General features: G+C 37.0%; 8 protein-coding genes across 11 annotated transcripts; 5 read left to right on the top strand and 3 right to left on the bottom strand.

Moving 5' to 3' along the window:
* Positions 1-275: 275 nt before the first annotated feature.
* Positions 276-1,556, bottom strand: LOC103971039 (heat stress transcription factor B-4b-like). The gene is made up of 2 exons (XM_009384972.3): positions 1,227-1,556; positions 276-1,011 (listed from the first exon to the last, which is right to left on the bottom strand). The coding sequence occupies exons 1-2, from the start codon at positions 1,554-1,556 to the stop codon at positions 457-459; spliced, it is 885 nt and encodes a 294-aa protein (XP_009383247.2). The 3' UTR covers positions 276-456.
* Positions 1,557-9,675: 8,119 nt separating this feature from the next.
* On the top strand, positions 9,676-10,101 carry LOC103971140 (sigma factor binding protein 2, chloroplastic-like). Its single transcript, XM_009385099.3, has one exon. It carries the CDS (start codon positions 9,676-9,678, stop codon positions 10,099-10,101), a length of 426 nt encoding a protein of 141 aa, XP_009383374.2.
* Positions 10,102-14,182: 4,081 nt separating this feature from the next.
* LOC135677609 (putative glucan endo-1,3-beta-glucosidase GVI) lies at positions 14,183-16,034 on the top strand. 2 transcript variants are annotated; one of them, XM_065189972.1, is made up of 2 exons: positions 14,183-14,323; positions 15,052-16,034. In XM_065189972.1, exons 1-2 carry the CDS (start codon positions 14,251-14,253, stop codon positions 16,002-16,004), a joined length of 1,026 nt encoding a protein of 341 aa, XP_065046044.1. In that variant the 5' UTR covers positions 14,183-14,250; the 3' UTR covers positions 16,005-16,034. The 2 variants fall into 2 exon arrangements, with proteins under 2 accessions (XP_065046044.1, XP_065046043.1); XM_065189971.1 differs by having other exon boundaries at positions 14,207-14,323; positions 15,028-16,034.
* Positions 16,035-16,503: 469 nt separating this feature from the next.
* On the bottom strand, positions 16,504-20,973 carry LOC135675504 (structure-specific endonuclease subunit slx1-like). The gene is made up of 3 exons (XM_065185711.1): positions 20,583-20,973; positions 18,001-18,107; positions 16,504-16,867 (listed from the first exon to the last, which is right to left on the bottom strand). The coding sequence occupies exons 1-3, from the start codon at positions 20,834-20,836 to the stop codon at positions 16,695-16,697; spliced, it is 534 nt and encodes a 177-aa protein (XP_065041783.1). The 5' UTR covers positions 20,837-20,973; the 3' UTR covers positions 16,504-16,694.
* An 863-nt stretch (positions 20,974-21,836) lies between these two features.
* Positions 21,837-31,414, bottom strand: LOC135675503 (uncharacterized). 2 transcript variants are annotated; one of them, XR_010513879.1, is made up of 8 exons: positions 30,755-31,414; positions 28,469-28,708; positions 27,506-27,595; positions 26,564-26,713; positions 24,955-25,079; positions 23,232-23,361; positions 22,323-22,720; positions 21,837-22,172 (listed from the first exon to the last, which is right to left on the bottom strand). XR_010513879.1 is itself a non-coding variant. In XM_065185710.1 (7 exons), the coding sequence occupies exons 1-7, from the start codon at positions 31,304-31,306 to the stop codon at positions 22,595-22,597; spliced, it is 1,413 nt and encodes a 470-aa protein (XP_065041782.1). In that variant the 5' UTR covers positions 31,307-31,414; the 3' UTR covers positions 21,837-22,594. The 2 variants fall into 2 exon arrangements, 1 of the variants encoding a protein (XP_065041782.1); XM_065185710.1 differs by having other exon boundaries at positions 21,837-22,720.
* Positions 31,415-38,638: 7,224 nt separating this feature from the next.
* On the top strand, positions 38,639-42,269 carry LOC135675501 (large ribosomal subunit protein uL5). Of its 2 annotated transcripts, XM_065185708.1 has the most exons (5): positions 38,655-38,711; positions 38,792-38,899; positions 38,990-39,032; positions 39,128-39,323; positions 41,910-42,269. In XM_065185708.1, the coding sequence occupies exons 1-5, from the start codon at positions 38,709-38,711 to the stop codon at positions 42,106-42,108; spliced, it is 549 nt and encodes a 182-aa protein (XP_065041780.1). In that variant the 5' UTR covers positions 38,655-38,708; the 3' UTR covers positions 42,109-42,269. The 2 variants fall into 2 exon arrangements, with proteins under 2 accessions (XP_065041779.1, XP_065041780.1); XM_065185707.1 differs by having other exon boundaries at positions 38,639-38,711; positions 38,792-39,032.
* Positions 42,270-43,537: 1,268 nt separating this feature from the next.
* On the top strand, positions 43,538-49,289 carry LOC135675500 (large ribosomal subunit protein eL8y-like). The gene is made up of 7 exons (XM_065185705.1): positions 43,538-43,648; positions 43,809-43,856; positions 43,954-44,155; positions 48,257-48,426; positions 48,551-48,679; positions 48,787-48,879; positions 48,965-49,289. Exons 1-7 carry the CDS (start codon positions 43,646-43,648, stop codon positions 49,094-49,096), a joined length of 777 nt encoding a protein of 258 aa, XP_065041777.1. The 5' UTR covers positions 43,538-43,645; the 3' UTR covers positions 49,097-49,289.
* Positions 49,290-50,065: 776 nt separating this feature from the next.
* On the top strand, positions 50,066-53,352 carry LOC135675502 (large ribosomal subunit protein eL34-like). Its single transcript, XM_065185709.1, has 4 exons — positions 50,066-50,239; positions 50,356-50,435; positions 52,903-53,012; positions 53,106-53,352. Exons 1-4 carry the CDS (start codon positions 50,161-50,163, stop codon positions 53,197-53,199), a joined length of 363 nt encoding a protein of 120 aa, XP_065041781.1. The 5' UTR covers positions 50,066-50,160; the 3' UTR covers positions 53,200-53,352.
* The last annotated feature ends 3,973 nt before the right edge of the window (positions 53,353-57,325 follow it).

The raw sequence follows: 57,325 nt of genomic DNA, 5'->3' as shown, positions 1-57,325 counted from the left end.
AGAAATCAATCCAGAAGCCCATCACCACCATGTTACCTTTTGCAGTTCTTTGGTGTGAGAAAGCACTCAAATCCACAACACACCATCTACTAACTTTGACAGTTAGCTGCAGACACTTCAAATAATTTAAGGAAGACCAGAAGAATCCAATGTCGAGAGAGGTGGATTTGTTCTCTGCAGTATTATACACATGTTGGCTTATATAACCTTCTCAGGACCCAAAAACCAAAAGAAAAGGGTTCTCAGGACAGAAGGATACTAGTAGGTCAAAGGCAAGAATGCACAAGAAACACGCTTGGGCAATGCTGCTAGTATTACTCATAAGAAAGCACAGTTCTAACTGATAAGAACAAGACCATCACATCTATAGCTAAAATCCATGAAAGCCATTTCAAAAAGAGGTGAATGTCCTACCCAAGAAATAACAGCATTAGCAGTATACAATATCTTCCTCTTTCAAGAGTTCTTTCCCGTGGTTGTTTCGTCCAGTGTCTTGTTGCCATGAATTGGAACCCCAAAAAGCTTGAGAGTGTTGTCTGTTGCCTGAATCAGTGTAACCGAGCTTTGATTCTTGGAACAATGGAGTTCTGGAAGAGCCAGTAGCCCAGTCTGCCTTGGGTAAGCAACAAGCCTTTGTACAGGGTGGTCGACCGCGGTGACGTGCTGTTGGATGAAGCAGACGATGTCATTGTAGAGTTTCTTCATGCGTGTCAACTCTGTTAAGAGAAGAGAGTTGTTCTTCCTCAGTCTCTGGTTGTCCTCCGAAAGAGCCGAGAGGAAGTTGGTGTCGCCGCCGGAGACCGCTAAGGGAGTCTCAATCCAGGAGCTGACTTCGTAAGCGGGATGGAGAGGCTGCGGCGATTGATGGCAGTGTTGGGGGGGCTGGTAATGGAGAGAATGAGGGACCTGAGGGGTCTTCCTTCTGTGTATCTCGGTGAGTAGGTGTTTCTCTCCTCTCCTGAAGTACTCGTTCGCAAACTCCCACCTATCTGCCGCGATCTTTCTGAAACCCTGCAGGAAATTAAATGACACCACTCAGATTATAGGATTTGATCTGAAGAGCTGCGTGCTCTAGCTTTAAGGTGGGAACAAGATAAACTAAGAAGGTTAAATACTTGTCTCGAGGCAGTTCACCATTAGAAGAAGAAGTAGAGACCACAAAATGCTACTTAGGAGAAGGAGGAGTAAGATAAGATGGGAAGGAAGGAGGATATTGAGACTGATACGTAGGTGTTGAGCTGCCTCACGAAGCTTGAGAAGTTGTTATGCTTGAAGTAGTTGGGCAACAGATCCCTCGCAAACTCTGGAGGCCTCCACACAACGAAGGTGGTGTGATCTTCTCCCCAGGACACAATATGGTCAGTGCAGGCATCATCAACTAGCTGGTAAGTCTTGGTCAGGAATGGTGGTGGAACTTGCTTGGGAGACTCCATGGAACCCATCATCTCCTCACTTCTCTCCATTAAAAAAGCCACCTCTCTCTCTCTCTCTCTCTCTCTCTCTCTCTCTCTCTCTCTCTCTAACCCAGACACAGAGACATAATTATATACATACATTGGTATTTGTGTGTATGTGTTTCTGCACAGGAACATATATTCTTTCATTCAAATCCGTGTGATGTGTGCATTCAATACAAAGTGGAAGGAATTCATCAGGTAATTGAAACCTTTCTATCATTGGACATAACGTTGGCAGTCTCTTATGGAAAACTGTGACATCTTTCTATAAGTTTCCACCCTCATATCTCACCATAAGTTGACAATATTATCCAGCTAGCAGCAGTGCTTGATTCCATTGAGACTAGAACAACCAGATGATACTAACAATCTATGCGAGCTAAGTAGAGAACTCGTACCTTGGACAATGTTTTCACCCTTCCTACTACTGGAACTTGAACCCTAGCTCTGGTTGAGACCAGCCCTCACTCTTCTGTGGTCTCCTTGCTGCTGTAGGTTGAATCTTTTGCAGTTTCAAAGCATGCCCGTGACTTCAGATGGTACACGTAAAGTGCTAAGCGGAGGGAATGATATAATTATCCTCTGAGGGGCTTCACATTTGTGCAACATCTTTTCCTGTTGCCCTTTCTGTCATTTGCCCCAACGTGGGACTCAAATGCCGCTTCTTCCAAACCCAGCAAAGCTTCAAGAATCAAAACAGACATTCCTATCTTTTTCGCAAGTCACCAAGCTTGGGATCTGGGAAGACGACGACCAGTGTAAACCATGTACAGAATAGTCGCTTGCAGACGCCACTTGCACCTTCTCAGAGACCACTTCCCGGTTCCCGGCGTTCATGTGGTGAAAGTTGGGTCAATGCCATGCCAAGACCTCTGTGTGTGTGCTTGTGCTTGTGGGATCGCTTTCTCTCTTTGGATTTCCATGAGACAGTCACGTCGGTCAAACTAAGCAAAAGAGGCATACCACCATATTGAAGTCAGTCGTGCCACACAAAGCCAGGGTCTTAGCGTCCTTTACTGGAACTAAAAGATGCAACGAACGCTGTGGTGACAATAATAGAAAACAACATTGCTAATTCCATTCCCTTTTCACCTTCAAAGAACAAAAAAACAAACAAGTAATCTGTCTTGCATTCATGAATATAAAATGTAGTTTTTATCGTTTTAATGTAAGTTATACATTGATTCATCAATAGTACCGACCAAGCTAATACTATAAAACAATCTCTTCATCGAATTAATAGTAATAGTGAACTTCTTACGGGCAGTAAAAAATAAACACTAAATCATCAAAGATGTTCTCTCATATGCATCTAGACACAATCTTTTGTAAGAACAATCATAAAATCAATATTACAAAGTAGTTTCTTAGATATATTTGCATTCCAAACTCACTAAATTAATAGTGAACTTCTTATGTTCTTTTTGCTTCTATAATAAATAAATAAATATTGACTTAAGTTTATTCAGATGTGCTCGTACGTAATCTCTTGTAGGAATATACTAAAGAAATTTTTTCTACTCGATCATGACTGTCGCATCAAAGTCCTCTCAACATGATATAATATTTTTTAAAAAAAATAAATTTAATTAAGTTAATAATATTATATTGAGTTGGTGATCGAAATTGAGCGTTCGTGTTTGATGTTAAGCATTGAAGGAGAGAAAACAAAAGGAAGAAACTGTTGCATGCTGCAAAGTGTTGTGAGGATTTGTAAATAATGGAAGATTCTATTCCGAGGATGACAACTGGGCGGACATGTAATGCATCCGATCCATCTCTATCAGCATGTGAAGCACTGCTCGGAAGGCAGAGACTGCCTTTGACTCTCCAAGAGAAGTAGATAACGTCTGAGGAGGCAGTGCATAGCTGAACACCCACTGTCTCGTTTAGGGCCACAGTCTCTCTCTCTCTCTCTCTCTCTCTGTGTTCAAACTGCACAGATGTAAATGCACTCATGTGACGAAGGATAAGACAAAGAGCATGCTCAAACCTTCATGTGACGAAGGAATTGGATCTTCCGAAGAAGGATTCAGATAAGGTCAATCGGATCAAAGTGTCAGATCAAAAAGCATGATGAGATAGATGAAATAATTATTACCAAGTAATTAGCGTGTTAAGGATGCATAATATTAGTTAATTATCGCTGTAGTAGTTAGCATAATTATTATGTTAAGGATATATGGTAATAGTTAATTATTCCTAATGAATAAAATAATTATTGAAGTGATAGAGAGGATCTTAAAAATCTTAGAAATTAAAAATACAAATATATATTCTTAACTTAAAGATCTCAATGACAGTAAAAAATATATAATTATTATTAATCATGTAAGCAATCCCAGATAAATAGATTTTACGATTTTGTTGTTGTTATATAATGTAAATCCTACAATTCTTTAATCTCATGATCTTTATAGGTTAATAATTTTTACAAAGAATATGTTAGTAAAAAAATATATCCTGATATGATTTATTAGAAGACCTATCAATAGAGAAGAAACCAAAATTTTCCGAGAGACAATTCAAATAGAATCATAGTTTCTCTCTTACCTTTGGCGAAACAAGAATAATAAACTTGTTTGCTCGAACTCCACTTGTAACACTGCAACAAGCAAGACCTCAAGAACAAATAGATCAGTATTAGGCGCAGGTCTATGTTAGTAAGCAAAACTGCATTATAAGAGCCCATGTCCTTTGTCAACATAGGTCATTCCCTTAAATTTGTGTTTACCATGACTTAAAGGGGTATCCTTTCTATCCTTTGTTATTAAGAGAGAGAGAGAGAGAGAGAGAGAGAGAGAGAGAGAGAGAGGATAACCTATGTATTAAGCGTATTCTTGTATGTATTAAGTAGTCAAATTCAATAAACTCTCATAGTCACCGGACGCACAATAACATTATTTGCTGGACTCATGTAAGCAACCGCACCCAATACACTCACTACTTATAATGCTAATAGAATTTTTTATTTATCTTGATTACCTTCTTATTACTCTTTTCTAACTTTGATGTATCTTTGCTCATGAAAATAGCACATTATGTTTTCCGGTAAAGAGATGATCGGATTATGAACTCATAGATTCAGAATAAATAATTTCCATCGGCATAGTCTATTAGGCTAAACAACACCCATCGTATCGTCAAAGAACACACATTCAAACCTCATGCCTCTTAAGTATTAATGAATATGACAATTCAAATAAGTCGTCTGCTCCTCACTGAACGATAGACTTTTAATAAATAGTTTGTTTAATTATTATTAAATATCGTACGAGACATATATCATATTATTTCTTTAATTTAAATTTTTTTTTAATTTTTATCCATAAAAACGATGTTGGCATATTGGTTCTTTGTATTAATGATAATTGTTTATTTGGATCATGAATATAACGTGATGGAAGTGGAGGAGTACAGGTAGGTATGCTTGGACAAAGCAAAAAGGCCATTTCTTTTTACCCACTTGGAAAAAGAGAAAAAGCACATCCAATGGTAGAAGGTTGCGAGCCAAAAGAAGCTTTAACATATCATTCTTTTGTCACACGACTAAGGAGGAAGTGGATGAGTGGGGCGCCAAAGCATTGAGTGGGAGCTGATTAAAGTGCGCATATAAAGGTGAAGTAAACAAGGAATTACCCATACCCTTCATATCCTCTCTCTCTCTCTCTCTCTCTCTCTCTCTCTCTCTCTCTCTCTCTCTCTCATGCACATACTGAAAATAGGTCATTGGATAACGTTGTATCCGAGATATGAATTGAATCTCTTAAAAAACATGACTACATAATAAGGCTTCATAAAAGACTCCTCCCTAACTTAATTCTAGAAATATAAATCCTAAATTGAGACATCGATGATAAATATTCTCTTTTGAATATCATGTTAACAAGGCACGCTTAGGCGATGCCACTTCGTCGCCATATTGATTGATTAGTCTTAGGTGATGTCGGTCATCGCATTCATGTTGAGTTTTGTTTGATTGTCAAATCTAATGATGTCGCCTTCCATAAAATCTAGAGATCTAATTAATTCGCCAACATTCCATTCTGCTCAGCACAAAGGAGTTCTTTGATCATGAGGAATACATGCTCTACTTTGGCTAAAGTGGACGTTTATGATTACCTTGGTATCAACAATACTCAATTCCTAACCATCGCGAGGAACTCAACTTTTGTGGCAGACCATTTGAATGAAACCTTGAAATTGTGAAAGTTGGCTTGTGTCGATGGAGAAGTTGATGGTGACATGAGAAGCAAAATTTCTGGGTAATTGCACTCTTCCCAAGTGGGAATAACAGTGAATTATGTGGAGGTTAGACATTGACTATTGGTGGGTTGTGTTGAGGATTTGGTCTTTTAGATTATATCGGAGAGAAAGAGAACAATACATAAAGGGATAGAAAGATTGGAAGTCGTATCATTTTTTCTCCTTTTTGGATACTTGGTCAATTAATGGTTTGGATTGGGTCAACTTAGACTTCATAGTATAGTAAAACATAGATGTGGTGCCAAAAATAAGCTTGGTCGAGTCATCATTTGAATTTTATAGTTTCCATCTATAAAAACATAGATGTGGTGCCAAAGATAATCTTGGTGGAGTCGTCATTTGAATTTGAAGTTAAAGAATCAAAAGCACTAAATGGGAATTTAAATGATAGTTAGAGAGAGAAATTTGTGTTGAGATATTTAAATCAAATGAATTTGAGTCAAACTTATTACAGTTAACATGCATGAGACCAAACACCAAGGACCATAGACTTGTTAAACACTAAGCAACGTGAGACTATCCTTATTCATCCTTCAAATCTTTATCACATCATCCTAAGACATGAATGTTCTCTTATCATTTTCCCAATTGTGACTTGAACACCATCTTTTCCTGTACTAGCAAATCGTTAGGATCGCCATCTTCCCTTATCATGCATGCCTTTAGTTGTAAAAGCCAATTCTTTTACGTTGATTGAAATTTAACCTTTTATCGAGATGACCAAGAGCACGATACATGGAGGGATTCAAGCAAAGAAAACAGTTCATACATGGAAATGATGCAAATTGCATGTTCTCCTAAAAGCGCAGAGATGCAAATTGCATGTTGGAATTATTGCTTGTTTATATATGATCAACAGACTAATGTGCAACCGATGAATCTTACGATCGATCATAGTAAAAAAGCTGTTAAGATTAATTCAAATAATTAAAATTATAAAAAATAAAAGATAAAAAAATAGATTTAAATAAATAAATGATAATTAAAAAAATTTATAGATTTTTTTATTATTAAAAAAAACGTATACTTTATCTTGTAGTCAATATAAATAGATGTTTTCGGAGCACTCCAAAATACAGCAAATTGAAAATACTCCTAATTCCTTCTACTATTCTCTTCTCCTTCTCCCTCAAGTTCTAAAAAAAAGCTAACTAAATCTTGATCTTTTTTGTATGTATGTGCTCAAGAATGCTGTAAATTTTCTCAGAAGAATGGTGGTGGACTTTAACAAAATAGAAATCAGTGATAATAGAGAAGATAAGTGAGACTAATAACTAAAGACTTTTATTCATCACCAATCACTTACAATCTCTCAAACCCTAATCTTTTAGTCTTATTGGCGTTATTATATTTCACTTTCACTCTTGAACATTTAATTCATTACATTAAACTCTATTATACTATTTTAACTAAAACAAATGCCTCAATTATACTAAAACTCTTAAATCAATCTCTTATATCTAATTATACAGTTTTATTTAATAATTCAACAAAGAATTAATTATCCGAACAAGTGATGAACATGGAGTTCGAGAGAGTGTTCTTCTACACAAAAATGTTGTTAATATATTTCGGACTGTAAGGAAAGAAAAGTTTCTATCATGTAAATTAATCATATAGTTTCTAAGACTTTTAATCATGAAAGGTTTCATCACTTCCATCATGTACACCTTGTTTTGTGGAAGACCGAAGAATCTATTACCCATCCGTTATAGATTTCAGAAACCTAAACTTTATTTATCCTTTACTTTTAGAAAGTTGTTAATTTCACCTCATTATTCAAAATTTGCAGCTCAAAATAAATAAAGGTTTTTTTTGTCTCACTGATAGAATTGCAATTAGTGTAACTTAAGTTTGTATTAGCTCTAATGCCATAAGGAGATCCATCTCCTTTCTTGAATTCCTTTGCAAGACTATCTAATCTTCCTGATATATAATGTACTCCTTATAAGAAACAAATAATATCCTTAATCCTCATGGATTGGTTCCTTGACAATTATTTACTCATAATAGAATTATAGTCAATTATCATTTGAGTGAAGAAAATTAGTGATAATGTGTTATCAGCACAAATTCTTTTAAGCAATTATCAACCGATTCATTATCAAAATTGATTTGGAAAAGGATTAAATTTTATTTTTCAAAAGATAAGTAGCAAAGGCGTGATTCAAACATAAGACCTTTTGATGATTTATCAAAGTTTTTCGTAAGTTTCTGAGCTTAGCAAACATGCAAACTTAGTAAAAATTTTGATAGTTCATCATAAAGCCCCGGTTGGAATCCCATCTTCATCATTTATTCTTAAAAATTCAAAAAATAAATGTGCAAATGTCTTGGTCGATATGATATCAAGAAACATACACTTCCAATAATTCATCTTCCTCTATCAGTATCATTGATTAAGACAACGTAGCCAATGTCATCTGTTTTTTTTTGGGTTTGGAGATGAGATTTCTCTAAAAGAGGTTGTCAAAGGTTGCACATGACTCATGCTTTGGCTTTCAGCCTAAATGCTAGAGCCTACGAGTGATTCATTTATTACTTCTTTTTACCTGATGACCAACTTCTACTCTGTGATGACACCACAATCAATAATATGAGGTATTCAAAGAACCATGTCAGATTTCCTCCTTGTCTCAGATCTGTTCCCTGATAAAGAGAATAGCAGTTTCTACTGTTGTCTCAAAGTGTATCTTAGTGTGCAAGTTTCGGAGTTACTGGGGTACAAAAAGGACAGTCACTAGGACTACATTTCATCTCATATGATTTCAGGTTCTGAATACAGATTGCAATGAGCAAGAAGATGTGATATTTATACTTTAAGCAGATGTAGCTTACATAATTGACTACTATACCTTGATCAAAGTTAGTCAAACTCTTGCATAAGTTTATAATGTCATCATCAGTAAAGGTGACTAAGTAGGACTCAAGTGCTAATTTGATGAGGTGACCCTCTTAGCTACTCGAGCTGAACAACATTTTTTATTCTTCACATAGGTGAGGTCCTATGACCACCAGTGTTTTCCCTTTGGTGTTGATATGGATGATAGATATTTAAATGGACACTAAATTTTGGCTTAAAAGTTAAATATGAAGATCAAATTGTTAAAACAAGTTAAATACGTTTGCCTAATTCTTTCACTAGCAATAAAATTGCCATCAAAGTCTTATAGGTCTTTTTCACACACACACACACACACACACACACAAAGATCATAATCATACTAAAGTCAACTAAAGCGGATGTGATGTCTTTTAGAGACCTGCAAAAGAAACCAAACAAGAAATGCGCTGGTCGTGTGTGAGATCGTAAGCTAAGATCATCAGGGTATTAGTTTTGGGTACGATATCTTCGGGTAAGATTATCCAGGTGTCAGTTTTTAGACTCGTGCATCTCCCTCCAATTTAAGGGTGGACTTAACCGTTAACTACCCAAAACAATGGAGCCCAATTAAAATACCTCCTGAGAACACTACAGTGAAGCCGAAGACATACTTCTGAACACACTTAAAGCCTTCCTCCAAAACCATTTAAAGCGCCTGACAATACGAATTACGTCACAATACAATTAACGAGTGGAGTCGCGAGGCCTTTACTGCCGTGACGTCGGGACTGGGCATCTGGCTGACGTATCGGCCCCCATTCATTGCTCCATTTGTCGTTCACTCGTAGCCAATCCCTGTCACTACCGCATTGATGGAGGTAACCTTTCTCCTCGCCTCCCTCCCTCTCTCTCTCTCTCTCTCTCTCTCTCTCTCTCTCTCTCTCTCTTCCCTCCCGACACAGTCCATTTCCTTAATCACATGCTCCCCTTTATCTTTCTTCCTTGCTTTTCATCCAATAAGCCCGAGTCACTTCTGTAGGGTAAATCCTCGCAGCATCACCACTTGCCGCTTCCTCTTGTCAAGCCTTGATTTGTGGAGCAGCAGTTCACTCACTCCGCAGGAAGGAGATGGAGAGACTGGGCGTCCACAGGAAGAAGAGCCCCAAGCAATCCAAGGCCAAGAAGACGCCCATCAAAGTGGTGTACATCTCCAACCCCATGAAGGTGAAGGCGAGCGTCGCCGAGTTCCGCTCCGTTGTCCAGGAGCTCACCGGCCAGGACTCCGACATCGCCGGCTTCTCCAAGTATCGCTCGGTGGACACCGATTCCGGCGATCCCCCTCCCTCTAACTCCCCCGGCTTGGCCGTCGAGTCAACCCGGGCAAACCCTAGCGACACGGATCTGCTCTACGATGCGTGTCGAAGGATCACGAGCCCGGTGAGGGAGTTGGATGAGTACTTCGACGTCTCAGAAATGCGCGATGGTTTTGCAGAGTTCTCGCCGTCGCCGCTGTACTACGAGCCCCAAAGCCATGGCGTTCGTGATTGCGTCTGATGAAGCGCAAAGGATGCACAGGCGATCTCGCTAGTAAGTTTGGTTGTGCAACTCTTTCGATCTATCTCATGCTGTCACTCAAATTTGCAGTCTTAGTACCAAAGGTGTGCATAGCTGTGTATTGTCTTAAGTAGGTGATTTTGTTCACTCTTGAAGTGGAAAATGGTGTGAAGATTAAGTGTGTTAGCAAGTTAAATGATTATAAATCTGGTAATTATAATGCTATTGGAGAATGGTCTTCGTGAATAATACAACCAAACTCATCAATAGATCCAAGTATGGTTTAGGAAGCGAAAGTGTTACGGAGGGAAGAATCATCTCGCCAGGAAGGTTCATTGATGAACTATGGAGTCCAACTGGTATACGACACTAGAAATGGGACGAGGTTAATAGATCTTGATCTTGACGTAATACTATGGAAACCTCATGTTGGATCTCGCAGACAACAATGTAGTACGTAGTGGTGAAGTCTAATTACCAGGTGAGGATTATAGGCACCAAAGTGTGTTCCTTTACGATCTAAGTTGGAAGTGGAATAAAGTTGCCTTGAAGCCTTCGTTCGATGGATGAAGACATCACAGGCATACGGCACTGATGACATCTCGAACCCCAAAGCTTGTGCAGGTCTAATTTTGTCAGCCAACTAAAGCTGTCCAAATAATATTGCTAGTTTCTCTGGGTTCCTTGTGTTGAAGTGGATGATGGTCTTTACTAGTGTTAGTGCCTTACAATAACAACACTCTTCATGTCTCAGTATCATGCATGGCAGATGGATCACTCACGTTGCTAGTTGCTTACTGTAAGACTTTACAGGTTATACTTACTTTTGTGTTTTGGATGGTTTATCATGGTTACTTAACTGCGTAAGCTAATTTTTTTTGTGTGAATCTGTCCATCAATGATGCGGCTCTTTGGATTTGCATACATTTATGTGAGAATTTAAAGTGGCTTAAGCTGCAGTGTGGAAGAGAAACTGGATCCTGTTTGTTGTTCTCTCTCCACTCATGACAAATATTTGGGTTACATGCATGATGCCTGTCGTTTTTCTGAGGCAGTGAGATGTAATGCTAAAGAGCATTGTGATTTTGAGAGGATAAGTATCTGCAAGTTACGCTTTCAGTTACCTAATGGTCCTCAAATGCAAGATCATCAACATGAAATGCTCAGAGACTTTGAATGCATGCAATATGGAATGTCAACTGTGGAAGAACACGAAGGCTCTTCGATAATTGGTTGCTGGTTGACTTTGGCAAGTAGTCTATTGTTGTCAACTTAAGACTAAACCATTTATAGAGCGAAGGGGGTAGATTTTGCTTGCTTTTCTGACGCACTAACTTGTATGCAAGTGGAACTGGTTGAATGACAGAGAACAACAATTAATGTGATTAATAGTTAGATCTGACAACCTCTTTGCTTGCATGTGAAAGCCGGCAATGCCACACCCATGCATGTACTGGAGGAGTGCATGGTCATAGTTCGGCCGTATAGTGACTCCGTTGCGTCGAGGTGGGGGTTTGCTGGAGATGAATATCTGGGGTTCATTTATTGTACGGAGACAATTGTGATGATCGATATCAAATGATATTGTCTTAATTTTTTGGAATCGTTTCTAAGTGTTTTTTTATTATATATGATGGTGTTAGGAGTTTAGTTGATCGGGCAACCGACTCATTAGAAATATTCAACATCGGTGTTGGAATAGGTACTCGGTCGATGGAAAGGACTGTACCCCTTGAGGTGTTAGATCCTGAGTTGGTAGGACTCGAGTATGGGAATAGTAGAGTGAATGGGACTGACGATACTTGTTGGACAAGTTAGGTAAGTCGAAACAGATAAGGAGCCATAGATCGAATTACTTCGATTAATGGGACAGGTGATACTTGTTGGACAAGTTAGATAAGTCGAAATAGATAAGGAGCCATAGACTGGATTACTTCGAATAGCATTTGTATTTATTGCATCAAGGCATTGAAAATTTCAATAGGCACAACTATGGTGGGTTGAGTTATTTGTTGATGTAGAGAGGTTTGGAGGAAAGTCAGGTCTTGAAAGAGTAAGCAAAAGAGACTTGGTTCGAGCATTTGTGACGATGAATCCAAGCCAATCAACACCCCCGATCGGTTTGAGATCATTAAGAAGATTACGGGGCTCGACAAAGGAGCATTCAGAGTCATTGGACAAGGTTTGTTTTGGGGATTCGATTCCTTAGAATTTGGTCGATTAAGACCCGTAAAGTTTTCTAAAGACATGATCGGACTCTCCTTCTTGCACTAATCTGTTAAAGCAAATTATAATTGTCCAATTCTTCTTCTTGTTGACTCTCCTCATGGAAACTTTATCTTGTTAGATGAAACTTGCAAAACGTGCCAAGGGCACTTCCGACAAATGCCCATGCAAAGCTTAAGCTAGTAACTAGTTAAACAGGTTGAACTAATCAAACTAAGAATGTGTGTCACCTAAGGATTCCTTTTTATAATGATCATTTTGAGCCATTACACCTATTTATTATGTTGTTCGAGCAATAATGAGAGACACCAAAATTCGATCGAAACCATCACCACCCAACGTCGAACCCGGGATTGAAGAACTATTCCACGTGATGCTCATTGGGGATGGCCACTTGGCTTTATTATGATTGTGCTGTCATCAAACTTCACAATAAATTTTTATAATTGTATCGCTTTGGGTGTTCGATGATTCACAAGAGCCAAAATGATTGGTTAAAAGCAGACATATCTACATTTCCAAGTGATACATATTGATTAAGCATTAAACATCAAAGAGGTTCTAAACATTTAAGGATTAAAAAATACATCTAATTTTTTCTAGCTTATTGGCGTATTAGAGCATCGGTTATAAGCAAACCACATGGAGATCTTAAAATCGATGACAACTCCGAGTTAAATGAGTTAAAATTAACATACACTAGATTGAATATCAATTCGATGTTGGGTTACGTGCTAAGTGTAATCGCCTCTCTTAATAGTTAGCAATGAGAAATTAGTCTTTAATGCTTCTTTTATCTCCACTTCAGGCATAAATATTTGTTAATAAATCAGTAGTTGCGTTTTTTCTTAATTTCTACCGAGGCTATAAATATTGTCGTAATGATCATCATTTCTTGACATGAACAACTTTCGAAGAATCGATTCAATATCATTCATTTAAGACTTCAATTACTAGGACAAATGGATTTCTTTTATCTTGATGCATTATAGCTTATTAGCCATTAGGTTTACATTATAATCTAGTTTTAGTCAATTGGATTTGTGAGATCGAGGATTAAAAGAGAAGAAGGAATTTCACATTGTTTGGAGATTGGATGAATCATATAATATATATTGAATTTGGATAATTTGGTGTCTAATCTCATAAGTCCTTAACATTTTAACTCGATCTCAAACTAATATCAAGCGAGATGTTAAGAAAATATTTGCATGTATGATAAAGATTAAAAGAAAACTAAAGAATAGTGTAGTCAAATGACATTTTATCGAGTTTGGCTCATAACAACTTCAGGTGCGGATTATATTTGTGTCCAACCTCATGTGTTACGATCCTGACGACGTTGACTTACACTCGGTTCGATTTAAGATCGACCTCACATACGCTTAGTTCCAACCCTTCATGCATATTAACTATAATATCATAGTAGCAACGACATCGAGCAACTCCAGCTAAGGTTAGGCAACTACAACCTAACACCACATTGACAAATTAATACCATACACGGGTTTCTCGACACCTAAAGTCCTGAAATGGTCCTCCTTGACCTCGCACAGAGCACACACCTAAGTTAAGTTGAAGAAGGAGGGGACAAGGTTGACCAATTGAAGATGCAGGTGATTTGCTTCTTCTGTTTACGAGCAGACTTTGCTGGTCGTATAGGACAAGTTGTATGTTTTGTTGAGCAGTTCTACTTGTCATCATTGACTAGATGATTGCTGGGAGTTCTAAGTCGAGAGACTTGGTGGGCAGTTGTGGTTGCTGGCTCTCTCTCTCTCTCTCTCTCTCTCTCTCTCTATTTCTATAAAGCTTTGTCATGGAGATTGAGATTGGAGAGGAGAAAGAAGGCAAGCAAGCAAGACGATAGAAAGAGAGAGAGAGAGAGAGAGAGAGAGAGAGAGAGAGAGAGAGAGAGTTGTGGGAATGGGCCAAGTTATGTTGCTGTTCCTTGGGGTTTCTATGTGGCTTCTCGGCTGCTGTTGGATAACTCACTCAGGTATGTTTTACCTTCATTTTTTTTGTTCGATAAGCATTCTTTTCTTTTGTTCTTGTTGATAGTTAAATATGAGGTGAAGTTAAAGTTGAGAAACCAGTTGTGTTATCTCAGGAAATTCTTCTCAGTTTGCTTTGTTCTTATATAGCCGACTGAGTTTAGCGATTTCAACACTATCCTGTTCAGAAATAGTATTTGCAAGTTTTCAATGAATGCAAAGGGCTAAGAGGAGACTTGCATGATAATTCATGGATTCTTAAGGCATTCAAATATGAAAATATAAATTACAAGTGAGGAGGAGGGTGATAGGACACACTAAATATGATTCTCACGATGAGTGAAATGCATCAAAGATTATGTAAAGATGTATAAGAAAATTTGTGTTTGTAGTTTATTTGAAAATTTTAGTGAACTTAAGCAAAACAATGTTAGTCCTCATTTATCTTGCGTATGCTATTTTGTGTTGGTAGAATATTATTTATTTTGTATGGTGTCAAGTTCTTCTTCCCTTTCATTTTCTCTTATTTTGTTCTAACATAATAAAAAATATATTTTTAGAGTATCGAACCAAATAAGTTTATCTCGGGGTTATATTTTTATCATGAATTCTCTAAATTATTTCTTCGATACGGAGGAACTTCTTCTCACGACAAATAGCATTTGTGTCAAAGCCATTAAAATTAAGATTGTGTACGTACCGATTGAAGCTGTCACTGTTCATACTGCGGCAGAAGCACTAGTCATCGGCGTAAACTATGGCTTGATTGGGGACGACCTCCCTTCCCCGGACAAAGTGATCGCCCTCTACACCTCCAGAAGCATCACAAGGCTGCGGCTGTTCAACCCCAACGCCACGGTCCTCGAAGCTCTCCAGGGTTCCGCCATCGAGGTTATCCTCGGAACCTACAACGAAGAACTCCAACGGCTCAGCACCGACGCCTCCTACGCCGCCGACTGGGTTCAGACCAACGTCGCCCCCTACGCGAGCTCGGTCCGCTTCCGATACATCAACGCCGGCAACGAGGTCATACCCGGAAAGCTAGCCAGCTACGTCCTCCCCGCCATGCGAAACCTCGACAGCGCACTCAGGGCCGCCAACCTCCACGTCCCGGTCACGACCGCCGTGGCCACGCAGGTGCTTGCCGTGTCGTACCCTCCGTCTCAGGGCGCGTTCTCCGAGTCCGCGGCGGGCGTCATGGCTCCCATAGCGGCGTTCCTGCAAGCGAAGAAGAGTCCCCTTCTCGTCAACGTGTACCCCTACTTCGCCTACGCCGGCAGTCCCCGTGACGTCCGGCTGGACTACGCTCTCTTCACGGCGCAGGACGTCGTCGTGCGAGATGGCTCGCTGGGCTACACGAACCTGTTCGACGCCATGGTCGACTCGATGTACGCCGCGTTGGAGAAGAGCGGAGGAACGGACGTGGACATTGTGGTGTCGGAAACGGGTTGGCCGTCGGGTGGTGGCGGAGTGGGTACGACGGTGGAGAACGCGAGGGTGTACAACAACAATGTGGTGGCGCACGTCGCGGGCAGCGGTGGGACGCCGAAGAGGCCGGGGAAGGCGACGGAGACGTACCTGTTTGCCATGTTCAACGAGAACCTTAAGCCTGAAGGCACGGAACGCAACTTTGGGCTGTTTCGGCCGGACATGCGTGAGGTGTATCATGTGGACTTGTCTCCTTGAGGCAGATGTATAAAGAACAATTTGTTGTCATTGATGTGCTACTAGAGGATGTCTGCTAATAAATCTACAAGTCAATCTCATCTTTATTTACTACAGAAATTTTTTTTACTTTTAATTAAATATATAATTATAATTAAAAAAATGTTTTTAATGTGTACAATTATCCTTATTTATTTTTTAATCTAATAATGATGCACCAAATATACTTATCAAAAATTAAGAGTTTGAACTTCGTCCCATAAATGTGCTATCTAATTTAACACATTTATCGTCAGAACCAAAGGATAAAAAGCATTGTTCATCTTTTGAGATTTCTTCCATGCATTCATACGAAGGTTGAAGTTTGAAAAATCTCATGGGACAAATGTGTTTCGTCATGTCATAATATGTACTTGACTTGCTTGAAGTTGAAAATTCAAAATGATAAATCTTAAAAATATTAGGTAGCAATGTTTTGGAATCAAATCTTATCTTTACCAATAAGCTTTGCAAAATAAAATAAAATAAATAGGAAGAAGATATTTGGAAACTGAATATGATCTAAAAGTTTAGATTCTCCTTTCTTTCACAAGTTACAACAAACATTAATCAAACAATAAAGAATAATTAAACTGATTCCTTTTCCACCAACCAGAGATCTCGTTGTCGATACTATGAGTTTGCAGCTTGATGATGAGTTCCGTTTACATATTACGATAAGCTTGATTGCCATTCTATTTGCAAGTAACTGCAATCAAACAATCCTCGAACACAGTTTAAAGCAGCTCGACGATGCTCCAATAATGGATTCGCAGCACAGTCTTGCTTCGTTTTCCTTGGCATTCTCCGTGAGACACTCTTCCATTTTGATTCAAACTCACAAGCTGCAAGGGAAGCAAGCAAACAGTGATTCGAGGAAGTCCAGCAAAACACAATGAATAAAGTAACAAAGTTTTGGTCCCTCAACTTGCAATGATGTAGCTAACTATGAAAAATAGGGAGAAAATATCACTGCCCACCGCATAAATTAGTTTCAGTTTCCATCCCAAGTAAGATGGAATTAATTTCTTACTGATGTTCTACAATCATTGCAAACAGTAAGGACAAACTTCTAATAATAACAAAATGTAGTTTTTGCCAGGATTAGCAAGACAAATAATTACCAAAATATAAATTTTAGATTATCGAAGCAGCAATACTTCTAGTTCAATATTCTGACGTTTGATTGCCCATTTTTTACTTGGAATTTTTACTCCTTATCTGTTGAAATTACAATAAAACACTAATAAACCTTGAATACTGCACCACAGTGAACCTACAATTACACAGAGTACTTGCACCGGTAGTAACAAGTAACCAGCAAGGCTACTGAGATTTTTGTTGACGAGTTGAAGTAGGTGGCCCAACTTACTGCAATAGTTCATTCTGATTCAGACAATTTCAGCTATCGAATAGAGCATAGTACTTCATTGTCTGGAGAGTAGCGCTATGGAAACTGCTAATGATTTTTCTGATGGCACATAAGCTTAGTGGAATTTAGTTATAAGACTTTTTTAACTCTCCTGATAGGAATAATCAATAAATGGCAAATAGTCATAGACCAAGATAAAATTCTTAACAAAGTCACAAGCTTTAGTGAAATATTTTAGGAATCTTTCTTTCAAAGTAATTTTTTAAGTTCCAACCATGGTGATCCCAGTGATCTCAGCTAGACAATCATTTTTGTCCAAAGACAAATGATGATCATCTCAACTACTTTATTCTTCTGATATTGAGCCTGCTCTTAACTGAGAAACCCCATGAAGTTGGGAGGAGCTTGATCTTAATAAGTAGAATGTATATCCACATTCTTCAAGTTATCAGAAAGGACGTGGAGTCAAATATATATGAATGATGAATACTCAGAGGGGACTGATTTTGTGACTAATCATCTTTATAGAGAACACGTGAAGAAGATGAAATGAACAAAATGTGCTCAGTGATAAGAAGACAAAAATGAAGAAACAAAGCTCTTTACCTTCACTTCGGTACTTAAATCCTCGAATAATACATGCAAGGGTCCAAGGCCTTCCAGCAGAGCATGCTTTTGCTCCACCTTTTAATATGCCATTATGTTGCTTCAATCTGCAGAATTGTTAGCAACTTTAAATAAATTAGAAAATGACGGTGACACTGAAAGTAACCAAATCACAGCATTGATTGGCATATATTTTTGTCATATAGAATTGTTACAGGTTAAAGGGCATGCAAACTATTACTTCAGGATTATAATAAATTTAAACCTATAATGAAATTGCAAAATATTATGAAATTGATGACTTAAAATGGTTATCCATTCTTTACATTTATGATGCAGTCTAACTAATATTGAAAAAAAAAAAATTCTTTGCTATTCGAATGAAGATTACAGTCCCTACACTCTCAAATAGTTACTTCTTCTAATGTGGTTACAGAACTTACTATCAAGTGCAACTAGTCCAAGGTGGTTGAACACAGCATAAACAAATTTATGCAAACTTCAATCTAGCCAATTTTCCTACCATGGGACTAATCAATGACCAAAAAGGAGATATGATCGAGTCAAATTCCAAAGTTTATGTCATCAGAATAATAAATATTTTACTGAAGATGAGTTTCCTAATGTTCACCTAGACCATTTATGACATCCAACTCTCACAAGCTAAGTCAATACCTTAATTTCTAAGGTAGCCTAGTACTTTCTATGCCATAAATAAATAGTTACTTTCATAAGGTCCATAAATATAAGCTAACAAAAGTATAAACAACAAGCTTTTAAGAACTTTCATGGGGTTGATTAATGACCAAAGTCTCTAGGAAGTAAAAATGTGTACTAATTTTAAAATTGTTTTTCAAGCCACATCATCCAACCTCCCTAAAGGGGTGAACCCAATGATGAGGCTCCTGCACCAATATAGGATCTAGAAAGGATCAACATATGCAACCTTACCAGTTATTTTCATGGCTCAAACTGTGGTCACCTAGGTCACAAAAAGTAAACTTATCAGTGTACCAAGATCTATCCTCATAATCTGACATCTAACTGTACACAACTAATGAATGAGACGAAGTAAACAAACATGTTTAAGCACAGTAGTTGCTAAAGACTCCACCATTAATGATTTTTTTTAAATTTCTTAGAATGGTCAATAAAATAAGCATGACAGCTCACAAGCTCATTCTACATTCATAATCTATGGAGTGAAATTATCCATCACAACAATGGGGAAAATGACCAGCTTTGTGCAAGGTAGCAACCAAATGCTGAACTCCCACCAGGCAGAAATGCTCTACCATCCAAGGAAAGGACGATAGCAGGAACAATGAATTTTTATTTTTAATAAATTGTGCTGAAATAGTAAGCTTTGCTTATTCAATCATTCATGTGCACATATATGATTGTTTCTTCAAGCAAAGCTTCTAAAAGTTTAATGCATTCTCTGAGCCACAATTCTTTTCATTCTAGCCAAATAGCCTTTTAAGATTTTGGCCTTGCTAATTCAAAATGGCTATATTGATGCTCCAACTAGAAGATCTAGATTCCATAAAATATAAGCACCTGATATGACAAACAAAAAAGAACCATAATGTGATTTGGCTTATGAGAGCCAAATTACATCAATGTAAATTTTCTGCGGCTTTAAATTTCACTGGTACTAAATATGCTTTTTTTTGCTGCAAGCAGCAGTTTTCTGCAATTTGGAGCTATCCAAGTCCAGATTTGATCGGTTTGATTGTGTACATGACAGACCCTTAGTTACAGATCCTCAATTTAATTAACATAAGAGAATCAATCTAAATCAATATCAAGACCAAATCATTCAAAAATAACAAGTTGCAGATCTCCTCCTTGCAAAATAGGAAGACCGCCGGAGCTCCTATCAACAAAGACAGATCATTGACACAAAAGCACATACTTTTCCTGTCCATCATTTGACATAGAAGAGCACATCAATTTCCTTGTCAATCAACCGCAACACAATGGTTTCAGATGATGCTACAACAGGTCCATCATTTCAAAAAAAAATGTTTCTCATGGAGATCTCATAATCCATAATCAAGTCATGAAGTTTCCATAACAGTGTAAACGCATATCATACATCCGGATCCTGTGGCATGGTCAATCTAGTATGACTGAGGTAACACACACTGAAGTTGTGAACAAAATTGGAACATGACTATAACATAAATTCCAGTTAAAATTATCAAGATTTTCATTCAAATATCTAACAAGCTTTCTTTTAAGGAGAAAGCTATATTAAGATCTCAAACGAATAAATACATCCGTCCACTCTATTATCAGAGGAGATCAAAACCTCCAAACCAGAAGGGAGTTGTCCTTCCCAAAACATGTCAGATTTGGTAGCACGAGCAAAATTAGCTAGCCGATGCTCCCTGTAAATGTTAGCAATCATACTTTCCTCAAAGCCATTAATTCCTGGAATTACATTGCTAATATCGGGCAAGCGTTTGATCCACAACGTTAGCAACCAAATGGGGGCGTTAAGGTGCGAGTTATTTCAGCTAAATCAATCGAAATCCCCCGCCCCAACAAATGAGAAAGGAAGAATAGAACAATACCGGCGTAAGAAGTTGGTGGTGACGCCCACATAAGTCCGCGGCAGGCGGGATGAGACGATCAGATAGACGGACCACCCAACGTTCTTGGGACGCTGCTGTTTTCCACCTCTCTTCTTGTTGTGGTGGTTGCGGAGGAGGGAGGATGAGGTCGAGGACAACGAAGAGGGCGACAACGCCGTGGAAGAGGTTGGCGTGCTTTCGGTGTGAATTGGGCGAGAACCTTTTACGGATCGAAGCGTGGACGAAAGCCTCATCGTCGTTGATGGCCGTGCGACGGAAGGACTTGGCTTTGTTTTGGGGAGAACTCCCGTGGCCTTCTGGGAAGCCAAACCACATAAAGAAAATGATGCTGGGAAGGTAATGTCAGGAATAGCGCGCTATCGCAACTGCGTTATTGATCGGACCATCGTTTTAATAATAAATAGTATATATATATATATATATATAACTTTTATAATTATGATAATATATTTGGAAAAAACTTCGCCTGGTTGTAATTATGAAAATTACTTAGAAAAGGGGCGTTTTTTCCTAAATAAATAAATATACCTTTGACCTTTTAGACGATTTTGTATTAAATTAGATGAAATTGAATCGAGCCAATCTGATTCGATCTTCTCCCCTTCTAGAAGGGAGGAAGAAGAGGGAAGCCCGTGGATCACAACTTGAACCGGGGTTGACCTGAATCATCCATTGTTCAAATCCGTTTCAAGAAAATTTGAAGGAAAAAAAAGATTGGAATGGCGGAGTAAATATAAATTTTATAAAAATACACTAAAGCAAATTTTCAATAAACGGACATCAACCGAATTAGTGAAATTTTTTTTAGGTTAATTTCCCTAATAATAATTTGTTATGATATGTGATAAATATTATTCTTTGATTTTTTTTTCTTTATTCTTTACTCTTTCGTCTATTTTTTTTTCCCTCCTCTTCCTCCTTCCCTTAGTTTTCCTTTTTTTTTAATAAAAAAACAGAGAAAATTATATTACTTCAAAAATCTAATACATCATGTGCCTTATAATAATAAATCATCATCCATCTAAAATTGGACCTAGAAGTCCCAACAAAAATTAAATCAGAAAGGATTCCAACATGATCAACTCCAACAATGATAAATATTTTCCATGGAGATCAAGTTTATAGCTCATCAATCAAGCAACCCTTTGGTCCTTCCTTGATGTCTATCGTGACACCCCTTGTTCTCATTAAATCTACCTTCTGCCAAACCATAAGTGTCATTAGAGAATCTAATAATAAAGTTCAATCCATCAATCTGTCGTATTACATGAAATAAAACATCAGTATTATGTCACTCATATTCTCATATCCATTTAATTATGTTTGTGGAAGAAAAATGAATCATTGCTTTACTAAAATTAACATCCAAACAAGATTTATCCAAACAAATTGCCCCCTTCAACCTCTTTTTCTACCATTTTTATCTCTTCGTCATGTCTCTCTTCTCCTCTATCTCTGCTTTTGTTTTGCCAGTGCAATCAGTCTCATCCATCTTCTTGTATTATCTTCTACTTTTCTTGCTCTCTTTCACCCTTTTCTTTTTCTTCTATCAGCAGATATTTCCCATAACTGAAAATTTTTACAAGCACTAAGAGGCTGCCATGGGATTACATCATTAGCTATCACTATTTAGTAACATGGCCAACAGCTATTAATACATTATAAAGATAATGACCGACTCCTCTTTATGTAGAGAAAGGACTGTTGATCCTCCCTTACCCCGGAATGACAGGAAGCTTGTGCACTGCACGCTCTTTCTTACAATGACTGGCTGAAAGAAATTGGGTTTAAGCCTTACGGCAGTGTATCCTCTGCAGACAGTTCGCAATCCTCTTGTGAAGCAATTTGATGCATGCTGCTGCAGGGAAGTTGCCATTGTATCAGAAGTATTTCTTCGTTGAATCTGTGTATAATGATGGAGCGTCTTCCCAATGCATGTAGGTTTGTGGCTTTATATATGTACATGATCTGTGCAATGAACTGGAGAAATATTAGAAGTCCACACCACTGTTAAACTGAACAGAGAAGGAAGGCCTGCCAATAGAGATGAGGGGGGTTTCCACTCTAATAACTATTCCGGACTTCCCAGCATTTCCATTCCACTTGGATCTCCCGAACTGCGAGTTGCAAGGATAAAAGCATATATTAGACCAAAACTAATCTTGTCCTTCTTAACATGTTGGTTAATACTTCGAGAGAAATCAATACAGTGCATGATGAGCATTGAATGTTCCCAAATTCGAAGACAATAAATTTCAAGCTCATTCCTATCAAATTTCAAGAAAATGATTTGTGCTCGACTCTTAGTAAATTGTAACTCATTAATTAGGTGGTTGAGGGATTCAATGTACAAGGGATTTATAAAACGAGAAGGAAGGAAGATTGGTGGGGCATTCTTGTTTTTGAAACCTTATCAAACTTATGTATTTTGAACTACTAACTCTTAGTTATCTCTTGAAAATGAGAAAGTTCTCTTTTTGTTTCTCTCATATCGCACTTCTTTTTTTCGCTCTTTTCTTCTCTCTTGTTTCACATCAGAAACGCACGATATGCAGTAACTTCAAAAAAGACTCCTACCACTTCTATCTGTGAGAATTTCAAAACCACAACCAAGAACAATTAACTTACAGCTATAGATGCAAAGGCAACTGGATGAGACATAACAGAACAACCACAGCTTAGACTAAGTCTCTCGTCCATAGAACGTATGAGCTCTGCTTGCAAACCAGGATTGCTTCCTCCAAATGTGGGGCATAAGCTGGCAATAAGAAAAGAACTAAAAATAAGTGAAATAAATTTTCTATGTGAAAATTTAGCTAAAACTTCAATCAGATTACAATTTCAGCAACGACAATTAGCACACTGAGAACATACAAAAGGCCGGTTCATATGGCACAAAAGGATTTACTGCTGGGGTATGGCAATTCAGGCATGATCCATATATTGACTGATGTCATTTTGGTTGTATTAAGAACAGTAAGTGCAACCAAACTAAAAAGACCCACCATCTTAGTAGGGAATAATTTTATCAAGCACCATAGCAATAAAGTTAGTGATATATCTATCATTCCAAAATAGGGTGTACCCATTGCACGAGGTCTAGGGAAGATCAATGATTTATCTGTCATTATATTATACATTTATTTCCAGGTGGTGACAGCATATGTATGGAAAGGGTGTGCAGTAGCATGAATTTCCATCATTATAGCCTAAATTAAAAAACTACATCATAAACCTAAATGAGTATCCTGCAAAAGTTGGAAAGGAATATTAAATCAAGTTTTGCAAATAAAACCATCTGACCAAACTAAGCACAACAGTAAAAGGATAATTTCCTAAATGGGAGAAGCAAATAGTCATGGTAATGCAAACTCTATCATTTAAAAGTTTCCAGGTGTTGCTAGGAAAACTTCATTGTAATGGTTCAGAGATTCAAACAGATATGAGAGGAAGCAAAGTATAGCAAACATGAAGCCTAGCGGAAAGCCACCCATGACCTTTGCCAAGCAATAAATTCCCTTTGGATCGGTTTCCCATATTAGATGGGCAAAATACTAAGCATTGTTTGGCCATACACATAAACAAAGTCCGAAGATAACTATTTAGTGGTTCCTAAGCACCAAGATGAGCTTCCATAAAAATGGCAATCCAACCATGCATAACTTATCCACACTATTCTCAGAAAGAAAGAAAACGTCAGCTGCAAAGGAAGATGAACATCATCTAAAATCAAATAATTTTATCTCGTCCATTTTTTAACCAGCACCTACATCTGCATTGTCCAAAGAAAAATATATTTGCATATTCTTTGAAGTTTTTATTGCCAATAGCAAAATGCCAGTCACTCAGAAATGGCAAGCTAAGGTGAAGTTTAAGATACTGACGGAGATGAACCAGACGTATACATTTTTAAACATATAAAACAAGATAAATAAAGACTATATTTTAGCACTCAAGTTTATGTTAATCAAACATCCAATGAATGAAGCGTGCATTGAATTAGCAAGCTAAGGTGCAGTTCCATGATACTGATAAGGCATGAAAAAATGTAACAATTTTTAATCATCCTCAAACTTAAATGTCAACTATATTTAGCTTAGGATACTATTAAATCATACATGTAATAAATCAAGGACATTTTATCATTTAAGACGGCATCAGTGTGTTCAAATATAACATAGACTTCTCCAAAAGCAACTAGAGTATAGGTTAATTATAACATAATCATAACAAAGAAGTATTGGGCAACACTGGGGAAAAAAATGAATTAAGTATCATCACATTTTAAGAAATTATTGCCAATAGTATGTTAAAAATGAAAAGATGTCTGGCAGAAGTAGTTATTTGCAACCTGAATTGGATGGTTGGTTGTAACATGAGACCAGATCTCTTCCAAGCTAAATCTTGTACAACCCCAAGTGAAAATGATTTATCAGGCCACTGAACCATTGGAATAATACGAGTGCCACTTTTATTCTGCAAGGAATCAGAGAAAACTGTTTGAAGCCAAAGGGTAAGCAACATCATCGGGCTTGAAAAGAAATTTCTTAATAAACTGAAGCAGGAAGTAGTAAGCACAGCGACACTTTAAAAACAAGACAGAAGCAAAAAATTGGAAAATTCAGTTAAAAAGGATACCGCCTAAAATACAGTAACTGAGAAACGTGTAAACAATATAGCATAATACTGCATAACTATTTCTGTTTATTGTAAGGTAGTCACAAACATGAGACTCTTGATCGATGTTGGAAAACTAAGATCATAACAAACTCATTTTGCTATCTTCAGAATTCAAGTATGAAATTTGATGAGTCAACCGGGTGATTTTGACAAGTCAAGACTTTTGACGACAGTTTAAAGATAGATGTCTGATGGTAAATGCCAGAAATTAAAGCAAGAAATCAGAGGTCAAAGTGCTATCTGGAAAGTGGACAGATAAGAGGGAACACTAATCATTATTTGTTTTTTCATCTAGTTAGCATCCTTCTGTAAAATGAAAGACCTGATGGTGTTCACCTATATATAGAATCCATAACTCGAGTTTTAAGGCAATGTTATGATATTTCATGAATAAAAATATCTAGGACAGATATGCCTTATTTTATATGTTCCTTTTAACTTCTTTTCCCTTATTCTATTCCCTCTTTCAAATTCTTGTCTTCTACTCCCCTTCATTCTAGACCCTGCCATGGTCCAATTCGAACCAGAACCTCAACGTTTTGGCGGTTCCAAACCGAACCGGAAAGGGATTGTTCTGGTTCCTGGAATCTAAAACTGGCAGAAACAGTTTTGATTCAATTCCGAACCAGCTAGAAAAATAAAAAAAAACCTAAATGTCCCTGCAAATGATGAATCTACCCCTTTCCAATAGTTCAATAAATGGTTAATTGGAGGGGAATTTTGAAAAAATCAAAAAAAATTGAGATAGGCAGTTTCAGTTCAGAATCAGAACTGGAACTGACAGTTCTTGAACCGGAACAGCTTGGAACTGGTTCAGTTCCGGTGCCAAATTCGATGGAGACGGAACCGCCGGTTTTGGAACTAGGACTACTTCATTCTCCATTTGCTTGTTGTTCCATTTACTACAAAAGACAACCACCATGAGTGATGGATCCGTGCTCCAACAAGGCACAAGGTTCCATGAGTGCATCAGTAACTCAAATGCTAACAAGACAACTCTAAGATCACCAATCAAGTCATGAAGTTTTTCTAATTGAAAGATTAAGGTGGTGTTTTGACTTATTCCTTGAGATGAATCGACTAGGCAAAATTTTGCAGCCACACTATTGATTCAGGCTCTTGTCTAACTCAATTAATTTTGTAACTTAGTGACAATAAAGATAACCTAGATCTCCAACATTGCTCTTTAGGCAGTAAATTGCAAATCTTAGGAAGAAAAACCAGTTTCTTAGTAAGAAAACTACTGAGATTTTCTACAAAATTTGAGACATTAGGGCAACCTTGCAAGAGAAGCTGAATTTTGTTTCTCCAGGATATTGACTTTGAGCCTGAAGCAACCCACCAAAGACAGGAAGGAAAGCACTAGTGGTCAGCCCCTCACCAGCCACATATGTTAGTTGCCCATTTGGGAACTGCAAATCCATGAATGTCTGGAAAACAAAACAATCAAAGATATTAAGCAGAGTGTGTCTATAGTTCCATCAATTTGCATGAAAGACTTCAAACACGAAAAAGAGATTGATGTGGGGTCATAATGCTTGGCATAACATCTATATATCTCTTATTAAATTATATCAGAAATTGAAAATTGAAATGGGACTTACTGGTTACTGCTAAAGAACAATACGAGGAGTGAATTGTGATTGAAACATTATTTCATAAAACAAGATTACATATGCCTCCTGCAGAACTCCATAGTTAGATATTGGCATATGTATCCTTCAGCAAGTCACAGGTTATTCTGTCTTCAATGGCCTACTTCAAACTTCATTTACATGATTATTGTGTGGATGCCCATGTCAAAGGCATTTACATGTTCTTTCAAGTTTTCTAGGTTTATATGTATTATTTCAATTTTTTACAAAAGAATATGTTGAAGCCTCATGGAAGCATATTTTATTTTATAGAAAATAACCAATTAATGCGCTTGAACTATTTATAACAGTTAGTATTAATATTAGATGAATGATGATAATAAATATGTTCACCTAGTTTTTCATGCAGAGCAGGATTGAGTGGTTGCAACACCAACAAACATCATATTTGAGCTTCATAATATCTCAACTCATCTATACGTGTGCAAAGATGCACAAGGAGATCATTCAAAATGAAAAGATGATTTACCAAATAAGCAGAAAAGGAAACAATGAGTCAAGTATTAATAGAAGCATCAGAAGAGGCTAAAACCTTACAATAAATACAGACACCACAATAGAACTTACGCAAACCAATGGGTTAAGACGGATCATTGACATCAACAACCATCGCCTATGCTTTGACCATAGAGCTGGACACAAGGAATGGATTCCATTCTGTAAACAAATTGCAATATAAGTATTTTTATAAGGATGATAAGAAGAAAATATTAGTTTCCATTGATAAAGGTACCAAGTATCTTAATTTTTATTGAAAAAGGCACGAAGTATATTGATTTTGATGGATAAGTGCAACCGGAGGTAGCAATTATCTTCTATGGGAACAACCCACCAAAGCTACAGTTTACTACTATTAAAAGGAAAATTAGGACACTGAGGGCAAAAGAAACCATGGCAGACCTGATTACATGCAGATCAGGACATGTAAAAAAAAGTGTACACAGTAAGTTTCAACAGATAATAAAATAATGAATTAAAAACTTCAGCTTGCATAGCATTGATTGCAACGTAACAAATTTTACAAAATATTAAGTCAGAAGCTTTGTAAACTACGAAAACTAACCAGCTTCTGGATGATAGCAAATAATCAAAAGAAAAAACCTATTTACAATTCTTTTTTTATCAAAGTGCCAATAGGTTGAGGTTGCACTAGGTGGAGCAAGGGGAAACTTTGTGCAAGCAGGGGATTGAATCTAGGCATCCCAAAAGGAGAATAATACACTTACCACTTAGACAAGCCAGCAGAGACCTATCTACAACTAGGTACAGCAAAGCCATAAAAACAAAGAAAAGAAGAACAAATTACAGGACCAGTAAAGGAATATTTAGTATGTTTCAAGTATGCTAGATAAAGAGTTATGTGCTTGGAACAACAATGACATAGAACCAATCATAAAAAAATCAATAAAATCTGATAAGCATTAAGCAACTAGAGAGAAAGATGCTCATAAAAAGATGGACATGGAATAAATAACTCAAAAAAAAAGTAAACTACTGGGACAAATTCCAAATAAGATTTTTTTTTTTTACCTTATAGTCATAACCGTACCAAAGCAAGTGTTGCCTTGATAGATGAACAGGCAACAGAAGTGTAGTATTACGGACAAATAGTACAGGACCAAGCTGGATGAGAAATAGAGTTGAACTCTCATTTCTTGAAGTGGACCCACCATGTGATGCCTCTGCTCTCCATATGTCTCCCCTTGCGACCAATGAACTTTCAATGTCATTGGACATACTATCATATGTTGATGTAATATTAATGGTGCCCTGCATCATGTGTCACACATCAAAGTTAGCTTCTAACTAATGCATCATATATGACATAATGAGACTCAAAACTAATGTTCAGATCTCATAGCAGTATCATAGACTGATGAACCTTCTAAATATATGACACATGATATTCATCTTAAAACAGAAACATCATTGCAGTATATTATCTGAGTAAAATAATTACAACAAAACAAAACATTCAGTAAGAAGATTGAATATTATGTTGGAGAAAATTTCCAGAGAATATAATAATGCCAGGAAAACATGTCTAATTCCTACATTAACTTCATGTTTACTTAATACAGAGAACAAAAGTGTACTATGGTGGAAGACCATCAAATTCCTTCTACATGCTGACAATTTAATAAAGCATGAGAAAGAAAGAAGTTTATGTTAGGACATTTATTCTTACACAAAAAGTTTGTATTGTTGAGATAAGAATTTTGATATGGATGTCTGGAGTTGAAAAGAAGGAAAAGAAATATCATTGTTCATGAACAATTAGGCACCATTTTGTCAAGGAACAAAATGAGAGAGAATCGTCTAAGATGGTATGAACATGTGCTTAGGAGATCTACGATTCTGATAGTTAGAAGAGGTAAAATGATTAGCGTTAGTGGTATGAAAAGAGATAGAGGAAAACCTAAAAATAGTTTAATAAAAACTACAAATAAAGATTCAAAACTCTTAACTTAATCAGACATGGATTTTGACATGCCTTAATAGTAGCAAAAGATCTATATAGCCGACCCAAATAGTTAGGACTTACAATTTTGAAAGAAAGTAGCATAAGGAGTAGTTATCAATTGAAGAATAAGGACCACGTCATCATATTTTCTTAATCAATTGTCAAAATCTTTAAATTAATAAAGGTCAGTTTGAAATATAATTTGTAATACTCTGATTAGACCCACATTAGAAGTGCGCAAGATTAAGATTGACTTATAAAGGTCTTATGAGTGTACTACTATCAACTTTAGCTTAAGCATTTTGATTAGTGGTTTAGGTTAAACAAAGTTGATGGGCCAATTAACCCATCAAGCCTCGATCGTGACATAATTAGCATCTCTTTGTTAGCTAAATTCAAATCAAGGTTTGCAGGTCAGAACTAATCCTACGATACAAGATCCCAGTCTGCAAGGGTCACAATAAGACGATATATAAACATTCAAAAGATTCTAAAAGTCATTATGAACAAGGGGAAATTATATATAAGAAGACAAATTTTTAGAGATTATGTAAATTTGTAAATATAAAAAATTATTTAAGATATGATATAACATGTTTTATAGGAAAGAGAACCTGTGATCCCAAACATGAGACCACAAGTCCACTAAATCCTAACCTGGCAAGCTATTCCCAAGATTAATCCCGCAACCCTTCCCTTCTCTCTCTCTCTCTCCATCCCATGGCTATCAAGGAATCCAATTTAGTGGTTGCTTAACCATCCGATGGTAGTCACAGGGCACAAATAACAAACAATAAGCTAGTGGGCCAACAACATATCTGAACTAACAAGTAATAAGCTAGTGCGCCCCTAACAACATATCTCAATTACCAGGTAATATATGAAATTTAGATAATTCTTTTTTTAATGAATGTATTACTTGAAGTCATATCATTGGCTACCTAAAGAAAATTACCTTGTATAAATAGCCATTATCCTGTTACAGTTTGTCCACTTGAGTGTCTATCCTCGTCTTTAACTAAGATAGGCAACATTGGTATCAGGCAAACCAATCATATGATGAACCAAAACTTAAAAAATAATTTAGTATTGCAGACTATTCTTTTAAGCATCTTAGCTTGTTATATGCATCCAACCAATCAAAAGTAGCATGTATTTTATATGTATATGGAAAATCCAAGCATGTAATCGCTTTGTATCAGGTCAGAGTTTTTTTTTTTCCTATTTCAAAAGCAAATCAAAGTATGTATGATTGTTAAAAACAGCAAAAAAACAATTAGTCCAAAAAATTTCACGAAACCAACAAAGAAGAGAAAAAGAAAACAGCAAAAAATAAATGATGTAAGCAACACCTGCGGTTTCTTGAAAGGTCCAGAAGTTCTCAACTCAAGTTCGACTCCATCATCATCATCTTCCAACCCATCCAAGCCTCCCACTGCTGCCACTGGCTCCAAGAACCCACGACCACCGAACTGTTCAGCGACCAAGCCAAACTCCTCGGCGGCGCCAGTGCCACCACTGCTGCGGCACGTCTCCACGTTCTCGTCCCTCTTCCTCGTACCATACAAATCCAAACCTGTCACGGCCGTGCGCCTCTCATCCCCCTCCTCGTGTCGTAAAGGCACAGGCAGCTGCCTAAAGAACTGCTTGACGACGCCATGGACGCAGGCGCCGGCCTGGCCGAGTCGGTTTCCGATGTCGAGGATGGCGGAGACGCCGTCAGCGGCGGCAGCGGCGGAAGGAGAAAGGACAGGTTCGAGCTTGTGGGGTGAGGTCCAGGGGAAGGTGGGCGGGGCGATGTGGGACTGGAGTAGGCCGTTGAAGCCCTGCGCGAGGCGATCGGCGAGGTCGAGGCCGTGGCGCTGCACTTCCTCCCACGCCTCGAAAGATCTCTCCACGAACATCTGCTAGGGTTTCCGAATCCCTCACTGTGTTCTGTTCTCCTCCAAGGAAACGATCGGATTGAAAGGCGGATTGGGGTTCGTAAAGGGAGTGCGCTTTTGCTCCCTCCGACCTTTCTCGGTCCCATTGAAATAGAAGCATGGGTATTTCAATTTAATCGAACTACCCCGCAATTCATACGGAGTCGGGCACACACGTGTGGGGCCCCCTATCGGCCTTTGGGGTGGGTGGCTGTGTGTTCGTTATTTGATGGTCTTTAATGGATTCACTTGTTGCAAGGATTTTAATCGAATTCTTAAAGTTGAATAACAAAACAATCATAATATTTAAGAGAAAAAAAAAAATTCAATGCGTTACGCAACTCATTGTCTCCTATAATTCGAAAATCATAATTTTGAGGTCGTAAATGTCGGGCCCCACGAGTTGCTATAGGAAACTTCCTTGTCTCGGTCGGGTGCATGACGTGCTATGAGAATCCAAGATTTTTAGGTGCATCTCATCCATGCAATGCAAAGTGCAAATACGTTTCGTGCTTATCCTTAAGGAGGACATAGCGATATTTTTTAGCCTAGAAGAGATCACAACATACTTGTCATTATTCGATAAGTAACAAAGCAAAGCATACTCTCAATTCAATAAGCTTTATGTTAAATATTTCAGATATTTCGGTTTTTGGCCAAAATAATGAATCCTTGGACATTTAAAAGGTCTATGACTCAAAAAAATGTTCCATAATACATTGAACCGTAAGGAGAGGAGCACTTTAGCAGTTTAGTTCTCACTCATAAATCCTTCCATTGTCTGTGACATTATAATGCAGCTATGATTTGGTTTGACTTGATGAACTTCTATTTGATCTGAAATAACTTCCATTTATTTTCAACTGTGATAATTATCATGTCAAAATTAACAATCGTGACCTAATCTTTAGCTAGTGAATTTGATATATTATTGTGAGATCAATGTTTTAAGTGTAAATCTACTCAAATTGACTGCAATGTTGTGGTGTTTGAACTCAAGTTGCTTAAATCAAGTATTTGCACTATTCCAAGTTAAAATTTTTTATCCAATCAAACTCTTTACACCAAATTGCCTTTGAATTGACTTAATTTAGATTTTATGATTCATTTCCTAATTGTCCATTGCTTTTAACCATCTACGACGCATCAGTTCAACCTGCATAAAAAAAAAGCATTAAAGTTTATTTATCATACAATTAGACCAATTGGCATTGGATTAGTCCTCACCTCTGGAAAATTAAAGAGCATCTCCCAATATCTTTTCAGTGCTATCTTTTCGTTTATTCTTTTCTCCTTGTGATAATGATGAGAACATCAACCACAAAACATTACTTACTGTATTACACAGCTGGAAGCATGTTATACTGTGGTGGACACCTTCTTCGATTATGCTGCTTCTAATCTAATTATTGTGCTTCATAGAATACTTAATGACCTGATGGGAGAGGCCACAATTAGAGTAATGCAATAATATCGATGGCTATTGTGATGAAAAATATTGCAATAGGAGGTTTAGATCACTCGTATGGAGTTAAGGACTCTATAGAACCTCACAAGATGGTATTCAGTAGTTGCATGTTGAGGTGGATGTTAGCGGAGATCCTCAATCAAAAGTATTTTTCTCGAATAATTATAATCAAATATATTTGTAATTATTTGATATGTTTTTTTAATTAATTTTAGGGTTTCTCATGTATATAGAGAAAATAATAGAGATACCCATTGGTTGATTAATTTTGCTAGAGCAATTTAGATCCATGGTTAACCACATGAACTTGAGTTTTCAGTCGAATGTGATGAGAACGGTATAATCTCATTGTTTAATTAAGTAAAACCTTTTTTTTTTCTTAGAAAAAAAATAATGTTAAAAATGTCTAATATAGGTTTTCGAGTTCGCGTCACAATAAATTTGGTTCACCGAGTTAATTACCCTCACGAAAAACATGAATAAATAATACAACAACTCCAAATATTTAGAGGAAAAAAGGGTTTTACTCACTGTTAAAGCCAAAGGAGGATTGATGGTTTTAACTTCAGTTAAAAGGAAAATACAATATTACTACTTCAAGGTTGGATGATTAGAGCTAAAAGATGGAATTTATATGTTATTATGAATAAAATATACAGGCAAACCTGAATCAAAATTTGGGCCACAAGATCAGTATGTAGAGAAGACACCATGCACGCTAACGAAAAAATTTTCGGTTCATTGTAAGTTTAATCAAACAAAACTCTTTCTTTTCTTGAAAAGATAATGATCGAACAATAAAAAGTATCCCTCCTAGTTAGATTTCTAACCAACCATAATCACATAAACTCAAACTTGTGAAGAGAGAACGAGTCGAGAGAAGAAGATGCGACACCTTTGTCGACTAGGCTAACAAGTGTTCAGTGTTTCCTCTTCTCGAACAACAAGTTCGTCACTATAAAACCAAAGGAGCATTAATACTTTTAAGATTGCTACTAACGTTAGGAGTTGAATGCTAACCATTACAACATTACTGCAAACCGAGAGCTTTCACAGTTGCCTGCATTGATCACCAGCGCTATATACATGTGGGGAGGCATACGTACCTGATGATGTATACGCACTACAAAGTCTCGAGACGATGGAAGCCCTGCGGAGGTGCATCGCTGGGCAAATCTCCTTTGGCAGCGAGTCTCTCTCTCTCTCTCTCTCTGTGTATCACACATACACAGTGTAGCAGCCGCACGGTGAGTGGTGAGATAATGGCCGACTGCCAAGGGAGTAATTGCCCAGTAATGTACGGCTCCACCTTTGGACTCCATCGGTGTTTCGAGAGATGGATAACTGCTGTGGGTAATTTATGGGCGGCAGGCGAGACAAGCATGGCAACACCGTGATGACATAGACGTCTTCTCAGAGTTGCATGGATGCCATGGACGGATATGTTAGAGAAGCATATGTGACAGTACTTTATTCTCAGGCTTTGCAGTTGTGGCCCTTGCTGGATTAAAGAGACATTATCTCTTACCTTCATCTTGTAGGGATTTGGGGAATATAAACCATGCGTTCAAATGCTGTAGGGGCCATTAGGATCGATATGCTTTCAAGCTATATGTTGTTACGGTGTTTCTTAAAGGTTTTAAGCTTTTCGGATTAGTGGCAACCTAAATCGATTATACAAATACTGAACTCTAACATTTTGTGGTTAGTGGTCTCCTAATCGAAATAATAATCACTATGGACAGATCAATTACCTACCTTTATTTGGTGTTACTGCTCGAATGGTAGCAAGCAATCATGACTCTCAATTATGAATATTTATTTATGTAATACCCTATTATTCTTTATGTTGTCTTGCACCACATATCAAGCCTAAACCGACGACACATGAGAGGGAAAAAATTAAAGCTTATAAATATGTCGAACTATATTTTATCACCTTAAGCTTTTAATATCATCGATCATCTAAATCAAAATTCATGTCTTCTAAATCAATATCTATCCCTCTTCACTCCACTCCCGATTTAATTAAACTATTTATGAAATACCCATTGGACTTCTTAGTTTAATATACACTTAGTTCGATTCCACATACTATATATTGAGTCATTTCTTAAAACTTTACATTTGGCTCGATTCCATGTGTTATAGATTGGGTGAGTTCTCAAATCAATTTAAGTTTTTGTAATTGTTGCTCACCCAATCAAAACTTTTATCGTAAGTAATCAATATGTTCTCCAACTCCCTTTTAGTGCATTTGTAAATACAATCTTAATGTTTAGTTGAATCCAATGAATCAAAAAGTTAACTTAAGCATTAGGTAAGTTTTGTTGGAAACATACCGATGTAATACTACAATACAATTTTGCTAGGTTTAAACTGGAAATCTCTTTGCCCCATAACATACCGATGTAAAACCTGAATCGGCTCCATATCAACATCGAACAATCATAATATACTTTAATAAAAATAATTATTATAGTGTGTTGGCATATTATAAGTAATTAACTAGTTATAGAGAATAATAATAAAATATATTCTCTATAGTAAATCTATGTAATGAGTGGATGATTCATCTAACAATGAAAATTAATTAATATTTTGAAACTTTTACCTTGAGATATCAAGATCCAAAATTAAAGACCTATGAAATAACACTCATCGAGTGTTAGTCTATGAACTACTACTGACTTTACATCATACGATCAAAGAGTCTTAATGCACAATATTTAAGGAGTAAGATTAAGAGAATAGTTTAAATAATTCAAATAATTTTGGCATGTTGAGAATATAACGTTGGGAGGAAGAGAAGATTTTGAAACTAATAATAATATAAAAAATAATAATTAAAAATATAACTTTCATTCGAACTATATTATTTAGTATATGAGATCGTCTATGAATTTGGACATTTACAAGAAAACTAGAAACACGCAAAGTATTTCTCACATAGTACTCTTTCACTAGAGTTCAAAAATTTATACCAATAAGTTTTAGTTTACCAAAAGCTTATGTTCTTACTTATCTCAGTTGAATCTCGTATTTTGATGATGAAACAAATTAATAATTATGTTTTTGTTTAACTGCATTTTGAGTAATGCAGGTCTACTCGATCAGGATTAGACAATTAAGGCAGGAGGAATTAACGTTGCGCCGGAGGAGATCACGTTAGGATATTGGATGGCAGAAGGCTTCGAACATTGGGCATCGAGCCAAGAGCGGAATTGCGCCAAGGATATCGACGTTGCGGAGGTCAACCGCCGATTGGGCAACAAGCCACAAGAGAGGACGATGTGCCGAAGAATCGGACGATGCGCGACGTGCCGAGCAATAGAATGTCAATTCGCTTTATAATAATTGTCTAGATCGGAGTAGAGTTTTTGCTTGTGTGTGCAGGATTAACTACGATAACGATGAAGACATAAAGCAAAACAAAGTGACGGAGTCAAGCGCGAAGGATTCGTTGGGAGTTCGAGAGTTCGACGGAAGTCCGAAGGTTCGTCGGGAATGTTACCGGAACTAGCCGAGAATGAGTAGGGAGCTTGCCGAAGGGTTTTTCGGAAGCTCGCCGGAAGGTTCGTTGGAAGTTTGCGGAGCTCACCGAGAAAGATCGGAGCTTGCCGAAGAAGCTCGTTGGAACTCGCCAAGATCAAATCGTGAAGTCTAGGAGCTTACCGGGAGTCCGCAGAATATTTTTTGAGAGTTTATCAGAAGACCGTCGAAAGTTCGCCGGAAGGTCGCCGGAAGAAGTCTTGACTTACGGACTTTGTAATAGCTTAGAAAATGTCTTTAAATTCATAGTTAGCATGTTAATTAGGGTTAGGATTAGGTGTTAATCCTATAACCCAAGTAGGGGCCAATTGGGCCTGAGTTCGGACTGGTTTGGGCCAAGTTTGGAGCCCAACCAGTAAGCTGATTTGGCCTAGGCGGTGGGATCGCCTAGGCTAGGCGGTGGCACCGCCCAGCACCTGAGAGCTGGGCGGTGACACCTCCTGGGCTGGGCGGTTGCACCGTCCAGCACCCGAGCGCTGGGCGGTGGCACCGCCAACATCGGGAACATAAGAGAATTCAAATTTTTGGAGCCCAAATTTGAATCCTCTTGAGGCCTATAAATACCCCTCAAGTCTCAGCTGAGAATACAACTTTTTGAGCAGCAAGTGATTGAGAGAAAAGTCTTAGAATAGTCTTTGCCTTTCTTGTTTTCAATTTGCTAGTGTTCACCTCCTTCTTTCTTGCTGAAAATCTGTAAGAGAGTGAACCGCTTGTAAAAGTTGTAAGAGGGGTATTTACCCTTCCCTTTCAAGAGATTTGCTAGTGGAAGGTGGGAGCCTCATCAAAGAGGGGCCTCGCAAGTGGATGTAGGTCATTTGACCGAACCACTGTAAAATCGGCATAATCTTTGGTTTGCATTTACTTATTGTCATTTATATTACTGCAAACCATTTGCACTTTAATGCTATACTGCTTTGTCTCCGTCTTACTTATCTCTTCAAGTTAAAACGCAATCGAAACGGTTTTAAACGAAAACGTTGCTTTTATCGTACGAAGTTTATGAAAAGTATTTAAATCGTGAAAAGTTTATCGCACTTCACCACTGCACTAATTCACCCCCCCCCCCTCCTCTTAGTGTCGCTCCGATCCTAACAATCTCTAATCCGAATCCATATCCTAATCTTTAAATGAGCCTGAACTAAATTAGGACTCATGTAAATAGTTTAAACATATAAAGACGTAGATCATGTGTGATCTACAAGCTTAAATTTTCAAATATAACAACATCGATAAATCGTTATAGTGGAAGACTTTCGTATAAGTCACATAGCACACTTAGGTAAGAGCATGTCTTTTAGATCAAGCAGGGGCCACTGTGAAAAGCTTGAGAATAAAGTGTTGCTACTATGCCTTCTTCTTCTCCATGGCATCCTTGAAACTTCAGAGAGGCATCGTGCTTTGGGATATGCCATCACGGTGGAATCACATTTGGTAGTAGTTCTTCTCCGTGGCTCCTTTTCAATCTTTTCTTGTTGCCTTTTTTTTGGGCTTTTTCAAATAGATATATATTTATTATATTTCTTAAAAAACATCCCTATTTGTCATAATCATTGAAATGCCTATGAGTAGCAGTATGTGTTTAATAGGATGAACCATTTCAATTCCTTAGTTATGATATCTTTAAATAACTTTATAGTGTTTTTAAAACAGTATAAGTCTATTCAGGTAGAAGTTTCTCTATTTATTGTTCTTATTCCTAAATGGAGATGCTAAAGACTGTCTTTCTAATTTATTAGAACGTAAAGGGAGTGCTTTTAAGAATCAAAACATTCACTACCCACAAATCAAAATCCCTAATCATCTGGTTAAGCGTGCCATAAAGTTAGCAAAATAAGTTAAGGTATTTATCCCAAACTCTATTTTTGTATATGAATTAGTTTTAGCTTATGGTATATTGATTGAGGTGTCAACAACTTTTTAATAGACATAATATTTTGATGAATGTGTCAAAAATATGATAATCCTATCCAAAATACTATGATTGATATTGTAAATCTTATACACGGGGATTGGACCGATCTATATCATATTAATAACCAACTCATCTTATGTATTAGTCCATAGAATATAATGTATCTGATCCACTTATCTTGTCCCTAAATATTTCAGATATTATGACAAATAAAGAATATTAAACAAAAATAAAAATAAAACATCTCCGAAGAAAAACTCATAAATAATATATATTTCCCTAATTAACAAAAAAAATTAGTTTATGTGTTTAAATAAAAAATAATTTATTTGTTAGGGGGCAAATTGGTAATTTGGTTCGCCAGCCGGTGCGCGAGCGGAACCCTAATATAAGATTTGGGTTCGGCACATTAGCCACGGCTTCCTTGCCCCCTCTCATTTCCGATCGTCGCCATGGTAGATCCCTTCTGTACCCCGACGTTCCCTCATCCGGCTCTGTTTCCTAATGCCGTATTTGTTTCCTCTCTTCTTCGCAGGCTTCCGAGAAGAAGCTTTCGAACCCGATGAGGGAGATCAAGGTCCAGAAGCTCGTCCTCAACATCTCGGTCGGTGAGAGCGGTGACCGTCTCACCAGAGCCGCCAAGGTATACTGGATCCACGTCGCGTCTTTTTCTGTCTGTTTCTACAAGCTTGCTTGTGCTCGTGATCTCTGTTTTCTTCCGTTTTCTTTGCAGGTCTTGGAGCAGTTGAGCGGGCAGACACCAGTGTTCTCAAAGGGTGTTTTATTCTTCTTTACTTTGAGATTCTACTCGGTGTGTAACCTCAATATTTGATCTTGTTCATGACTCCTGATGTGGTCGTTCCTGCCGCAGCAAGATATACTGTCAGGTCGTTTGGGATCAGGCGTAACGAAAAGATTGCGTGCTATGTCACTGTCAGAGGTGACAAGGCAATGCAACTCTTGGAGAGTGGATTGAAAGTGAAGGAGTACGAGTTATTGAGGAGAAACTTCAGTGATACTGGCTGTTTCGGTTTTGGCATACAAGAGCACATTGATCTCGGGATTAAGTAAGCCGGAATCCACCCTCTGCTTCTTCTCATTTAATATCGTAAACCATAGCCTTTTTGCCGGACAGGATCCGCCTATTTATTAGTTCATACCTGTTGAGATGTTTAATCCAAAGAATTATCTCGCAACAGTGTCTCTCTTACAGTTGACCCTTGTCCCTTCCGTATCACAAGTACTTTTTAGATTAAAGAAAAAAAATGCATCCTTTCTTTTAAGATGGGAGTATAGGGTTGACAGCTCTATATCTAATTGTGGGCAATGAGATGATGAATCTGGGACCCGCGACATTTTTATTTGTGGTTATTGGCTTATTTGGCAAATTAAGTTGGGGACTATATATTTCTTTTTGGTATATTCTTATGTATCTTTTGTATTATTTGTGGGCTAATTTTGATGGTTTATTTAACATAAAAATAGGCTATAAGATTGAGTGCTAGCTTGTGAAAAACTTTAAAAAGTGACTATAAGATTTAGAACCTCCAAAGGTACAACTCCCAATGTATCATCAAAAGTAGGTTATGATATTTAGGCCTACATGTTTAACTCATACCTTCTGATATGTTACAATATCTGGATTTGTATTGTTCGTGTAATGGTGTATAAAATTCTAATAATCTTTTAAAGGTGAGTAATTATCGATATTTAGGATGAGGAGACAAATGTTTTCACCGTTATACATCTTAAGTCTATATCTCCATCACTCCCGACAAGTACAAGATAAACACTGCTCTGAATTGGGCATGCTAGAAATTCCATTAGTCTACCTAAAACACATGTATAAAATTTCCAATTGGTGAGATTTCACTTGTCTGCCTAAAAGGATGGTAATTCAATGGATCATAGTAGAATTAGGATATCCTCATTGTTGGTTATTGGAATTGGTGTAATTCAACCAGACAAGAAAAATGGAAAGACATCCCTAATTGTAGTTCTTACAAGTGGTATTGTCTTAACCTGAAAGCTCAAGTCTGCCAGACAAACTGGGTCTTGGAGTTCTATTCTAAGTTGAATTGATATGAATTGAGTCCCATTTTATGTGGAAGAAGCGAGAGAGGAACATAGATTAATGGTAAGGTTAGAGATTCAAGAAGAGGGGGGGAAGGTAGACAGGAGAGGCAACAGGAGAGATGAAAATGATCTGGGAGTAAGGATGGTTCCTGGTGTTGCCATAGAGAAGTGTAAGGTTGTGAATAGGGATTTTGGGAAAGAGATGATCAGGTTTTGGTGAGGTATCGCATGTAAGTCTAATGCATGTAGGGTTTTATATAGAGACTTTCATTATGTATCTACCTAGCATGTGGATCATACATATTACATTTAAGTATATATACAATTGGATGGGTTGCCCAAACGCTCAAGTCGAGCTTAATCTTGGAGTCTGATCTTGACCCAGGCTTATGTAACATAAATGTTATTATGTTTTTGTTGCTCCCTCACGTTTCAACAAACTTGAGCTGTTCCGAAAAAGTAAGATTTTATTCAACTTGCCATAACCAGTCGATGCTTAATCACTCTTGCCAAGTGTGCTTGGACTTCTACCTCCATGTAGAATTTTCAGTTATCTCCTTGTTGCTTATCTGTTCTCTCATCTTTCCTTATAACATGCAAAGATATTTGATCTTCTTTTGCTTTTGATAGTTGTTTGTTTCTTTAAATTTCCAACTGTTGAAGTATTAGAAATGGTACATACGGGATGAGAAGAGATTGGGTTAGATTGATTCTATAGTTTGAGACTAATGGAAATGTGGGGAGAAAAGAGGAATATGGCAGCTACTGTAGTTACGTTTCCTTTTCCTCTGTAAGGATGTTAAATATTTAGCCTAATGCAACTGTTTTTGAGGCCAATTGTATCAAACTAGAAGTTACTACCATTAGTAATCCCAGAGCTATTTTTTCAACTTGATCTTAGAATGATTTTGGTAAGTCATGTTATATGGCAAAATCAGATATATATCTTGCTTGGCATCAGATATATGGCAACCAAGATTGTCAAAGCATAAGAAAAGGTAACTATCCTAAAATGGAAGAAATCGAGGTGATATATTTGAGTGAAAGGACTCCAGAAATGGAAAAAATGAGCATGGATTTTATCCCAAAATAGTATAAGGGTGATTAATTGGCCATAACTGATGGAACATGATTTATTTAGATATATTTTTCTTCTTTTCTTATTTTGGGAGGCTATTTAAAGAGGGAAAGAATGATATTCAAACACATGGCCGGATGAATGAGAATGTATTTTACCACGTGCATTGTGAGACCATAATCTTTTTCTTGATGGTGTAGTTCCATCATTCACATATGAAATGTGTGAAATTGCAAGACCTTCATCCTTTGAAGATTGTCCTTGATTCAAATTAGTACTTGAGCTACTTGTCCTACATTAGGTAGGAATATCAGATATCCCAATCATGATTCATTTAAAGCATTCCATGAAGACTTATGCAGGATTCTCTAAATTGCACATTGTGTTTTGTTATATTCTAAACTAGGATCTGCATTAGATGGGAAGTCATGTGTCTTTAGTTGTTTGCATTGTTACAGTGTTGACCGTAGTTGCCTTGCTATATGTCTATGTTATGTAGGTATGACCCATCGACGGGTATCTATGGAATGGATTTCTATGTGGTGTTGGAACGTGCTGGTTATCGTGTGGCCCGTCGCCGGCGATGCAAATCACGTGTTGGAATCCAGCATAGGGTTACCAAGGAGGATGCCATGAAGTGGTTCCAGGTCAAATACGAGGGTGTTATCCTCAACAAGTCTCAATCAAGCACTGTTTAAGATCTCCTAATCTCCCAGAACCTGTTCTTCAAACTGTAGTTTCACTAGTCTTGTTTTGACAGTTGACTTTATAGTATACAATGCACTTATTTGCCTTTCCAGTTTTTGACCTGTACCCTGAATATTTTGATCACAAAGTATGAAGATTAATTTTTATACTACATTTTACTGGGTTAGGTTTGTAAGTTCATAGTCTTTCTATCTTAGATATGACAAATTACTTGTTTTGGTTTTCCTGAGGCTGATATGGCTGTTATTTGTTCCTTTGAAACAAAGCTTCTATCATTCAACCGGCAACAGAATAGAGTACAGCATTCTTTACCAAAAAAAAAAAAAAGAATTGATGGGATTAGTGGAGTAGATGATAAAGGATAGTTTTTGTTTGTATTTATTCTCTTGAGAATTTACTCAAAATAGAAGCAGAGATTGTGCACTATGCATAGAACTATAAAAGTTGGTGATGCTATCCGTTTTGAATATGAATTTCTATAAAGCAAGACTAGAAAACAAATGCACTTGAATCAATTACGCAACAATATTCCATAACTAAATTTTGTCGATTGGACAACACCATTACAAAATTACTTAAGACCACATAGGTAGTATTATACATCATAAGGAATAGAACAACAGCACCTCGAGCTTTTCTTTGTGTATATAAAAATAGAACATTGGCTCATGCAGCAAAGGTTATATATACTATGAGAGCAGGAGGGATACATTAAAGGATTGCCTCGTACGGGTGACTTCCAATTAGACGGAGGTCTCTGACACACTTGCAAATCGATCAAGAAGATGAACAATTAGAGTTGCAACTTTGTGCAGCTACGCTCCAAGGCCGGGCCCTGTCAACAGAGATGTCAACTCTATCCTTTCTACGAACACAAAATGATTGTAATTTTAGTACTAGAAGTATTACAATTACAGCAAAGCCAGTGTGAAATGAGGTGCAACACGTTATTGGTTAATATTACTCACCATAATTAGTTATTCTTGACATTTTAATTTTTATATTATTAAAATTATATTAAGATTTTTATACTTATCAAAGTGAAATATTTAACTTCATTCTTTTAACAAAATTTTTTATTTATTTTTTAAATCTTATAATATATTTTTTTAATTCTTTACGAAAATCTCAACGTTTCATTTTCATAAATATAATGATCCTAATGTTATTTTTAAAAATATATAGACTGAATATTACAGGAGACTAATAACTATTTTAAAAGATAACTTAGAAATATTCAAAAAATTTAATATAAAAAATATAAATAATAAAAAAATTGTAAATTGTAATCTCCAAACTCAATTAGGAGGTAAAAAGCGCACTTGGTTTTTTGAAAGGTAAAATACACTTTTTTATAAGTTAAAATGTCTTTTTTCTTTCTTTTAGTCTTCGAATATATGTCACGTGCGGTGGACATGCTTCAAAACCCTATCGTGTCACAGCGCCTGTTCTCATAAGCACGTCCGCCTCCGCTCGAGATTGTCTCCGCCGTCTCCCAAGCGGAAACCCTAACCGTGGAGGGAAGAAATGGTACGCATGCTGAATCCTATCTCCTTCGATCAAGTGCTCCAAAGAATTCAATCCATCTGCCCATCTAAACAATTAAAACTTCTCATAGCTTTACGAAATTTGCTGCAAGCATCCTCTTACAGAAATCTGTTGTTCTCAATCTTCATCTTTTGTCTTCCAGGCTCCAAAAAGAGGTGTTAAGACGCCCGTTCCTGGAAAGAAGAAACCGGTAATCGATCCTATTCGTAGTAAAGATTGGATTATGTTTTTTGGGGATTTACATCCTAATTTTTTCCTGTTACTTATTATTGGTGTTTGGATCTCAGGAGAAGGTCGTCAACCCCTTGTTTGAGAAGCGCCCGAAGCAGTTCGGAATCGGAGGGGCACTGCCGCCGAAGAGGGATCTGCATCGGTTCGTGAAATGGCCCAAGGTGGTCCGGATTCAGAGGCAGAGGAGGATTTTGAAGCAGCGTTTGAAGGTTCCTCCGGCTCTTAACCAGTTCACTCGGACTTTGGACAAGAACCTCGGTGATTAAAAATTTCTATTCCTTTTTCTGTTATGCTGTTTCAGATTCTAATAGCAGATTCAAGCCAGCAAAATTAATTTCCACATTGCGGTAGAGAAGATAAGGAAATATGTTTATACTTTGTTGGTTGTATTCGGGTTTCTGCATGCATTATATTATTGCGCATTGATTATAAGATGATTATAACTAATCAGGTAATTTAGTTATAAGATGATGGAATTTCCTCTACTTTTTCTGTTTGGTTGCCTGTGCTATGACATACTTTGTCGGTGATGGGTTAGTATACTTATGTTATTTCATCATCCTCAGTTTTCTCTTTCTCTATGTTCTTGGTGGTAAATACCCTGATCTAGATTTTTTTGTAGTCCAGATTGTCACTGGAGTGTGTTAATTGTTTGCAAAATGTTGTTCCAATTAGTAATTGTCCTTGTAAGGGTTGCTTGATGCCAACACACGTGTGCCATCCTGCATCATTTCTTTGACTATTTAATATGATCTATCTTCAGTATCTTCCATGCTGCCTCAGTTCCTTGACAAGTTAGTGTAATGACTTGATTTAGTAGTTAGTACTTGGATTTTATGATTTACTTGAACATATTCTCACATTTGTAATGTTGAGAAGCTAGTATGTGAAAATGACAATTCTTATCTCTGGTCAGTGATCTACAGAACCATAGAGGAAGTGCCATTTTTAGTGTCATCAAATGGCAAAGCCTATCTTAATTCAATGAATTGAGCAACCATGGAACTTTGGAGAATCGTGGTTGCTGCACATAACAACTCAGGATCTGTTATTTGTGAACTTCCAAATTTAGTCAGCTTCACAGAAACAGTGGAAGGAAATTGGTGATAGATCTCAGCTTTATTGATGCAGCAGGGTAAGTTTATAGTTCCTTTGTTAATGTCAGTTGTCAGGACAGTTTCACTCTGGTCATACAAGAGGGTAAGTTTGTAGTTCCTTTGTTAATGTTTTATTAAGTTAGGAAATGTGAATATCAAAGTTCTATGGTCATTTGATACTTGAAAGTAGTGATTTAAAAAACGCTAGGCGCCAAGGTTCTAAAACATCCGAGGCGCTAGGTGCTCGCCCGAGCGAAGCAAGGCATTCTGAATTATAAAATATATAATATAATTAATAAATATGATTATTTAAATAAAAATATGATATTAAATTAAAAATCTATTGTTAACAATAATAGAGGGGAATAAATGGGTCACTAATAGTGGAAACCGATAATGGAAAGTGGCAGCAACAACAGTGAGAAGGCAACGGTGAGAAATTGGTAGCAGTAGTGGTAGAGGATTAGTTTAAGACAGCCGGGACATCAACGACAATGATGGAAGTTGCGGACAGCAACGGAAGCTCTAGAGGATGTCTGTCGGTGGCGGAGGAACTTGCGGTCCTCTCCCTCGATAGTGGAAGGAACTGCATACGAAGCGATGGTGAAAGGAAGTTACGAGCTCTTGCTAGGCCAGCGGACCTGTCCGTCAATGATAGAGGGAGGCTCAGTTCGTTGTGTCTGCGACAGAGGCAGCAGTAGAAAGCATCGGCAGCGGAGGCAGAAATAGCGCTAGGGTTGGCTCGGGGTCGTGCGAGGGTGAAAGGTAGCTTTTGAGGGTAAAAAACTGCATTAGTGGGTTTAATCGAACCAACTAACTACTATTGAACCGAACTAGACTTAAAAGTCTGGTTCGGTTGCCTTATTTGAACAAGGTGCTTGCTCAAAGCGCTCGGCGCCTTAGTTCGGGCGAGTGCCCAGGCGGCACCTCATTGAAGCATGCCACCTGGTCCACACACGAGGCGCTTGCGCCTTGCCTCGTCTAGTACAAGCGCCTATTTGAATCACTGTTTGAAAGTTCTATTCATTTGCTTTTTTTGTGTATAGCCCTTGAGGGGGCTTGGATTTTACATGAAAAATAGAGAAATTGAGATGACTAAGAAAATATGCTATGCTACCTATTTCTATTCTACAAGTCCTGGGTGTCCTAATTAGAGTAAATGATGTCCATTCAGTACCCACATCATGTTCATTGATCTAAAATGGTAGATTTGATAGAATCAGTAATTATGCTAGACTCAATTGGAATTCAGTATTAGAATGGAGATCGGTCATGTCCAACTGGCTTGGCCAACATCAGCTACCCATGATTGGTCAGCTTGATTTAAGCAACTTTGATGCACATCAATCAGATGCCAGTTGAATCATGATCAGCTTTTTCTCTGCTTGTGTGGTCCCAACCACTTTCTGGTATTTCTGAGCAATTCCAATTCGTCCTTACCAATTTATAAACAAACTTGGCCCATTTTTTGGGGAATTTAGGCTACTTGATGATTTTTTAGCAACAAAATTGTTCCTCCAGGCTGATTTGCTTGGTAAGATTGATCACATGCTAAATTTTATGTTTGGTCTCAATAATGATCTTATAGGAAATGACCAAATTGTTTATAGGGGGAATCGTGCTCCTACCATATTTTCCAAATGCACCATTCAATTTTAATTTCAACAATTTTGCTTTTGCAGTCCAGTGTTTTAAAAACAATGCTATATGGACCAACATGGGAAGTCCCCAGTGGGTTCAGTAATGAACAAAAGTTGTGAATCAGCCGGTACTCTCTGATATACAGAATATATTAAAATACCACTTAAAATGATGTTTTGGGTTTTTTTTGTCGGTTCAGCCAATTTGGGCTTAAACCATATTCAAACATTTTGCATAAATGGGGCCAAGTTTCTGCTAATTTTTCGTTAATTGCTGAATGTGCCAGGAAACCAGAAAGAATATGAACCAGATATGAGGTTCTGGTGCAGTTATCTAGAAGCAGCTACAGTCTGTCGACAAAAGAAAAGATGAAGAGGGAACAAAAACACTAGTATAGCTTGTTGATTGTTTTTCATTCTGTTTATCATTCTTGATGAGCTGATGTATACCAGTTGGTATACTGAATCATACTGGTCGACATGGGATCAGTATAGGTACCAAATATTGAGATTTAAGAACTTGCTGGTTCAATTTAAATATGTAAAGACCAAAGAATTTGATTTTTTCTTGAATAATTTGGAACAGATGCCATGGGTTCATTTTGTTTAATTTGAGAACTGCTGCATTAACTAATGGATTCTGATGCAAGCTATATCCCACAGGGATTTAGGATTAGGGTCAATGTTTTTGCTTGTCACACTCTGGAGTAGACAAGATGCGTGACATTGCTTTAATTGATATGATTGAGATGAGCTGAATTCTGTGAAAGTGGATCTTATGTAAATAGGACTGATAAGTTTTGAAAACCAGTCTCATGTAATGTTGGCTACAATTTTTTTGTATGGTTCCATATCACAGTTGTAACACTTTTATTTATGGTCACTTTTTTTGGAGATCTTATTTTGAATGGTTTTAGAATGTTTGGATATTGAATTTACCTAATACCGGTATTTAAATGCCAAAGCATATTGCCGACCATCAATAGGACATCCATAGAATTCTATGTTCATTCTTTTATCTGTTGCAGACATTATTCTTGTCAGTCACTTTAGTTGGTTAAATCTTATCCTGGTCTTTTTTGTATGGAATTTCTGTGGGTCTAGTTGATGCATATTGTACTTCTATAGTTCAATTTGGTTGAAACTTACCCTGAATGTTCTGTTTTGTGATGCTCTCATATCCAATAGATTTGTATTCTACGTTGCCATACTTCCATGTATTAAGTCTGACAATGCCTTCTTAAATAACAGCTCTTTTATGTTGGATGCCATTGTTAGTTCCTTGAACAAAAATCTCATAGTTGATGCTTGAAGGTACTATTTATTTTTGTGGTTAAATTCTTCGTTTGTTAAATTAAAGAAGACTTCTTAGATGCCTTTTTGGCAGAATAATGACTTTACATCCATGTGTTATTTTTCATGTATGTGAGAATTTTTTTTGTGATGGAGGTCTTATGTCTATTGGAAAACTGTGTTGACATTTTGTGTATATATGATATAATAAGAAGATGAAATCTACGGTGTTATTGTTTAATACAAAAATTCTCTTCAAAAGATTAATTCGATCACTGGCCGTTATGTATTTGTCGTCCTACTTATCTGTCTATATAATGTTTTTGCAGCTACAAATCTTTTCAAGATGCTTCTCAAGTACAGGCCTGAAGACCGAGCTGCAAAGAAAGAACGGCTTCTGAAGAGGGCACAAGCTGAGGCTGAAGGGAAGACTGTTGAAGTTAAGAAGCCCATAGTTGTTAAGTATGGGCTCAATCATGTCACTTACCTTATTGAACAGGTTTGTATTCTTCCCCATTAGTGTGTATGCCTGCAGATTGCATGCTCTGTTTTACTTGCTTAGTACAATAGACTGAAGATGCAACATTTGTTCACCGAGAACTTCTTGATGCAATCTCCTGTAGAACAAGGCACAATTGGTGGTTATCGCTCATGATGTGGACCCAATCGAGCTTGTGGTTTGGCTGCCTGCATTGTGCAGGAAGATGGAGATCCCTTACTGTATTGTCAAAGGAAAAGCCCGATTGGGAGCGGTTGGTGCACCTCTCTTTTGTCATTGACATTCTGCTAAAGCTTGAAATTGAAGCAGCATATTTTCATTGCTGACATATTCATTTGTTGTTAATTGAATTTCTGATAGATCGTACATAAGAAAACAGCATCGGTGCTTTGTCTGACCACTGTGAAGAACGAGGATAAACTGGAATTTAGCAAAATCCTGGAAGCCATCAAGGTGAACATTAGAACTAAACAGTCGTGCAACTTTTAGCTGTATGCTTAGGGAAGTCTTCCTATAATGATTTTGATTCTTCTTTCAGGCCAACTTCAATGATAAGTTTGATGAGGTCCGGAGAAAGTGGGGTGGTGGAATTATGGGCACCAAATCTCAGGCAAAATCCAAGGCTAGAGAAAAGCTGCTAGCTAAGGAAGCTGCCCAGAGGCTGAGCTAGGTCATCTCGTCTTGTCATTGATGCTACAAGATTTCATTTTGTAGGTCTTTTGCTTGAATTCTGTATCTGGATTGGCATCACTGTTGGTTGGATACTGTTGTTTCTTGTTTGGAGCTTTATTCAACTTTGTTAACTTAGAATGTGACTTAATTTAAATTCTCCCTTAGTAAGAAAAACTATATTATTTTGTTAATTGGTATTTTGTTACAATCTAAGGTTGAGTTATAATCTACATGATGATTGATAAGAGGTCGTTCAACAGTTAGTGGCAATATCTATTCAAGACTTTGACACTTAGTGCAGGTGAGGAGTTTTTTTTTTTTGTAATCTTGGCTCACAAGATTTATCATTACATCAGATCAATATTTTATATAATAAAAATTATCGAAACCTTTCATTTCTTATATTTTCCAAGCGAGTCTATAACATCACCCTCAAGTCAATATTTTAGATATTAATTAGAAAATATTAATTTTTTTGTAAAAATAACTACATTCTAAATTGTATACATCCTCTTTATTTTCATTAGGATGCATACTCGATAAAGATATTTTAAAAACTGGATGTCAATTGTAAAATCTAAAACTTTTAGAGTTTTTCTGGAGAATTTACCAAAGAAAAATATGTAAGGTGAGAATCGTTTTGTTTTTTTATGCTTGTCATTTAAAGTGGTTGTTTTTATGCTCATCCTTTATTTTTAATTTTATTTTTCTTAGTTGATGCTCATCCTAACATAATGTCCCACTACAATTCTAAACTCCTTCCGTGTTAACTGTGGGAAATAAACCATTTATACTGGCCTAATCTAAATCAGTTAAAATGATCTTTTCAAGAAAATTAATCCTACTTTAACGAGCGTCTGCCTCACTAGGAAATCTTCGATCACCAGCGTCCAGATCCATCCCAGATTTCTAATCTCGACATACTAACCGTTGGATCTAGGTTGTTATTTATGGCGGCCGATCAATTTAGCCATGTATCCGACTATCGCCGCTCGGCTCCTTCGGGTTCTGCTTCGCCTTCGGCTTCAGAGAAGAGGCGGTGGAGCGCGATCGTGAGGCGAGATGGTGCAACGCTTGACCTATAGGAAGCGGCATGGCTACGCCACCAAGTCGAATCAGACTAGGGTGGTCAAAACCCCAGGTAAAGATCCAATCTTGCCCTTTCCTTCCTCCGTTCTGGGGTTTGGCAGATCCTTTTTATCTCCTGCTTGTATAATATGGGATTTTTTGCTTACTGTGCTTGATTCGGAAACGTAGGTGGGAAGCTTGTTTACCAGTACACGAACAAGAGAGCAAGCGGGCCGATTTGCCCTGTGACCGGCAAGAGAAAACAAGGGGTATGCCATTCATTGCTTCTGACACGCTATTGGAATTTTTGATGACTACTCATCATGGAAGAGTAGGCTTCTAAGCATTTATCTCATTCTCGTTGTAGATTTGCTTAATTGTTGGGTCAAATGTATCCCATGAATTACTAGTGAATGTCCTATACAAGTGTTTCTTCATATATTTGGTGATTGATTTTGTTTCTATGTCAGGAAATATGAACATAAACGAAGCCTATTATGTTGATGGCTTTTACCTGCCGTTGTAATTCTATGTCGTAGTGATACTGTCTTTTACATCGTCTTTGGTTTATGTCATCTTTTGCTTGTTTCCGTAATGCTATGTTTGATAACCCCACAGATTGCGAATGATCAAGTGCACGAATAGGATTAGACTTCTCTGAAGTATATTTGCTTTCTTAAAAAATTAGATTTTTTTGTCGGATGCATAATTAACACTATTTTCTTTTTGTTTGAAAATGTTTAATCTTCGTATCAGTGATTTAAATAGGCGCTCGCCTAAGCAGTCGGGCGAGGTGAGGCGAGGCCTGAGCATCTTGTGTGTGCATGAGGCATTGCGCTTCAATGAGGCGCTCGCTCGAACGCAGGCACTGGACGCTTCGGGTGAGCGCCCGATTCAATTAGGCGAACCGAACCAGTTTAAGGCTGGTTTGGTTCTTAGTTTCTTACCTCAAAAGCCACGCTTCATGCCCACGTGACCCTAGCGCTGCTTTTGCCTCCGTCACTGACACTTTCTGCTGCTGCCTTCGCCGCAGACGCAGCAGACCGAGCCTTCCTCTGTTGTCGACGGACGAGTCTGACAACCCCCATAGCTTCCTTCCACTCTCGAGGGAGAGGATCGCAGGTTTCTCCACCACCGACGGATGCCCTTTGGAGCTTTCGTCACTGTCGTTGCTATTGTCCGTAGCTTTCGCCGCTGTCACTGCTGCTGTCCGCAGCTTCCGTCATTGCCACCACTGCTATCCGTAGCTTCCGTCGTTGTCGCTGTTGCTGTTCGCAGTTTTCGCCGTTGTCACCGTTACTGTCCGCATTTTCCCTCACTGTCGCTACTACTGTCCACAGCTTCCGCCGCTACCGTTGCTGTCGTTCGTAGCTAATCCTCCGTCGTCGTTGCTATCTCCCTCTATTATTGTTAACATTTTTTTCTCCCCTCTTTAACTTTAAGTAATATATTGTTAGTAGTATATTTTAAATTTATATAATTATATATTTAATTATATTATATATATTTTTATACTTAGTATTTCAAAGAATATTTTTCCCCCCTCTAACTTAAGTAATATACTGTTAACAATATATTTTTAATTTAATATCATATTTTTTATTTAAATAATTATATTTTTAATTATATTGTATATTTTTTATTTCATAGCATCTCGTTTCACTCGGGTGAGCATCTAGCGCATCGGTCATTTGGGAACCTTAGTACCTTTCGACGCCTAACGCTTTTTAAATCACTGTGTTCTATTTCTAAATATATTGTTTTCGATTTAATGTAATGTCCTAGTGGACTAACATGTTGTTCCAAGCCATTTTTGTTAATATTGGTTCATTAAGCAAAATGTTGTTACAAAAATTGTGTAATTCTGTTTCTATTTTAAGATTCTTTTAATATATATTATCTGCTTGAAGATGATATTATTAAATAATCAATTGTGATAATATGTGATTGAGGATTTTCCAGGTATGGACTATGGAGGACTTGGACATTGTGTGAATTGTCAAATTCCCTGAGTAGGAAAAGTGATAGTACATATTTTAGAATAAAAAACTATTCTCTGGAGATGATCTGTTTAATATTAGGCAGTTCAGATGTACCTGTAAATGATGGACCAACTATCCAAACTTGGCGTATGATTCTGGTCCAGGATTAATTTGCATCATAATTAATAATATGTAATGGGATCAGGAGGTTCCACCAACAGTTATTTTCTCTCATGTCATGATGAGTCAGGAGTGGAGGGTATAAATATATTTGTAAGAAACTTTCTCGCTTTCAGGCTCTACCTTGTGGTGATAGAAGTATTAACTCGGAGCATTTTATATTTCTACTGGGATCATACTCTTGGTGTAGGATTTTATTGGCTTGGGTCTCTCAACAATATGTTAGAAAGCAGCCTTTTTAGGATGTTAATGTTTTGATGCTGTGTAGATTTCATCTTTTTACACTTTTTTTGTTCTACATTTTAACAACTTGCTGCAATCCTATTTGAAGGCAGTTTATGGCATTTTTCATAATATAATATTGCTTCCAGATTTATAGTGTTCATTTGCTATTATGTTGTGCATATGTGCTGTTAGTTCAATACGAAATGCTTTATACAGTACATATTAGGATCATTTTCATTAGTTTCTTGAACTGTTACTTCTCTAGTTTTGATCAAAATTCTGTCTTGATGAGATTCAAGTTTCATAAGTTTCTTTCAAATGGATGATGCTGTTTGTTTCATACTTCCAGATACCTCACTTAAGACCTGCTGAGTACAAGAGGTCTAGATTGGCCAGAAGCCAGAGGACTGTGAATCGTGCTTATGGTGGCGTGCTAGCCGGAAGTGCTGTGAAGGAAAGGTTGGGGAAAGCCGCTTAAACTAGGCGTTATTTGCGTCTTACTTGCTTCTTGTTCTTGGCTCTATGTTTCTAATCTCCTTCTTGGACTTGCAGGATTATTCGAGCCTTTTTAGTTGAAGAGCAGAAGATTGTGAAGAAGGTTTTGAAGATCCAGAAGGCCAAGGAGAAGCAAGCCTCGAAGAGTTGAGGCATGATACCGGTGAGTAAGGGTGATGTTCCATATTAATTACTATTGGTCTGTTCATTAGAATTGTTGGAACTGTCTGTTCCTTTTGTCTGCTTAGATATGGATGTACTCTGTTTTTTAATCATATTTCGTGATGGTGGATCATTTTTTTAATATCTTATTTTGGATAAATTTGATTAGTTTGAGAGATATTGTGCACATTGACAATATGTTTCCAGTTTAGTATAGTGTTTTAGATTATTCAAGGTAAATAAAAAAATGAAGCAGATAAGAAAAAGAAAATAAATTAAAAATTGATTTTAATTGAAGTTTCCGAATCTTGATTGAGGATTTTAACTCTAAATGAAAATTTTATTATTCAATAAGAATTGAAAAAAATTATCAATCAAGAACACGGATGAAAGAGCAAATGTTTTATTTGATTTGATATATGTATACTTTTTTATTATGTATTTATTTTTATTGCACCAATTAATGAATTAAGTACTTTTTATATTATATGTGAATCGTGTGAGAATTATTGGATTAACAAATTTTAATGTTGAAACATAGATTTATTGAATTGGTGCTGTTTGTTTGGATCAATCATTGTTCAAATTTTAGGCGTGGAGGTACAAGGTTTTCATCTGAGAGAATTTTTATTTGAGACAAAGCTAGTGTAATTTCTTATTATTTGATTATAGATTCGTGCTATTTGTTTTCTGTTATTTGATTACAATTCATTTTTTTACCTCTGGTCTCTCTTTTATTTTCTTGATTCTCACAAAAAAATCCTCTACTTCTCACAACATCGTCTACTTATCTTTAATTATACATATATATATGTATATATATATATATATATATATATATATATGTATGTATGTATATCTATATGTATATATATATATACATGCTTTTTTTTTGTCATTTTTATAACCTTTATTTTTTTATCAACATGAAGAATTTTTATCTTGTTTATATCAAAAATATTAAACTCCTTATTTTTATTATACAAAATGATCACTACATTATCTTGTTTATTATTTAAATTGGAACTATGTCTTGCGTTATTTAACTTCGAGAGTATCTTCTGTTATACAAATCTGCCACCTTCACCATTTTTATGTGTTAAAGTGCAGACTGGGAATGCCGAATAACTTCCGGTATGATTATATAGTAAAGTATATATCAATTTAGCTAGGTAATAATTTCATTATTTATCCTTTGTAAGCAAAAAAAAATATTATCATCTTAAATGTTCTCTTTTAAGAATAACTTCCATCTTTACGTAAATGGTGTAAAGTCGAAGGAGTGTAAAGTTCTCATATATTGGTGAAGGAGTCTTGTATATCGGTGGAGTGGATCCGCATGAGCTAATTTTATTGACATATGTGATGAAATATTTAGGTCTATTTATCATAACAATATTAATTTTATCAACAGAAATATAAAAATAAAGAGTAAAAAGATAATTTTAATATTTCAATTAATGATGGCGGATGGTGTTAGTGGTGGTGAATGACAACATCGCTAGTGTCGACATCGACCTAGTTATCGAATAACTCTGTCATCGCTTTGCATTTGTGTCGGTGCTCTGTTGCCTCGGAATCAAAGTCCATTGTCGAAACTATGGTGGAGCTCTGTTGCCTGTTGAAGCATGACTTGAAGATGCACATCCCCCTCGTCGACGCTAGCGTCATGCCTCTCCTTGTCATCCGTCTCCTCAACTACCACCACCACTACTCAATATGTGGCCAAGGCTCAGGGGAACATTGTCGTTGCTCTCCACAACCTCTCCATCTTCACCCGCAAGGCACTTATGTGCACTCTGGACATCCTCAACACCTTCGTTGACGTAACCCTTTACAGCCTCCCCTCTGCTTATCCTTCACCACAGCACAAAGAGGGGCGACACGACACTCAGCTTGATGAGGGCAGTGCGATTGAGCCGATAAATAGCTAGGCCGAAGAGGGCCTTGAGAGTATTCTTGATGGACCTAGTTGACGTGTCGGGGGCCCGAGAAGGTCCATAAGGGTGGCGACGAGGGGCTTCTTTGAATCGATGATAGAGCGATACGCTTCAACAAAGAGGAGGTTGTAAAGGGTTGTGGTACTATGTGGGAGAGAGGAGGTGGAGAGCAACAACGAGGGCATCGAGGATGCTTGGGGTGCATATGAGCATCTTGCAGATGGAGTTGGAGAGGTTGAGGAGGGTAGTGGCTATGTTCTCCCAAGCCTTTATCGCGGATGAGTGGTGGTGGTTGAGGAGGCAGATGGCAAGGAGGGGCACAATGCCAGCTTCAGCGAGGGGGGTGTGCATCTCCGAGTCCTGCTTCAACATATGGATGATCTCTACGATGACTTCAATAATGGACTTCGATTCCACAATAACAGAGTGTCGATATATATGCAATGCGACAAAAGAGTCGCTCAACAATTGTGTCGGCATCGATGCCAACAGTGTCACCATCGACATCGTCTGTCATCACCAATTGGAACATTAAGATTATTTTTTATCTTTTGTTTTCATATTTTCGTTAGTAAAACTAATATCGTCATGATAAATACAATTAAATATTTTATTTTTTTAATTATAGAAATATCAATATAATTTTTTAAAATATAAGGATCGAAATACTAATGATAGTAGAGATGTTAATATAATTTTTTAAAGTATAAATATCGAGATACTAAAGATAAGAAATGACAGACTTGCTAAGTTACAAACACATCCCATATTTATCGGAGATCAACCGACATTTGAAAGAGTGAACCTTATCAAAAACTAAAACCAACTACATTTGCCGCTACCGTCTTCAACATTTGCTGCTGCCACCCTCCCATTTGCTGCGGTCGACTTCAACAATTGCTGCTGCTACAGTCTTCAACATTTGTTGTTGCAATTTACCAAAGCAAAATCTATCCGAACACTAACTAACATCCAACTTCACGTTTCATAAAATTTAAATTACATTTTAACAAAATATAAGTTTAACTAAATTTCTAATACATAATAAAGTGAAACCCATTGCATTAGGGGGGAAAAACCAGAGTCAACCCATACAGAACCATTAGTTTTCTTAGTTCGTCTGACCATTTATATGCTCATCTACTAACACTTGGAGCCACTGCTGTCATGAAGCTAGTTAGTCGGCCAGCTGATGAAAACATTCGAATGGCTTCTTGGAGTCAACGAAGAAGGTACGATCTCTCTCTCTCTCTCTCTCTCTCTCTCTCTCTCCAGTACTGTGTTTCCGTCATAGTCACAGATTGAGAGGTAGGTTAACGAGATGTGACTGTTCTCTTGTCCAATTGCCCACTTGTTTTAACAGTCTAACAGTTCATTCATTCAATTGCTTAGTTCATTGTCTATTAAAAAAAATATTTCAGTTCGGTACATTAATCTATGTTTTGTTTTAAGAATAAGTGATAAAAATAAGATTCGAGTGTAAAATCTTGTGATAATTAATCAAAGTTTTTATTAACTAAGTTAATCAATATCTTAAAAAATATATCAAACCTTCAATCTTTGGTAAGTAAACTTAATATATCACCACAAGACCAATATTTAAGGTATGAAAGCATATCGAATGAACTTTTAAATTTTTAACATTTGATAAGTGGATCTTGCATGAATTTAAAATTTTTGATAAGTTAGATTTTGGTTACACATAGAGCTAATTCGAATCCAACTTATATTCACTTTCATGTAGTGGTGCTAGAAAGATAATAAATTTGATGAATCGTCCTACAAAATGACATAGGAGTGTGGTAGACTAAAACCCCTTAGATATTTAAATTAGTAATTGATTACGATGGTTTGAGAATTTATTAGAGTCAGCATTTTTTTAGTAAGAATGTGTCATTAGTTTAGTTAGTTTGATAGTAGCTTTGGAAAATTTTAGAATAATTTAATGAAAATTAACTCAAGTTATAATTGATTATAAATTCAACACAAAAATATCCTATTTCAAAAATTAATCATCCTAAATTGATACAAAAATAGAAAAAGTGATGTTGAACATATTAACATCTCACTCTATTAGTTCCCGAGAAATTTGGATAAGTTTGATAAAAATTCAAATATTTAACCCAAATATATATATATATATATATATATATTAATCATATTAAATTTATATAA

The sequence above is a fragment of the Musa acuminata genome, chromosome BXJ1-6 (assembly GCF_036884655.1).
Source record: "Musa acuminata AAA Group cultivar baxijiao chromosome BXJ1-6, Cavendish_Baxijiao_AAA, whole genome shotgun sequence".
Taxonomy (NCBI): Eukaryota; Viridiplantae; Streptophyta; class Magnoliopsida; order Zingiberales; family Musaceae; genus Musa; species Musa acuminata.
Note: the sequence above shows the minus strand (reverse complement) of the source record. Positions and strands in the feature narration are given on the sequence as shown.

Excerpts from the sequence above, each read along its gene's own strand:
- LOC135675501 (XM_065185707.1), top strand. Across the intron at positions 39,033-39,127 it reads GACACCAGTGTTCTCAAAGG|CAAGATATACTGTCAGGTCG; the intron begins GTGTTTTATTCT and ends TTCCTGCCGCAG. Across the intron at positions 39,324-41,909 it reads CACATTGATCTCGGGATTAA|GTATGACCCATCGACGGGTA; the intron begins GTAAGCCGGAAT and ends TATGTTATGTAG.
- LOC135675500 (XM_065185705.1), top strand. Across the intron at positions 48,427-48,550 it reads TCACTTACCTTATTGAACAG|AACAAGGCACAATTGGTGGT; the intron begins GTTTGTATTCTT and ends AATCTCCTGTAG. Across the intron at positions 48,880-48,964 it reads AAATCCTGGAAGCCATCAAG|GCCAACTTCAATGATAAGTT; the intron begins GTGAACATTAGA and ends TTCTTCTTTCAG.
- LOC135675504 (XM_065185711.1), bottom strand. The coding sequence starts at position 20,836 with ATGAGGCTTTCGTCCACGCTTCGATCCGTAAAAGGTTCTCGCCCAATT. Across the intron at positions 18,108-20,582 it reads ACCACCAACTTCTTACGCCG|ATTGAAGCAACATAATGGCA; the intron begins GTATTGTTCTAT and ends ACAATTCTGCAG. Across the intron at positions 16,868-18,000 it reads ATTTAAGTACCGAAGTGAAG|CTTGTGAGTTTGAATCAAAA; the intron begins GTAAAGAGCTTT and ends CTTCCCTTGCAG.
- LOC103971140 (XM_009385099.3), top strand. The coding sequence starts at position 9,676 with ATGGAGAGACTGGGCGTCCACAGGAAGAAGAGCCCCAAGCAATCCAAG.
- LOC135675503 (XM_065185710.1), bottom strand. The coding sequence starts at position 31,306 with ATGTTCGTGGAGAGATCTTTCGAGGCGTGGGAGGAAGTGCAGCGCCAC. Across the intron at positions 23,362-24,954 it reads CAACCAACCATCCAATTCAG|CTTATGCCCCACATTTGGAG; the intron begins GTTGCAAATAAC and ends TCTTATTGCCAG. Across the intron at positions 22,721-23,231 it reads TTGCCTTTGCATCTATAGCT|TTCGGGAGATCCAAGTGGAA; the intron begins GTAAGTTAATTG and ends TGCAACTCGCAG.
- LOC103971039 (XM_009384972.3), bottom strand. The coding sequence starts at position 1,556 with ATGTATGTATATAATTATGTCTCTGTGTCTGGGTTAGAGAGAGAGAGA. Across the intron at positions 1,012-1,226 it reads TGAGGCAGCTCAACACCTAC|GGTTTCAGAAAGATCGCGGC; the intron begins GTATCAGTCTCA and ends AATTTCCTGCAG.
- LOC135677609 (XM_065189971.1), top strand. The coding sequence starts at position 14,251 with ATGGGCCAAGTTATGTTGCTGTTCCTTGGGGTTTCTATGTGGCTTCTC. Across the intron at positions 14,324-15,027 it reads CTGTTGGATAACTCACTCAG|CTGTCACTGTTCATACTGCG; the intron begins GTATGTTTTACC and ends TACCGATTGAAG.
- LOC135675502 (XM_065185709.1), top strand. The coding sequence starts at position 50,161 with ATGGTGCAACGCTTGACCTATAGGAAGCGGCATGGCTACGCCACCAAG. Across the intron at positions 50,436-52,902 it reads CCGGCAAGAGAAAACAAGGG|ATACCTCACTTAAGACCTGC; the intron begins GTATGCCATTCA and ends TCATACTTCCAG. Across the intron at positions 53,013-53,105 it reads GGAAGTGCTGTGAAGGAAAG|GATTATTCGAGCCTTTTTAG; the intron begins GTTGGGGAAAGC and ends TTGGACTTGCAG.